The following is a 72,089-nucleotide window of genomic DNA, read 5'->3' as shown; positions in this document are numbered from 1 at the left end:
TCATAGAACAGGCTATGAGAATAAATGGTTTGGAAAGTAGGGGACCCCTATTGACAAAACTATACTAGTTATACATAGGGAAAGAAATCTGGTATGAAAAGGCCTATAACTAGTAACACAATACAATAACAGTCTAAAAACCCACTATGTACATAACTGTCAATGACTACACAAATATATATTTCTTTATAGGATTTATTATTTTGAAAAAATATAGCTTTTGTTTTGGTTGTCTATAGATAAATCATAATATCCCCTCATAGAACAGGCTATGAGAATAAATGGTTTGGAAAGTAGGGGACCCCTAGTGACAAAACTATACTAGTTATACATAGGGAAAGAAATCTGGTATGAAAAGGCCTATAACTAGTAACACACTACAATAACAGTCTAAAAACCCACTATGTACATAACTGTCAACGACTACACAAATATATATTTCTTTGTAGGATTTATTATTTTGAAAAAATATTGCTTTTTTTTTTTTTGGTTGTCTATAGATAAATCATAATATCCCCTCATAGAACAGGCTATGAGAATAAATGGTTTGGAAAGTAGGGGACCCCTATTGACAAAACTATACTAGTTATACATAGGGAAATAAATCTGGTATGAAAAGGCCTATAACTAGTAACACAATACAATAACAGTCTAATAACCCACTATGTACATAACTGTCAACGACTACACAAATATATATTTCTTTATAGCATTTATTATTTTGAAAAAAGATAGCTTTTTTTTGGTTGTTTATAGATAAATCATAATATCCCCTCATAGAACAGGCTATGAGAATAAATGGTTTGGAAAGTAGGGGACCCCTATTGACAAAACTATACTAGTTATACATAGGGAAATAAATCTGGTATGAAAAGGCCTATAACTAGTAACACAATACAATAACAGTCTAAAAACCCACTATGTACATAACTGTCAACGACTATACAAATATATATTTCTTTATAGCATTTAATATTTTGAAAAAAGATAGCTTTTTTTTTGGTTGTTTATAGATAAATCATAATATCCCCTCATAGAACAGGCTATGAGAATAAATGGTTTGGAAAGTAGGGGACCCCTATTGACAAAACTATACTAGTTATACATAGGGAAAGAAATCTGGTATGAAAAGGCCTAAACTAGTAACACAATACAATAACAGTCTAAAAACCCACTATGTACATAACTGTCAACGACTACACAAATATATATTTCTTTATAGGATTTATTATTTTGAAAAAATATAGCTTTTTTTTGGTTGTCTATAGATAAATCATAATATCCCCTCATAGAACAGGCTATGAGAATAAATGGTTTGGAAAGTAGGGGACCCCTATTGACAAAACTATACTAGTTATACATAGAGAAAGAAATCTGGTATGAAAAGGCCTATAACTAGTAACACAATACAATAACAGTCTAAAAACCCACTATGTACATAACTGTCAACGACTACACAAATATATATTTCTTTATAGGATTTATTATTTTGAAAAAATATAGCTTTGTTTTTTTTGGTTGTCTATAGATAAATCATAATATCCCCTCATAGAACAGGCTATGAGAATAAATGGTTTGGAAAGTAGGGGACGCCTATTGACAAAACTATACTAGTTATACATAGGGAAAGAAATCTGGTATGAAAAGGCCTATAACTAGTAACACAATACAATAACAGTCTAAAAACCCACTATGTACATAACTGTCAACGACTACACAAATATATATTTCTTTATAGGATTTATTATTTTGAAAAAATATAGCTTTTTTTTGGTTGTCTATAGATAAATCATAATATCCCCTCATAGAACAGGCTATGAGAATAAATGGTTTGGAAAGTAGGGGACCCCTATTGACAAAACTATACTAGTTATACATAGGGAAAGAAATCTGGTATGAAAAGGCCTATAACTAGTAACACAATACAATAACAGTCTAAAAACCCACTATGTACATAACTGTCAATGACTACACAAATATATATTTCTTTATAGGATTTATTATTTTGAAAAAATATAGCTTTTGTTTTGGTTGTCTATAGATAAATCATAATATCCCCTCATAGAACAGGCTATGAGAATAAATGGTTTGGAAAGTAGGGGACCCCTAGTGACAAAACTATACTAGTTATACATAGGGAAAGAAATCTGGTATGAAAAGGCCTATAACTAGTAACACACTACAATAACAGTCTAAAAACCCACTATGTACATAACTGTCAACGACTACACAAATATATATTTCTTTGTAGGATTTATTATTTTGAAAAAATATAGCTTTTTTTTTTTTTGGTTGTCTATAGATAAATCATAATATCCCCTCATAGAACAGGCTATGAGAATAAATGGTTTGGAAAGTAGGGGACCCCTATTGACAAAACTATACTAGTTATACATAGGGAAATAAATCTGGTATGAAAAGGCCTATAACTAGTAACACAATACAATAACAGTCTAAAAACCCACTATGTACATAACTGTCAATGACTACACAAATATATATTTCTTTATAGCATTTATTATTTTGAAAAAAGATAGCTTTTTTTTGGGTTGTTTATAGATAAATCATAATATCCCCTCATAGAACAGGCTATGAGAATAAATGGTTTGGAAAGTAGGGGACCCCTATTGACAAAACTATACTAGTTATACATAGGGAAAGAAATCTGGTATGAAAAGGCCTATAACTAGTAACACAATACAATAACAGTCTAAAAACCCACTATGTACATAACTGTCAACGACTACACAAATATATATTTCTTTATAGGATTTATTATTTTGAAAAAATATAGCTTTTTTTTTGGTTGTCTATAGATAAATCATAATATCCCCTCATAGAACAGGCTATGAGAATAAATGGTTTGGAAAGTAAGAGACCCCTATTGACAAAACTATACTAGTTATACATAGGGAAAGAAATCTGGTATGAAAAGGCCTATAACTAGTAACACAATACAATAACAGTCTAAAAACCCACTATGTACATAACTGTCAACGACTACACAAATATATATTTCTTTATAGGATTTATTATTTTGAAAAAATATAGCTTTGTTTTTTTTGGTTGTCTATAGATAAATCATAATATCCCCTCATAGAACAGGCTATGAGAATAAATGGTTTGGAAAGTAGGGGACCCCTATTGACAAAACTATACTAGTTATACATAGGGAAAGAAATCTGGTATGAATAGGCCTATAACTAGTAACACAATACAATAACAGTCTAAAAACCCACTATGTACATAACTGTCAACGACTACACAAATATATATTTCTTTATAGAATTTATTATTTTGAAAAAAGATAGCTTTTTTTGGTTGTTTATAGATAAATCATAATATCCCCTCATAGAACAGGCTATGAGAATAAATGGTTTGGAAAGTAGGGGACCCCTATTGACAAAACTATACTAGTTATACATAGGGAAAGAAATCTGGTATGAAAAGGCCTATAACTAGTAACACAATACAATAACAGTCTAAAAACCCACTATGTACATAACTGTCAACGACTACACAAATACATATTTCTTTATAGGATTTATTATTTTGAAAAAATATAGCTTTTTTTTTGGTTATCTATAGATAAATCATAATATCCCCTCATAGAACAGGCTATGAGAATAAATGGTTTGGAAAGTAGGGGACCCCTAGTGACAAAACTATACTAGTTATACATAGGGAAAGAAATCTGGTATGAAAAGGCCTATAACTAGTAACACACTACAATAACAGTCTAAAAACCCACTATGTACATAACTGTCAACGACTACACAAATATATATTTCTTTGTAGGATTTATTATTTTGAAAAAATATAGCCTTTTTTTTTTTTTGGTTGTCTATAGATAAATCATAATATCCCCTCATAGAACAGGCTATGAGAATAAATGGTTTGGAAAGTAGGGGACCCCTATTGACAAAACTATACTAGTTATACATAGGGAAATAAATCTGGTATGAAAAGGCCTATAACTAGTAACACAATACAATAACAGTCTAAAAACCCACTATGTACGTAACTGTCAACGACTACACAAATATATATTTCTTTATATTATTTATTATTTTGAAAAAATATAACTTTTTTTTGGTTGTCTATAGATAAATCATAATATCCCCTCTTAGAACAGGCTATGAGAATAAATGGTTGGGAAAGTAGGGGACCCCTATTGACAAAACTATACTAGTTATACATAGGGAAAGAAATCTGGTATGAAAAGGCCTATAACTAGTAACACAATACAATAACAGTCTAAAAACCCACTATGTACATAACTGTCAACGACTACACAAATATATATTTCTTTATAGAATTTATTATTTTGAAAAAAGATAGCTTTTTTTGGTTGTTTATAGATAAATCATAATATCCCCTCATAGAACAGGCTATGAGAATAAATGGTTTGGAAAGTAGGGGACCCCTATTGACAAAACTATACTAGTTATACATAGGGAAAGAAATCTGGTATGAAAAGGCCTATAACTAGTAACACAATACAATAACAGTCTAAAAACCCACTATGTACATAACTGTCAACGACTACACAAATACATATTTCTTTATAGGATTTATTATTTTGAAAACATATAGCTTTTTTTTTGGTTGTCTATTGATAAATCATAATATCCCCTCATAGAACAGGCAATGAGAATAAATGGTTTGGAAAGTAGGGGACCCCTATTGACAAAACTATACTAGTTATACATAGGGAAAGAAATCTGGTATGAAAAGGCCTATAACTAGTAACACAATACAATAACAGTCTAAAAACCCACTATGTACATAACTGTCAACGACTACACAAATATATATTCTTTATAGGATTTATTATTTTGAAAAAAATATAGCTGTTTTTTTTGGGTGTCTATAGATAAATCATAATATCCCCTCATAGAACAGGCTATGAGAATAAATGGTTTGGAAAGTAGGGGACCCCTATTGACAAAACTATACTAGTTATACATAGGGAAAGAAATCTGGGATGAAAAGGCCTATAACTAGTAACACAATACAATAACAGTCTAAAAACCCACTATGTACATAACTGTCAACGACTACACAAATATATATTTCTTTATAGGATTTATTATTTTGAAAGAATATAGCTGTTTTTTTTGGTTGTCTATAGATAAATCATAATTTCCCCTCATAGAACAGGCTATGAGAATAAATGGTTTGGAAAGTAGGGGACCCCTATTGACAAAACTATACTAGTTATACATAGGGAAAGAAATCTGGTATGAAAAGGCCTATAACTAGTAACACAATACAATAACAGTCTAAAAACCCACTATGTACATAACTGTCAACGACTACACAAATATATATTTCTTTATAGGATTTATTATTTTGAAAAAATATGGCTTTGTTTTTTTTTGGTTGTCTATAGATAAATCATAATATCCCCTCATAGAACAGGCTATGAGAATAAATGGTTTGGAAAGTAGGGGACCCCTATTGACAAAACTATACTAGTTATACATAGGGAAAGAAATCTGGTATGAAAAGGCCTATAACTAGTAACACAATACAATAACAGTCTAAAAACCCACTATGTACATAACTGTCAACGACTACACGAATATATATTTCTTTATAGGATTTATTATTTTGAAAAAATATAGCTTTTTTTTGGTTGTCTATAGATAAATCATAATATCCCCTCATAGAACAGGCTATGAGAATAAATGGTTTGGAAAGTAGGTGACCCCTATTGACAAAACTATACTAGTTATACATAGGGAAAGAAATCTGGTATGAAAAGGCCTATAACTAGTAACACAATACAATAACAGTCTAAAAACCCACTATGTACATAACTGTCAACGACTACACAAATATATATTTCTTTATAGGATTTATTATTTTGAAAAAATATAGCTTTGTTTTTTGGTTGTCTATAGATAAATCATAATATCCCCTCATAGAACAGGCTATGAGAATAAATGGTTTGGAAAGTAGGGGACCCCTATTGACAAAACTATACTAGTTATACATAGGGAAAGAAATCTGGTATGAAAAGGCCTATAACTAGTAACACAATACAATAACAGTCTAAAAACCCACTATGTACATAACTGTCAACGACTACACAAATATATATTTCTTTATAGGATTTATTATTTTGAAAAAATATAGCTTTTATTTTGGTTGTCTATAGATAAATCATAATATCCCCTCATAGAACAGGCTATGAGAATAAATGGTTTGGAAAGTAGGGGACCCCTAGTGACAAAACTATACTAGTTATACATAGGGAAAGAAATCTGGTATGAAAAGGCCTATAACTAGTAACACACTACAATAACAGTCTAAAAACCCACTATGTACATAACTGTCAACGACTACACAAATATATATTTCTTTGTAGGATTTATTATTTTGAAAAAAGATAGCTTTTTTTTTTTTGGTTGTCTATAGATAAATCATAATATCCCCTCATAGAACAGGCTATGAGAATAAATGGTTTGGAAAGTAGGGGACCCCTATTGACAAAACTATACTAGTTATACATAGGGAAATAAATCTGGTATGAAAAGGCCTATAACTAGTAACACAATACAATAACAGTCTAAAAACCCACTATGTACGTAACTGTCAACGACTACACAAATATATATTTCTTTATGGGATTTATTATTTTGAAAAAATATAGCTTTTTTTTTGGTTGTCTATAGATAAATCATAATATCCCCTCATAGAACAGGCTATGAGAATAAATGGTTTGGAAAGTAGGGGACCCCTATTGACAAAACTATACTAGTTATACATAGGGAAAGAAATCTGGTATGAAAAGGCCTATAACTAGTAACACAATACAATAACAGTCTAAAAACCCACTATGTACATAACTGTCAATGACTACACAAATATATATTTCTTTATAAGATTTATTATTTTGAAAAAATATAGCTTTTGTTTTGGTTGTCTATAGATAAATCATAATATCCCCTCATAGAACAGGCTATGAGAATAAATGGTTTGGAAAGTAGGGGACCCCTAGTGACAAAACTATACTAGTTATACATAGGGAAAGAAATCTGGTATGAAAAGGCCTATAACTAGTAACACACTACAATAACAGTCTAAAAACCCACTATGTACATAACTGTCAACGACTACACAAATATATATTTCTTTGTAGGATTTATTATTTTGAAAAAATATAGGTTTTTTTTTTTTTTTTGGTTGTCTATAGATAAATCATAATATCCCCTCATAGAACAGGCTATGAGAATAAATGGTTTGGAAAGTAGGGGACCCCTATTGACAAAACTATACTAGTTATACATAGGGAAATAAATCTGGTATGAAAAGGCCTATAACTAGTAACACAATACAATAACAGTCTAAAAACCCACTATGTACATAACTGTCAACGACTACACAAATATATATTTCTTTATAGCATTTATTATTTTGAAAAAAGATAGCTTTTTTTGGGTTGTTTATAGATAAATCATAATATCCCCTCATAGAACAGGCTATGAGAATAAATGGTTTGGAAAGTAGGGGACCCCTATTGACAAAACTATACTAGTTATACATAGGGAAAGAAATCTGGTATGAAAAGGCCTATAACTAGTAACACAATACAATAACAGTCTAAAAACCCACTATGTACATAACTGTCAACGACTACACAAATATATATTTCTTTATAGGATTTATTATTTTGAAAAAATATAGCTTTTTTTTTTGGTTGTCTATAGATAAATCATAATATCCCCTCATAGAACAGGCTATGAGAATAAATGGTTTGGAAAGTAGGGGACCCCTATTGACAAAACTATACTAGTTATACATAGGGAAAGAAATCTGGTATGAAAAGGCCTATAACTAGTAACACAATACAATAACAGTCTAAAAACCCACTATGTACATAACTGTCAACGACTACACAAATATATATTTCTTTATAGGATTTATTATTTTGAAAAAATATAGCTTTTTTTTGGTTGTCTATAGATAAATCATAATATCCCTTCATAGAACAGGCTATGAGAATAAATGGTTTGGAAAGTAATGGACCCCTATTGACAAAACTATACTAGTTATACATAGGGAAAAAAATCTGGTATGAAAAGGCCTATAACTAGTAACACAATACAATAACAGTCTAAAAACCCACTATGTACATAACTGTCAACGACTACACAAATATATATTTCTTTATAGGATTTATTATTTTGAAAAAATATAGCTTTGTTTTTTTTGGTTGTCTATAGATAAATCATAATATCCCCTCATAGAACAGGCTATGAGAATAAATGGTTTGGAAAGTAGGGGACCCCTATTGACAAAACTATACTAGTTATACATAGGGAAAGAAATCTGGTATGAAAAGGCCTATACCTAGTAACACAATACAATAACAGTCTAAAAACCCACTATGTACATAACTGTCAACGACTACACAAATATATATTTCTTTATAGGATTTATTATTTTGAAAAAATATAGCTTTTTTTTGGTTGTCTATAGATAAATCATAATATCCCCTCATAGGACACGCTATGAGAATAAATGGTTTGGAAAGTAGGGGACCCCTATTGACAAAACTATACTAGTTATACATAGGGAAATAAATCTGGTATGAAAAGGCCTATAACTAGTAACACAATACAATAACAGTCTAAAAACCCACTATGTACGTAACTGTCAACGACTACACAAATATATATTTCTTTATATTATTTATTATTTTGAAAAAATATAACTTTTTTTTTGGTTGTCTACAGATAAATCATAATATCCCCTCTTAGAACAGGCTATGAGAATAAATGGTTGGGAAAGTAGGGGACCCCTAGTGACAAAACTATACTAGTTATACATAGGGAAAGAAATCTGGTATGAAAAGGCCTATAACTAGTAACACACTACAATAACAGTCTAAAAACCCACTATGTACATAACTGTCAACGACTACACAAATATATATTTCTTTGTAGGATTTATTATTTTGAAAAAATATAGCCTTTTTTTTTTTGGGTTGTCTATAGATAAATCATAATATCCCCTCATAGAACAGGCTATGAGAATAAATGGTTTGGAAAGTAGGGGACCCCTATTGACAAAACTATACTAGTTATACATAGGGAAATAAATCTGGTATGAAAAGGCCTATAACTAGTAACACAATACAATAACAGTCTAAAAACCCACTATGTACGTAACTGTCAACGACTACACAAATATATATTTCTTTATATTATTTATTATTTTGAAAAAATATAACTTTTTTTTTGGTTGTCTATAGATAAATCATAATATCCCCTCTTAGAACAGGCTATGAGAATAAATGGTTGGGAAAGTAGGGGACCCCTATTGACAAAACTATACTAGTTATACATAGGGAAAGAAATCTGGTATGAAAAGGCCTATAACTAGTAACACAATACAATAACAGTCTAAAAACCCACTATGTACATAACTGTCAACGACTACACAAATACATATTTCTTTATAGGATTTATTATTTTGAAAAAATATAGCTTTTTTTTTGGTTATCTATAGATAAATCATAATATCCCCTCATAGGACAGGCTATGAGAATAAATGGTTTGGAAAGTAGGGGACCCCTAGTGACAAAACTATACTAGTTATACATAGGGAAAGAAATCTGGTATGAAGAGGCCTATAACTAGTAACACACTACAATAACAGTCTAAAAACCCACTATGTACATAACTGTCAACGACTACACAAATATATATTTCTTTGTAGGATTTATTATTTTGAAAAAATATAGCCTTTTTTTTTTTTGGGTTGTCTATAGATAAATCATAATATCCCCTCATAGAACAGGCTATGAGAATAAATGGTTTGGAAAGTAGGGGACCCCTATTGACAAAACTATACTAGTTATACATAGGGAAATGAATCTGGTATGAAAAGGCCTATAACTAGTAACACAATACAATAACAGTCTAAAAACCCACTATGTACGTAACTGTCAACGACTACACAAATATATATTTCTTTATATTATTTATTATTTTGAAAAAATATAACTTTTTTTTGGTTGTCTATAGATAAATCATAATATCCCCTCTTAGAACAGGCTATGAGAATAAATGGTTGGGAAAGTAGGGGACCCCTATTGACAAAACTATACTAGTTATACATAGGGAAAGAAATCTGGTATGAAAAGGCCTATAACTAGTAACACAATACAATAACAGTCTAAAAACCCACTATGTACATAACTGTCAACGACTACACAAATATATATTTCTTTATAGAATTTATTATTTTGAAAAAAGATAGCTTTTTTTGGTTGTTTATAGATAAATCATAATATCCCCTCATAGAACAGGCTATGAGAATAAATGGTTTGGAAAGTAGGGGACCCCTATTGACAAAACTATACTAGTTATACATAGGGAAAGAAATCTGGTATGAAAAGGCCTATAACTAGTAACACAATACAATAACAGTCTAAAAACCCGCTATGTACATAACTGTCAACGACTACACAAATACATATTTCTATATAGGATTTATTATTTTGAAAACATATAGCTTTTTTTTTGGTTGTCTATTGATAAATCATAATATCCCCTCATAGAACAGGCAATGAGAATAAATGGTTTGGAAAGTAGGGGACCCCTATTGACAAAACTATACTAGTTATACATAGGGAAAGAAATCTGGTATGAAAAGGCCTATAACTAGTAACACAATACAATAACAGTCTAAAAACCCACTATGTACATAACTGTCAACGACTACACAAATATATATTCTTTATAGGATTTATTATTTTGAAAAAAATATAGCTGTTTTTTTTGGGTGTCTATAGATAAATCATAATATCCCCTCATAGAACAGGCTATGAGAATAAATGGTTTGGAAAGTAGGGGACCCCTATTGACAAAACTATACTAGTTATACATAGGGAAAGAAATCTGGTATGAAAAGGCCTATACCTAGTAACACAATACAATAACAGTCTAAAAACCCACTATATACATAACTGTCAACGACTACACAAATATATATTTCTTTATAGGATTTATTATTTTGAAAGAATATAGCTGTTTTTTTTGGTTGTCTATAGATAAATCATAATTTCCCCTCATAGAACAGGCTATGAGAATAAATGGTTTGGAAAGTAGGGGACCCCTATTGACAAAACTATACTAGTTATACATAGGGAAAGAAATCTGGTATGAAAAGGCCTATAACTAGTAACACAATACAATAACAGTCTAAAAACCCACTATGTACATAACTGTCAACGACTACACAAATATATATTTCTTTATAGGATTTATTATTTTGAAAAAATATGGCTTTGTTTTTTTTGGTTGTCTATAGATAAATCATAATATCCCCTCATAGAACAGGCTATGAGAATAAATGGTTTGGAAAGTAGGGGACCCCTATTGACAAAACTATACTAGTTATACATAGGGAAAGAAATCTGGTATGAAAAGGCCTATAACTAGTAACACAATACAATAACAGTCTAAAAACCCACTATGTACATAACTGTCAACGACTACACGAATATATATTTCTTTATAGGATTTATTATTTTGAAAAAATATAGCTTTTTTTTGGTTGTCTATAGATAAATCATAATATCCCCTCATAGAACAGGCTATGAGAATAAATGGTTTGGAAAGTAGGGGACCCCTATTGACAAAACTATACTAGTTATACATAGGGAAAGAAATCTGGTATGAAAAGGCCTATAACTAGTAACACAATACAATAACAGTCTAAAAACCCACTATGTACATAACTGTCAACGACTACACAAATATATATTTTTTTATAGGATTTATTATTTTGAAAAAATATAGCTTTGTTTTTTGGTTGTCTATAGATAAATCATAATATCCCCTCATAGAACAGGCTATGAGAATAAATGGTTTGGAAAGTAGGGGACCCCTATTGACAAAACTATACTAGTTATACATAGGGAAAGAAATCTGGTATGAAAAGGCTTATAACTAGTAACACAATACAATAACAGTCTAAAAACCCACTATGTACATAACTGTCAACGACTACACAAATATATATTTCTTTATAGGATTTATTATTTTGAAAAAATATAGCTTTTATTTTGGTTGTCTATAGATAAATCATAATATCCCCTCATAGAACAGGCTATGAGAATAAATGGTTTGGAAAGTAGGGGACCCCTAGTGACAAAACTATACTAGTTATACATAGGGAAAGAAATCTGGTATGAAAAGGCCTATAACTAGTAACACACTACAATAACAGTCTAAAAACCCACTATGTACATAACTGTCAACGACTACACAAATATATATTTCTTTGTAGGATTTATTATTTTGAAAAAAGATAGCTTTTTTTTTTTGGTTGTCTATAGATAAATCATAATATCCCCTCATAGAACAGGCTATGAGAATAAATGGTTTGGAAAGTAGGGGACCCCTATTGACAAAACTATACTAGTTATACATAGGGAAATAAATCTGGTATGAAAAGGCCTATAACTAGTAACACAATACAATAACAGTCTAAAAACCCACTATGTACGTAACTGTCAACGACTACACAAATATATATTTCTTTATGGGATTTATTATTTTGAAAAAATATAGCTTTTTTTTTGGTTGTCTATAGATAAATCATAATATCCCCTCATAGAACAGGCTATGAGAATAAATGGTTTGGAAAGTAGGGGACCCCTATTGACAAAACTATACTAGTTATACATAGGGAAAGAAATCTGGTATGAAAAGGCCTATAACTAGTAACACAATACAATAACAGTCTAAAAACCCACTATGTACATAACTGTCAATGACTACACAAATATATATTTCTTTATAGGATTTATTATTTTGAAAAAATATAGCTTTTGTTTTGGTTGTCTATAGATAAATCATAATATCCCCTCATAGAACAGGCTATGAGAATAAATGGTTTGGAAAGTAGGGGACCCCTAGTGACAAAACTATACTAGTTATACATAGGGAAAGAAATCTGGTATGAAAAGGCCTATAACTAGTAACACACTACAATAACAGTCTAAAAACCCACTATGTACATAACTGTCAACGACTACACAAATATATATTTCTTTGTAGGATTTATTATTTTGAAAAAATATAGTTTTTTTTTTTTTTTTTGGTTGTCTATAGATAAATCATAATATCCCCTCATAGAACAGGCTATGAGAATAAATGGTTTGGAAAGTAGGGGACCCCTATTGACAAAACTATACTAGTTATACATAGGGAAATAAATCTGGTATGAAAAGGCCTATAACTAGTAACACAATACAATAACAGTCTAAAAACCCACTATGTACATAACTGTCAACGACTACACAAATATATATTTCTTTATAGCATTTATTATTTTGAAAAAAGATAGCTTTTTTTTGGGTTGTTTATAGATAAATCATAATATCCCCTCATAGAACAGGCTATGAGAATAAATGGTTTGGAAAGTAGGGGACCCCTATTGACAAAACTATACTAGTTATACATAGGGAAAGAAATCTGGTATGAAAAGGCCTATAACTAGTAACACAATACAATAACAGTCTAAAAACCCACTATGTACATAACTGTCAACGACTACACAAATATATATTTCTTTATAGGATTTATTATTTTGAAAAAATATAGCTTTTTTTTTGGTTGTCTATAGATAAATCATAATATCCCCTCATAGAACAGGCTATGAGAATAAATGGTTTGGAAAGTAGGGGACCCCTATTGACAAAACTATACTAGTTATACATAGGGAAAGAAATCTGGTATGAAAAGGCCTATAACTAGTAACACAATACAATAACAGTCTAAAAACCCACTATGTACATAACTGTCAACGACTACACAAATATATATTTCTTTATAGGATTTATTATTTTGAAAAAATATAGCTTTTTTTTGGTTGTCTATAGATAAATCATAATATCCCTTCATAGAACAGGCTATGAGAATAAATGGTTTGGAAAGTAATGGACCCCTATTGACAAAACTATACTAGTTATACATAGGGAAAGAAATCTGGTATGAAAAGGCCTATAACTAGTAACACAATACAATAACAGTCTAAAAACCCACTATGTACATAACTGTCAACGACTACACAAATATATATTTCTTTATAGGATTTATTATTTTGAAAAAATATAGCTTTGTTTTTTTTGGTTGTCTATAGATAAATCATAATATCCCCTCATAGAACAGGCTATGAGAATAAATGGTTTGGAAAGTAGGGGACCCCTATTGACAAAACTATACTAGTTATACATAGGGAAAGAAATCTGGTATGAAAAGGCCTATACCTAGTAACACAATACAATAACAGTCTAAAAACCCACTATGTACATAACTGTCAACGACTACACAAATATATATTTCTTTATAGGATTTATTATTTTGAAAAAATATAGCTTTTTTTTGGTTGTCTATAGATAAATCATAATATCCCCTCATAGGACACGCTATGAGAATAAATGGTTTGGAAAGTAGGGGACCCCTATTGACAAAACTATACTAGTTATACATAGGGAAATAAATCTGGTATGAAAAGGCCTATAACTAGTAACACAATACAATAACAGTCTAAAAACCCACTATGTACGTAACTGTCAACGACTACACAAATATATATTTCTTTATATTATTTATTATTTTGAAAAAATATAACTTTTTTTTGGTTGTCTACAGATAAATCATAATATCCCCTCTTAGAACAGGCTATGGGAATAAATGGTTGGGAAAGTAGGGGACCCCTAGTGACAAAACTATACTAGTTATACATAGGGAAAGAAATCTGGTATGAAAAGGCCTATAACTAGTAACACACTACAATAAAAGTCTAAAAACCCACTATGTACATAACTGTCAACGACTACACAAATATATATTTCTTTGTAGGATTTATTATTTTGAAAAAATATAGCCTTTTTTTTTTGGGGTTGTCTATAGATAAATCATAATATCCCCTCATAGAACAGGCTATGAGAATAAATGGTTTGGAAAGTAGGGGACCCCTATTGACAAAACTATACTAGTTATACATAGGGAAATAAATCTGGTATGAAAAGGCCTATAACTAGTAACACAATACAATAACAGTCTAAAAACCCACTATGTACGTAACTGTCAACGACTACACAAATATATATTTCTTTATATTATTTATTATTTTGAAAAAATATAACTTTTTTTTTGGTTGTCTATAGATAAATCATAATATCCCCTCTTAGAACAGGCTATGAGAATAAATGGTTGGGAAAGTAGGGGACCCCTATTGACAAAACTATACTAGTTATACATAGGGAAAGAAATCTGGTATGAAAAGGCCTATAACTAGTAACACAATACAATAACAGTCTAAAAACCCACTATGTACATAACTGTCAACGACTACACAAATATATATTTCTTTATAGGATTTATTATTTTGAAAAAATATAGCTTTTTTTTGGTTGTCTATAGATAAATCATAATATCCCCTCATAGAACAGGCTATGAGAATAAATGGTTTGGAAAGTAGGGGACCCCTATTGACAAAACTATACTAGTTATACATAGGGAAAGAAATCTGGTATGAAAAGGCCTATAACTAGTAACACAATACAATAACAGTCTAAAAACCCACTATGTACATAACTGTCAATGACTACACAAATATATATTTCTTTATAGGATTTATTATTTTGAAAAAATATAGCTTTTGTTTTGGTTGTCTATAGATAAATCCTAATATCCCCTCATAGAACAGGCTATGAGAAAAAATGGTTTGGAAAGTAGGGGACCCCTATTGACAAAACTATACTAGTTATACATAGGGAAAGAAATCTGGTATGAAAAGGCCTATAACTAGTAACACAATACAATAACAGTCTAAAAACCCACTATGTACATAACTGTCAACGACTACACAAATATATATTTCTTTATAGGATTTATCATTTTGAAAAAATATAGCTTTTTTTTTGGTTGTCTATAGATAAATCATAATATCCCCTCATAGAACAGGCTATGAGAATAAATGGTTTGGAAAGTAGGGGACCCCTAGTGACAAAACTATACTAGTTATACATAGGGAAAGAAATCTGGTATGAAAAGGCCTATAACTAGTAACACACTACAATAACAGTCTAAAAACCCACTATGTACATAACTGTCAACGACTACACAAATATATATTTCTTTGTAGGATTTATTATTTTGAAAAAATATAGCTTTTTTTTTTTTGGTTGTCTATAGATAAATCATAATATCCCCTCATAGAACAGGCTATGAGAATAAATGGTTTGGAAAGTAGGGGACCCCTATTGACAAAACTATACTAGTTATACATAGGGAAATAAATCTGGTATGAAAAGGCCTATAACTAGTAACACAATACAATAACAGTCTAAAAACCCACTATGTACGTAACTGTCAACGACTACACAAATATATATTTCTTTATGGGATTTATTATTTTGAAAAAATATAGCTTTTTGTTTGGTTGTCTATAGATAAATCATAATATCCCCTCATAGAACAGGCTATGAGAATCAATGGTTTGGAAAGTAGGGGACCCCTATTGACAAAACTATACTAGTTATACATAGGGAAATAAATCTGGTATGAAAAGGCCTATAACTAGTAACACAATACAATAACAGTCTAAAAACCCACTATGTACATAACTGTCAACGACTACACAAATATATATTTCTTTATAGCATTTAATATTTTGAAAAAAGATAGCTTTTTTTTGGTTGTTTATAGATAAATCATAATATCCCCTCATAGAACAGGCTATGAGAATAAATGGTTTGGAAAGTAGGGGACCCCTATTGACAAAACTATACTAGTTATACATAGGGAAAGAAATCTGGTATGAAAAGGCCTATAACTAGTAACACAATACAATAACAGTCTAAAAACCCACTATGTACATAACTGTCAACGACTACACAAATATATATTTCTTTATAGGATTTATTATTTTGAAAAAATATAGCTTTTTTTTTGGTTGTCTATAGATAAATCATAATATCCCCTCATAGAACAGGCTATGAGAATAAATGGTTTGGAAAGTAGGGGACCCCTATTGACAAAACTATACTAGTTATACACTGGGAAAGAAATCTGGTATGAAAAGGCCTATAACTAGTAACACAATACAATAACAGTCTAAAAACCCACTATGTACATAACTGTCAACGACTACACAAATATATATTTCTTTATAGGATTTATTATTTTGAAAAAATATAGCTTTGTTTTTTTTGGTTGTCTATAGATAAATCATATTATCCCCTCATAGAACAGGCTATGAGAATAAATGGTTTGGAAAGTAGGGGACCCCTATTGACAAAACTATACTAGTTATACATAGGGAAAGAAATCTGGTATGAAAAGGCCTATACCTAGTAACACAATACAATAACAGTCTAAAAACCCACTATGTACATAACTGTCAACGACTACACAAATATATATTTCTTTATAGGATTTATTATTTTGAAAAAATATAGCTTTTTTTTGGTTGTCTATAGATAAATCATAATATCCCCTCATAGGACACGCTATGAGAATAAATGGTTTGGAAAGTAGGGGACCCCTATTGACAAAACTATACTAGTTATACATAGGGAAATAAATCTGGTATGAAAAGGCCTATAACTAGTAACACAATACAATAACAGTCTAAAAACCCACTATGTACGTAACTGTCAACGACTACACAAATATATATTTCTTTATATTATTTATTATTTTGAAAAAATATAACTTTTTTTTTGGTTGTCTACAGATAAATCATAATATCCCCTCTTAGAACAGGCTATGAGAATAAATGGTTGGGAAAGTAGGGGACCCCTAGTGACAAAACTATACTAGTTATACATAGGGAAAGAAATCTGGTATGAAAAGGCCTATAACTAGTAACACACTACAATAAAAGTTTAAAAACCCACTATGTACATAACTGTCAACGACTACACAAATATATATTTCTTTGTAGGATTTATTATTTTGAAAAAATATAGCCTTTTTTTTTTTGGGTTGTCTATAGATAAATCATAATATCCCCCCATAGAACAGGCTATGAGAATAAATGGTTTGGAAAGTAGGGGACCCCTATTGACAAAACTATACTAGTTATACATAGGGAAATAAATCTGGTATGAAAAGGCCTATAACTAGTAACACAATACAATAACAGTCTAAAAACCCACTATGTACGTAACTGTCAACGACTACACAAATATATATTTCTTTATATTATTTATTATTTTGAAAAAATATAACTTTTTTTTTGGTTGTCTATAGATAAATCATAATATCCCCTCTTAGAACAGGCTATGAGAATAAATGGTTGGGAAAGTAGGGGACCCCTATTGACAAAACTATACTAGTTATACATAGGGAAAGAAATCTGGTATGAAAAGGCCTATAACTAGTAACACAATACAATAACAGTCTAAAAACCCACTATGTACATAACTGTCAACGACTACACAAATATATATTTCTTTATAGGATTTATTATTTTGAAAAAATATAGCTTTTTTTTGGTTGTCTATAGATAAATCATAATATCCCCTCATAGAACAGGCTATGAGAATAAATGGTTTGGAAAGTAGGGGACCCCTATTGACAAAACTATACTAGATATACATAGGGAAAGAAATCTGGTATGAAAAGGCCTATAACTAGTAACACAATACAATAACAGTCTAAAAACCCACTATGTACATAACTGTCAATGACTACACAAATATATATTTCTTTATAGGATTTATTATTTTGAAAAAATATAGCTTTTGTTTTGGTTGTCTATAGATAAATCCTAATATCCCCTCATAGAACAGGCTATGAGAAAAAATGGTTTGGAAAGTAGGGGACCCCTATTGACAAAACTATACTAGTTATACATAGGGAAAGAAATCTGGTATGAAAAGGCCTATAACTAGTAACACAATACAATAACAGTCTAAAAACCCACTATGTACATAACTGTCAACGACTACACAAATATATATTTCTTTATAGGATTTATCATTTTGAAAAAATATAGCTTTTTTTTTGGTTGTCTATAGATAAATCATAATATCCCCTCATAGAACAGGCTATGAGAATAAATGGTTTGGAAAGTAGGGGACCCCTAGTGACAAAACTATACTAGTTATACATAGGGAAAGAAATTTGGTATGAAAAGGCCTATAACTAGTAACACACTACAATAACAGTCTAAAAACCCACTATGTACATAACTGTCAACGACTACACAAATATATATTTCTTTGTAGGATTTATTATTTTGAAAAAATATAGTTTTTTTTTTTTTGGTTGTCTATAGATAAATCATAATATCCCCTCATAGAACAGGCTATGAGAATAAATGGTTTGGAAAGTAGGGGACCCCTATTGACAAAACTATACTAGTTATACATAGGGAAATAAATCTGGTATGAAAAGGCCTATAACTAGTAACACAATACAATAACAGTCTAAAAACCCACTATGTACGTAACTGTCAACGACTACACAAATATATATTTCTTTATGGGATTTATTATTTTGAAAAAATATAGCTTTTTGTTTGGTTGTCTATAGATAAATCATAATATCCCCTCATAGAACAGGCTATGAGAATAAATGGTTTGGAAAGTAGGGGACCCCTATTGACAAAACTATACTAGTTATACATAGGGAAATAAATCTGGTATGAAAAGGCCTATAACTAGTAACACAATACAATAACAGTCTAAAAACCCACTATGTACATAACTGTCAACGACTACACAAATATATATTTCTTTATAGCATTTAATATTTTGAAAAAAGATAGCTTTTTTTTGGTTGTTTATAGATAAATCATAATATCCCCTCATAGAACAGGCTATGAGAATAAATGGTTTGGAAAGTAGGGGACCCCTATTGACAAAACTATACTAGTTATACATAGGGAAAGAAATCTGGTATGAAAAGGCCTATAACTAGTAACACAATACAATAACAGTCTAAAAACCCACTATGTACATAACTGTCAACGACTACACAAATATATATTTCTTTATAGGATTTATTATTTTGAAAAAATATAGCTTTTTTTTTGGTTGTCTATAGATAAATCATAATATCCCCTCATAGAACAGGCTATGAGAATAAATGGTTTGGAAAGTAGGGGACCCCTATTGACAAAACTATACTAGTTATACATAGAGAAAGAAATCTGGTATGAAAAGGCCTATAACTAGTAACACAATACAATAACAGTCTAAAAACCCACTATGTACATAACTGTCAACGACTACACAAATATATATTTCTTTATAGGATTTATTATTTTGAAAAAATATAGCTTTGTTTTTTTTGGTTGTCTATAGATAAATCATAATATCCCCTCATAGAACAGGCTATGAGAATAAATGGTTTGGAAAGTAGGGGACGCCTATTGACAAAACTATACTAGTTATACATAGGGAAAGAAATCTGGTATGAAAAGGCCTATAACTAGTAACACAATACAATAACAGTCTAAAAACCCACTATGTACATAACTGTCAACGACTACACAAATATATATTTCTTTATAGGATTTATTATTTTGAAAAAATATAGCTTTTTTTTGGTTGTCTATAGATAAATCATAATATCCCCTCATAGAACAGGCTATGCGAATAAATGGTTTGGAAAGTAGGGGACCCCTATTGACAAAACTATACTAGTTATACATAGGGAAAGAAATCTGGTATGAAAAGGCCTATAACTAGTAACACAATACAATAACAGTCTAAAAACCCACTATGTACATAACTGTCAATGACTACACAAATATATATTTCTTTATAGGATTTATTATTTTGAAAAAATATAGCTTTTGTTTTGGTTGTCTATAGATAAATCATAATATCCCCTCATAGAACAGGCTATGAGAATAAATGGTTTGGAAAGTAGGGGACCCCTAGTGACAAAACTATACTAGTTATACATAGGGAAAGAAATCTGGTATGAAAAGGCCTATAACTAGTAACACACTACAATAACAGTCTAAAAACCCACTATGTACATAACTGTCAACGACTACACAAATATATATTTCTTTGTAGGATTTATTATTTTGAAAAAATATAGCTTTTTTTTTTTTTGGTTGTCTATAGATAAATCATAATATCCCCTCATAGAACAGGCTATGAGAATAAATGGTTTGGAAAGTAGGGGACCCCTATTGACAAAACTATACTAGTTATACATAGGGAAATAAATCTGGTATGAAAAGGCCTATAACTAGTAACACAATACAATAACAGTCTAAAAACCCACTATGTACATAACTGTCAACGACTACACAAATATATATTTCTTTATAGCATTTATTATTTTGAAAAAAGATAGCTTTTTTTTGGGTTGTTTATAGATAAATCATAATATCCCCTCATAGAACAGGCTATGAGAATAAATGGTTTGGAAAGTAGGGGACCCCTATTGACAAAACTATACTAGTTATACATAGGGAAAGAAATCTGGTATGAAAAGGCCTATAACTAGTAACACAATACAATAACAGTCTAAAAACCCACTATGTACATAACTGTCAACGACTACACAAATATATATTTCTTTATAGGATTTATTATTTTGAAAAAATATAGCTTTTTTTTTTGTTGTCTATAGATAAATCATAATGTCCCCTCATAGAACAGGCTATGAGAATAAATGGTTTGGAAAGTAGGGGACCCCTATTGACAAAACTATACTAGTTATACATAGGGAAAGAAATCTGGTATGAAAAGGCCTATAACTAGTAACACAATACAATAACAGTCTAAAAACCCACTATGTACATAACTGTCAACGACTACACAAATATATATTTCTTTATAGGATTTATTATTTTGAAAAAATATAGCTTTTTTTTTGGTTGTCTATAGATAAATCATAATATCCCCTCATAGAACAGGCTATGAGAATAAATGGTTTGGAAAGTAAGAGACCCCTATTGACAAAACTATACTAGTTATACATAGGGAAAGAAATCTGGTATGAAAAGGCCTATAACTAGTAACACAATACAATAACAGTCTAAAAACCCACTATGTACATAACTGTCAACGACTACACAAATATATATTTCTTTATAGGATTTATTATTTTGAAAAAATATAGCTTTGTTTTTTTTGGTTGTCTATAGATAAATCATAATATCCCCTCATAGAACAGGCTATGAGAATAAATGGTTTGGAAAGTAGGGGACCCCTATTGACAAAACTATACTAGTTATACATAGGGAAAGAAATCTGGTATGAAAAGGCCTATAACTAGTAACACAATACAATAACAGTCTAAAAACCCACTATGTACATAACTGTCAACGACTACACAAATATATATTTCTTTATAGGATTTATTATTTTGAAAAAATATAGCTTTTTTTTGGTTGTCTATAGATAAATCATAATATCCCCTCATAGAACAGGCTATGAGAATAAATGGTTTGGAAAGTAGGGGACCCCTATTGAGAAAACTATACTAGTTATACATAGGGAAAGAAATCTGATATGAAAAGGCCTATAACTAGTAACACAATACAATAACAGTCTAAAAACCCACTATGTACATAACTGTCAACGACTACACAAATATATATTTCTTTATAGGATTTATTATTTTGAAAAAAGATAGCTTTTTTTTGGTTGTCTATAGATAAATCATAATATCCCCTCATAGTACAGGCTATGAGAATAAATGGTTTGGAAATTAGGGGACCCCTATTGACAAAACTATACTAGTTATACATAGGGAAAGAAATCTGGTATGAAAAGGCCTATAACTAGTAACACAATACAATAACAGTCTAAAAACCCACTATGTACATAACTGTCAACGACTACACAAATATATATTTCTTTATAGGATTTATTATTTTGAAAAAATATAGCTTTTTTTTTGGTTGTCTATAGATAAATCATAATATCCCCTCATAGGACACGCTATGAGAATAAATGGTTTGGAAAGTAGGGGACCCCTATTGACAAAACTATACTAGTTATACATAGGGAAAGAAATCTGGTATGAAAAGGCCTATAACTAGTAACATAATACAATAACAGTCTAAAAACCCACTATGTACATAACTGTCAACGACTACACAAATATATATTTCTTTATAGGATTTATTATTTTGAAAAAATATAGCTTTGTTGTTTTTGGTTGTCTATAGATAAATCATAATATCCCCTCATAGAACAGGCTATGAGAATAAATGGTTTGGAAAGTAGGGGACCCCTATTGACAAAACTATACAAGTTATACATAGGGAAAGAAATCTGGTATGAAAAGGCCTATAACTAGTAACACAATACAATAACAGTCTAAAAACCCACTATGTACATAACTGTCAACGACTACACAAATATATATTTCTTTATAGGATTTATTATTTTGAAAAAATATAGCTTTTTTTTTGGTTATCTATAGATAAATCATAATATCCCCTCATAGAACAGGCTATGAGAATAAATGGTTTGGAAAGTAGGGGACCCCTAGTGACAAAACTATACTAGTTATACATAGGGAAAGAAATCTGGTATGAAAAGGCCTATAACTAGTAACACACTACAATAACAGTCTAAAAACCCACTATGTACATAACTGTCAACGACTACACAAATATATATTTCTTTGTAGGATTTATTATTTTGAAAAAATATAGCCTTTTTTTTTTTGGGTTGTCTATAGATAAATCATAATATCCCCTCATAGAACAGGCTATGAGAATAAATGGTTTGGAAAGTAGGGGACCCCTATTGACAAAACTATACTAGTTATACATAGGGAAATAAATCTGGTATGAAAAGGCCTATAACTAGTAACACAATACAATAACAGCCTAAAAACCCACTATGTACGTAACTGTCAACGACTACACAAATATATATTTCTTTATATTATTTATTATTTTGAAAAAATATAACTTTTTTTTTGGTTGTCTATAGATAAATCATAATATCCCCTCTTAGAACAGGCTATGAGAATAAATGGTTGGGAAAGTAGGGGACCCCTATTGACAAAACTATACTAGTTATACATAGGGAAAGAAATCTGGTATGAAAAGGCCTATAACTAGTAACACAATACAATAACAGTCTAAAAACCCACTATGTACATAACTGTCAACGACTACACAAATATATATTTCTTTATAGAATTTATTATTTTGAAAAAAGATAGCTTTTTTTGGTTGTTTATAGATAAATCATAATATCCCCTCATAGAACAGGCTATGAGAATAAATGGTTTGGAAAGTAGGGGACCCCTATTGACAAAACTATACTAGTTATACATAGGGAAAGAAATCTGGTATGAAAAGGCCTATAACTAGTAACACAATACAATAACAGTCTAAAAACCCACTATGTACATAACTGTCAACGACTACACAAATACATATTTCTTTATAGGATTTATTATTTTGAAAACATATAGCTTTTTTTTTGGTTGTCTATTGATAAATCATAATATCCCCTCATAGAACAGGCAATGAGAATACATGGTTTGGAAAGTAGGGGACCCCTATTGACAAAACTATACTAGTTATACATAGGGAAAGAAATCTGGTATGAAAAGGCCTATAACTAGTAACACAATACAATAACAGTCTAAAAACCCACTATGTACATAACTGTCAACGACTACACAAATATATATTTCTTTATAGGATTTATTATTTTGAAAAAAATATAGCTGTTTTTTTTGGGTGTCTATAGATAAATCATAATATCCCCTCATAGAACAGGCTATGAGAATAAATGGTTTGGAAAGTAGGGGACCCCTATTGACAAAACTATACTAGTTATACATAGGGAAAGAAATCTGGGATGAAAAGGCCTATAACTAGTAACACAATACAATAACAGTCTAAAAACCCACTATGTACATAACTGTCAACGACTACACAAATATATATTTCTTTATAGGATTTATTATTTTGAAAGAATATAGCTGTTTTTTTTGGTTGTCTATAGATAAATCATAATTTCCCCTCATAGAACAGGCTATGAGAATAAATGGTTTGGAAAGTAGGGGACCCCTATTGACAAAACTATACTAGTTATACATAGGGAAAGAAATCTGGTATGAAAAGGCCTATAACTAGTAACACAATACAATAACAGTCTAAAAACCCACTATGTACATAACTGTCAACGACTACACAAATATATATTTCTTTATAGGATTTATTATTTTGAAAAAATATAGCTTTGTTTTTTTTGGTTGTCTATAGATAAATCATAATATCCCCTCATAGAACAGGCTATGAGAATAAATGGTTTGGAAAGTAGGGGACCCCTATTGACAAAACTATACTAGTTATACATAGGGAAAGAAATCTGGTATGAAAAGGCCTATAACTAGTAACACAATACAATAACAGTCTAAAAACCCACTATGTACATAACTGTCAACGACTACACGAATATATATTTCTTTATAGGATTTATTATTTTGAAAAAATATAGCTTTTTTTTGGTTGTCTATAGATAAATCATAATATCCCCTCATAGAACAGGCTATGAGAATAAATGGTTTGGAAAGTAGGTGACCCCTATTGACAAAACTATACTAGTTATACATAGGGAAAGAAATCTGGTATGAAAAGGCCTATAACTAGTAACACAATACAATAACAGTCTAAAAACCCACTATGTACATAACTGTCAACGACTACACAAATATATATTTCTTTATAGGATTTATTATTTTGAAAAAATATAGCTTTGTTTTTTGGTTGTCTATAGATAAATCATAATATCCCCTCATAGAACAGGCTATGAGAATAAATGGTTTGGAAAGTAGGGGACCCCTATTGACAAAACTATACTAGTTATACATAGGGAAAGAAATCTGGTATGAAAAGGCCTATAACTAGTAACACAATACAATAACAGTCTAAAAACCCACTATGTACGTAACTGTCAACGACTACACAAATATATATTTCTTTATAGGATTTATTATTTTGAAAAAATATAGCTTTTGTTTTGGTTGTCTATAGATAAATCATAATATCCCCTCATAGAACAGGCTATGAGAATAAATGGTTTGGAAAGTAGGGGACCCCTAGTGACAAAACTATACTAGTTATACATAGGGAAAGAAATCTGGTATGAAAAGGCCTATAACTAGTAACACACTACAATAACAGTCTAAAAACCCACTATGTACATAACTGTCAACGACTACACAAATATATATTTCTTTGTAGGATTTATTATTTTGAAAAAATATAGCTTTTTTTTTTTTGGTTGTCTATAGATAAATCATAATATCCCCTCATAGAACAGGCTATGAGAATAAATGGTTTGGAAAGTAGGGGACCCCTATTGACAAAACTATACTAGTTATACATAGGGAAATAAATCTGGTATGAAAAGGCCTATAACTAGTAACACAATACAATAACAGTCTAAAAACCCACTATGTACATAACTGTCAACGACTACACAAATATATATTTCTTTATAGCATTTATTATTTTGAAAAAAGATAGCTTTTTTTTGGGTTGTTTATAGATAAATCATAATATCCCCTCATAGAACAGGCTATGAGAATAAATGGTTTGGAAAGTAGGGGACCCCTATTGACAAAACTATACTAGTTATACATAGGGAAAGAAATCTGGTATGAAAAGGCCTATAACTAGTAACACAATACAATAACAGTCTAAAAACCCACTATGTACATAACTGTCAACGACTACACAAATATATATTTCTTTATAGGATTTATTATTTTGAAAAAATATAGCTTTTTTTTTGGTTGTCTATAGATAAATCATAATGTCCCCTCATAGAACAGGCTATGAGAATAAATGGTTTGGAAAGTAGGGGACCCCTATTGACAAAACTATACTAGTTATACATAGGGAAAGAAATCTGGTATGAAAAGGCCTATAACTAGTAACACAATACAATAACAGTCTAAAAACCCACTATGTACATAACTGTCAACGACTACACAAATATATATTTCTTTATAGGATTTATTATTTTGAAAAAATATAGCTTTTTTTTTGGTTGTCTATAGATAAATCATAATATCCCCTCATAGAACAGGCTATGAGAATAAATGGTTTGGAAAGTAAGAGACCCCTATTGACAAAACTATACTAGTTATACATAGGGAAAGAAATCTGGTATGAAAAGGCCTATAACTAGTAACACAATACAATAACAGTCTAAAAACCCACTATGTACATAACTGTCAACGACTACACAAATATATATTTCTTTATAGGATTTATTATTTTGAAAAAATATAGCTTTGTTTTTTTTGGTTGTCTATAGATAAATCATAATATCCCCTCATAGAACAGGCTATGAGAATAAATGGTTTGGAAAGTAGGGGACCCCTATTGACAAAACTATACTAGTTATACATAGGGAAAGAAATCTGGTATGAAAAGGCCTATAACTAGTAACACAATACAATAACAGTCTAAAAACCCACTATGTACATAACTGTCAACGACTACACAAATATATATTTCTTTATAGGATTTATTATTTTGAAAAAATATAGCTTTTTTTGGTTGTCTATAGATAAATCATAATATACCCTCATAGAACAGGCTATGAGAATAAATGGTTTGGAAAGTAGGGGACCCCTATTGACAAAACTATACTAGTTATACATAGGGAAAGAAATCTGGTATGAAAAGGCCTATAAATAGTAACACAATACAATAACAGTCTAAAAACCCACTATGTACATAACTGTCAACGACTACACAAATATATATTTCTTTATAGGATTTATTATTTTGAAAAAATATAGCTTTTTTTTGGTTGTCTATAGATAAATCATAATATCCCCTCATAGAACAGGCTATGAGAATAAATGGTTTGGAAAGTAGGGGACCCCTATTGAGAAAACTATACTAGTTATACATAGGGAAAGAAATCTGGTATGAAAAGGCCTATAACTAGTAACACAATACAATAACAGTCTAAAAACCCACTATGTACATAACTGTCAACGACTACACAAATATATATTTCTTTATAGGATTTATTATTTTGAAAAAAGATAGCTTTTTTTTGGTTGTCTATAGATAAATCATAATATCCCCTCATAGTACAGGCTATGAGAATAAATGGTTTGGAAATTAGGGGACCCCTATTGACAAAACTATACTAGTTATACATAGGAAAAGAAATCTGGTATGAAAAGGCCTATAACTAGTAACACAATACAATAACAGTCTAAAAACCCACTATGTACATAACTGTCAACGACTACACAAATATATATTTCTTTATAGGATTTATTATTTTGAAAAAATATAGCTTTTTTTTTGGTTGTCTATAGATAAATCATAATATCCCCTCATAGGACACGCTATGAGAATAAATGGTTTGGAAAGTAGGGGACCCCTATTGACAAAACTATACTAGTTATACATAGGGAAAGAAATCTGGTATGAAAAGGCCTATAACTAGTAACATAATACAATAACAGTCTAAAAACCCACTATGTACATAACTGTCAACGACTACACAAATATATATTTCTTTATAGGATTTATTATTTTGAAAAAATATAGCTTTGTTTTTTTTGGTTGTCTATAGATAAATCATAATATCCCCTCATAGAACAGGCTATGAGAATAAATGGTTTGGAAAGTAGGGGACCCCTATTGACAAAACTATACTAGTTATACATAGGGAAAGAAATCTGGTATGAAAAGGCCTATAACTAGTAACACAATACAATAACAGTCTAAAAACCCACTATGTACATAACTGTCAACGACTACACAAATATATATTTCTTTATAGGATTTATTATTTTGAAAAAATATAGCTTTTTTTTGGTTGTCTATAGATAAATCATAATATCCCCTCATAGAACAGGCTATGAGAATAAATGGTTTGGAAAGTAGGGGACCCCTATTGAGAAAACTATACTAGTTATACATAGGGAAAGAAATCTGATATGAAAAGGCCTATAACTAGTAACACAATACAATAACAGTCTAAAAACCCACTATGTACATAACTGTCAACGACTACACAAATATATATTTCTTTATAGGATTTATTATTTTGAAAAAAGATAGCTTTTTTTTGGTTGTCTATAGATAAATCATAATATCCCCTCATAGTACAGGCTATGAGAATAAATGGTTTGGAAATTAGGGGACCCCTATTGACAAAACTATACTAGTTATACATAGGGAAAGAAATCTGGTATGAAAAGGCCTATAACTAGTAACACAATACAATAACAGTCTAAAAACCCACTATGTACATAACTGTCAACGACTACACAAATATATATTTCTTTATAGGATTTATTATTTTGAAAAAATATAGCTTTTTTTTTGGTTGTCTATAGATAAATCATAATATCCCCTCATAGGACACGCTATGAGAATAAATGGTTTGGAAAGTAGGGGACCCCTATTGACAAAACTATACTAGTTATACATAGGGAAAGAAATCTGGTATGAAAAGGCCTATAACTAGTAACATAATACAATAACAGTCTAAAAACCCACTATGTACATAACTGTCAACGACTACACAAATATATATTTCTTTATAGGATTTATTATTTTGAAAAAATATAGCTTTGTTGTTTTTGGTTGTCTATAGATAAATCATAATATCCCCTCATAGAACAGGCTATGAGAATAAATGGTTTGGAAAGTAGGGGACCCCTATTGACAAAACTATACAAGTTATACATAGGGAAAGAAATCTGGTATGAAAAGGCCTATAACTAGTAACACAATACAATAACAGTCTAAAAACCCACTATGTACATAACTGTCAACGACTACACAAATATATATTTCTTTATAGGATTTATTATTTTGAAAAAATATAGCTTTTTTTTTGGTTATCTATAGATAAATCATAATATCCCCTCATAGAACAGGCTATGAGAATAAATGGTTTGGAAAGTAGGGGACCCCTAGTGACAAAACTATACTAGTTATACATAGGGAAAGAAATCTGGTATGAAAAGGCCTATAACTAGTAACACACTACAATAACAGTCTAAAAACCCACTATGTACATAACTGTCAACGACTACACAAATATATATTTCTTTGTAGGATTTATTATTTTGAAAAAATATAGCCTTTTTTTTTTTGGGTTGTCTATAGATAAATCATAATATCCCCTCATAGAACAGGCTATGAGAATAAATGGTTTGGAAAGTAGGGGACCCCTATTGACAAAACTATACTAGTTATACATAGGGAAATAAATCTGGTATGAAAAGGCCTATAACTAGTAACACAATACAATAACAGCCTAAAAACCCACTATGTACGTAACTGTCAACGACTACACAAATATATATTTCTTTATATTATTTATTATTTTGAAAAAATATAACTTTTTTTTTGGTTGTCTATAGATAAATCATAATATCCCCTCTTAGAACAGGCTATGAGAATAAATGGTTGGGAAAGTAGGGGACCCCTATTGACAAAACTATACTAGTTATACATAGGGAAAGAAATCTGGTATGAAAAGGCCTATAACTAGTAACACAATACAATAACAGTCTAAAAACCCACTATGTACATAACTGTCAACGACTACACAAATATATATTTCTTTATAGAATTTATTATTTTGAAAAAAGATAGCTTTTTTTGGTTGTTTATAGATAAATCATAATATCCCCTCATAGAACAGGCTATGAGAATAAATGGTTTGGAAAGTAGGGGACCCCTATTGACAAAACTATACTAGTTATACATAGGGAAAGAAATCTGGTATGAAAAGGCCTATAACTAGTAACACAATACAATAACAGTCTAAAAACCCACTATGTACATAACTGTCAACGACTACACAAATACATATTTCTTTATAGGATTTATTATTTTGAAAACATATAGCTTTTTTTTTGGTTGTCTATTGATAAATCATAATATCCCCTCATAGAACAGGCAATGAGAATACATGGTTTGGAAAGTAGGGGACCCCTATTGACAAAACTATACTAGTTATACATAGGGAAAGAAATCTGGTATGAAAAGGCCTATAACTAGTAACACAATACAATAACAGTCTAAAAACCCACTATGTACATAACTGTCAACGACTACACAAATATATATTTCTTTATAGGATTTATTATTTTGAAAAAAATATAGCTGTTTTTTTTGGGTGTCTATAGATAAATCATAATATCCCCTCATAGAACAGGCTATGAGAATAAATGGTTTGGAAAGTAGGGGACCCCTATTGACAAAACTATACTAGTTATACATAGGGAAAGAAATCTGGGATGAAAAGGCCTATAACTAGTAACACAATACAATAACAGTCTAAAAACCCACTATGTACATAACTGTCAACGACTACACAAATATATATTTCTTTATAGGATTTATTATTTTGAAAGAATATAGCTGTTTTTTTTGGTTGTCTATAGATAAATCATAATTTCCCCTCATAGAACAGGCTATGAGAATAAATGGTTTGGAAAGTAGGGGACCCCTATTGACAAAACTATACTAGTTATACATAGGGAAAGAAATCTGGTATGAAAAGGCCTATAACTAGTAACACAATACAATAACAGTCTAAAAACCCACTATGTACATAACTGTCAACGACTACACAAATATATATTTCTTTATAGGATTTATTATTTTGAAAAAATATAGCTTTGTTTTTTTTGGTTGTCTATAGATAAATCATAATATCCCCTCATAGAACAGGCTATGAGAATAAATGGTTTGGAAAGTAGGGGACCCCTATTGACAAAACTATACTAGTTATACATAGGGAAAGAAATCTGGTATGAAAAGGCCTATAACTAGTAACACAATACAATAACAGTCTAAAAACCCACTATGTACATAACTGTCAACGACTACACGAATATATATTTCTTTATAGGATTTATTATTTTGAAAAAATATAGCTTTTTTTTGGTTGTCTATAGATAAATCATAATATCCCCTCATAGAACAGGCTATGAGAATAAATGGTTTGGAAAGTAGGTGACCCCTATTGACAAAACTATACTAGTTATACATAGGGAAAGAAATCTGGTATGAAAAGGCCTATAACTAGTAACACAATACAATAACAGTCTAAAAACCCACTATGTACATAACTGTCAACGACTACACAAATATATATTTCTTTATAGGATTTATTATTTTGAAAAAATATAGCTTTGTTTTTTGGTTGTCTATAGATAAATCATAATATCCCCTCATAGAACAGGCTATGAGAATAAATGGTTTGGAAAGTAGGGGACCCCTATTGACAAAACTATACTAGTTATACATAGGGAAAGAAATCTGGTATGAAAAGGCCTATAACTAGTAACACAATACAATAACAGTCTAAAAACCCACTATGTACGTAACTGTCAACGACTACACAAATATATATTTCTTTATAGGATTTATTATTTTGAAAAAATATAGCTTTTGTTTTGGTTGTCTATAGATAAATCATAATATCCCCTCATAGAACAGGCTATGAGAATAAATGGTTTGGAAAGTAGGGGACCCCTAGTGACAAAACTATACTAGTTATACATAGGGAAAGAAATCTGGTATGAAAAGGCCTATAACTAGTAACACACTACAATAACAGTCTAAAAACCCACTATGTACATAACTGTCAACGACTACACAAATATATATTTCTTTGTAGGATTTATTATTTTGAAAAAATATAGCTTTTTTTTTTTTGGTTGTCTATAGATAAATCATAATATCCCCTCATAGAACAGGCTATGAGAATAAATGGTTTGGAAAGTAGGGGACCCCTATTGACAAAACTATACTAGTTATACATAGGGAAATAAATCTGGTATGAAAAGGCCTATAACTAGTAACACAATACAATAACAGTCTAAAAACCCACTATGTACATAACTGTCAACGACTACACAAATATATATTTCTTTATAGCATTTATTATTTTGAAAAAAGATAGCTTTTTTTTGGGTTGTTTATAGATAAATCATAATATCCCCTCATAGAACAGGCTATGAGAATAAATGGTTTGGAAAGTAGGGGACCCCTATTGACAAAACTATACTAGTTATACATAGGGAAAGAAATCTGGTATGAAAAGGCCTATAACTAGTAACACAATACAATAACAGTCTAAAAACCCACTATGTACATAACTGTCAACGACTACACAAATATATATTTCTTTATAGGATTTATTATTTTGAAAAAATATAGCTTTTTTTTTGGTTGTCTATAGATAAATCATAATGTCCCCTCATAGAACAGGCTATGAGAATAAATGGTTTGGAAAGTAGGGGACCCCTATTGACAAAACTATACTAGTTATACATAGGGAAAGAAATCTGGTATGAAAAGGCCTATAACTAGTAACACAATACAATAACAGTCTAAAAACCCACTATGTACATAACTGTCAACGACTACACAAATATATATTTCTTTATAGGATTTATTATTTTGAAAAAATATAGCTTTTTTTTTGGTTGTCTATAGATAAATCATAATATCCCCTCATAGAACAGGCTATGAGAATAAATGGTTTGGAAAGTAAGAGACCCCTATTGACAAAACTATACTAGTTATACATAGGGAAAGAAATCTGGTATGAAAAGGCCTATAACTAGTAACACAATACAATAACAGTCTAAAAACCCACTATGTACATAACTGTCAACGACTACACAAATATATATTTCTTTATAGGATTTATTATTTTGAAAAAATATAGCTTTGTTTTTTTTGGTTGTCTATAGATAAATCATAATATCCCCTCATAGAACAGGCTATGAGAATAAATGGTTTGGAAAGTAGGGGACCCCTATTGACAAAACTATACTAGTTATACATAGGGAAAGAAATCTGGTATGAAAAGGCCTATAACTAGTAACACAATACAATAACAGTCTAAAAACCCACTATGTACATAACTGTCAACGACTACACAAATATATATTTCTTTATAGGATTTATTATTTTGAAAAAATATAGCTTTTTTTGGTTGTCTATAGATAAATCATAATATACCCTCATAGAACAGGCTATGAGAATAAATGGTTTGGAAAGTAGGGGACCCCTATTGACAAAACTATACTAGTTATACATAGGGAAAGAAATCTGGTATGAAAAGGCCTATAAATAGTAACACAATACAATAACAGTCTAAAAACCCACTATGTACATAACTGTCAACGACTACACAAATATATATTTCTTTATAGGATTTATTATTTTGAAAAAATATAGCTTTTTTTTGGTTGTCTATAGATAAATCATAATATCCCCTCATAGAACAGGCTATGAGAATAAATGGTTTGGAAAGTAGGGGACCCCTATTGAGAAAACTATACTAGTTATACATAGGGAAAGAAATCTGGTATGAAAAGGCCTATAACTAGTAACACAATACAATAACAGTCTAAAAACCCACTATGTACATAACTGTCAACGACTACACAAATATATATTTCTTTATAGGATTTATTATTTTGAAAAAAGATAGCTTTTTTTTGGTTGTCTATAGATAAATCATAATATCCCCTCATAGTACAGGCTATGAGAATAAATGGTTTGGAAATTAGGGGACCCCTATTGACAAAACTATACTAGTTATACATAGGAAAAGAAATCTGGTATGAAAAGGCCTATAACTAGTAACACAATACAATAACAGTCTAAAAACCCACTATGTACATAACTGTCAACGACTACACAAATATATATTTCTTTATAGGATTTATTATTTTGAAAAAATATAGCTTTTTTTTTGGTTGTCTATAGATAAATCATAATATCCCCTCATAGGACACGCTATGAGAATAAATGGTTTGGAAAGTAGGGGACCCCTATTGACAAAACTATACTAGTTATACATAGGGAAAGAAATCTGGTATGAAAAGGCCTATAACTAGTAACATAATACAATAACAGTCTAAAAACCCACTATGTACATAACTGTCAACGACTACACAAATATATATTTCTTTATAGGATTTATTATTTTGAAAAAATATAGCTTTGTTGTTTTTGGTTGTCTATAGATAAATCATAATATCCCCTCATAGAACAGGCTATGAGAATAAATGGTTTGGAAAGTAGGGGACCCCTATTGACAAAACTATACAAGTTATACATAGGGAAAGAAATCTGGTATGAAAAGGCCTATAACTAGTAACACAATACAATAACAGTCTAAAAACCCACTATGTACATAACTGTCAACGACTACACAAATATATATTTCTTTATAGGATTTATTATTTTGAAAAAATATAGCTTTTTTTTTGGTTATCTATAGATAAATCATAATATCCCCTCATAGAACAGGCTATGAGAATAAATGGTTTGGAAAGTAGGGGACCCCTAGTGACAAAACTATACTAGTTATACATAGGGAAAGAAATCTGGTATGAAAAGGCCTATAACTAGTAACACACTACAATAACAGTCTAAATACCCACTATGTACATAACTGTCAACGACTACACAAATATATATTTCTTTGTAGGATTTATTATTTTGAAAAAATATAGCCTTTTTTTTTTTTGGGTTGTCTATAGATAAATCATAATATCCCCTCATAGAACAGGCTATGAGAATAAATGGTTTGGAAAGTAGGGGACCCCTATTGACAAAACTATACTAGTTATACATAGGGAAATAAATCTGGTATGAAAAGGCCTATAACTAGTAACACAATACAATAACAGTCTAAAAACCCACTATGTACGTAACTGTCAACGACTACACAAATATATATTTCTTTATATTATTTATTATTTTGAAAAAAGATAACTTTTTTTTTGGTTGTCTATAGATAAATCATAATATCCCCTCTTAGAACAGGCTATGAGAATAAATGGTTGGGAAAGTAGGGGACCCCTATTGACAAAACTATACTAGTTATACATAGGGAAAGAAATCTGGTATGAAAAGGCCTATAACTAGTAACACAATACAATAACAGTCTAAAAACCCACTATGTACATAACTGTCAACGACTACACAAATATATATTTCTTTATAGAATTTATTATTTTGAAAAAAGATAGCTTTTTTTGGTTGTTTATAGATAAATCATAATATCCCCTCATAGAACAGGCTATGAGAATAAACGGTTTGGAAAGTTGGGGACCCCTATTGACAAAACTATACTAGTTATACATAGGGAAAGAAATCTGGTATGAAAAGGCCTATAACTAGTAACACAATACAATAACAGTCTAAAAACCCACTATGTACATAACTGTCAACGACTACACAAATACATATTTCTTTATAGGATTTATTATTTTGAAAACATATAGCTTTTTTTTTGGTTGTCTATTGATAAATCATAATATCCCCTCATAGAACAGGCAATGAGAATAAATGGTTTGGAAAGTAGGGGACCCCTATTGACAAAACTATACTAGTTATACATAGGGAAAGAAATCTGGTATGAAAAGGCCTATAACTAGTAACACAATACAATAACAGTCTAAAAACCCACTATGTACATAACTGTCAACGACTACACAAATATATATTTCTTTATAGGATTTATTATTTTGAAAGAATATAGCTGTTTTTTTTGGTTGTCTATAGATAAATCATAATTTCCCCTCATAGAACAGGCTATGAGAATAAATGGTTTGGAAAGTAGGGGACCCCTATTGACAAAACTATACTAGTTATACATAGGGAAAGAAATCTGGTAAGAAAAGGCCTATAACTAGTAACACAATACAATAACAGTCTAAAAACCCACTATGTACATAACTGTCAACGACTACACAAATATATATTTCTTTATAGGATTTATTATTTTGAAAAAATATAGCTTTGTTTTTTTTGGTTGTCTATAGATAAATCATAATATCCCCTCATAGAACAGGCTATGAGAATAAATGGTTTGGAAAGTAGGGGACCCCTATTGACAAAACTATACTAGTTATACATAGGGAAAGAAATCTGGTATGAAAAGGCCTATAACTAGTAACACAATACAATAACAGTCTAAAAACCCACTATGTACATAACTGTCAACGACTACACGAATATATATTTCTTTATAGGATTTATTATTTTGAAAAAATATAGCTTTTTTATGGTTGTCTATAGATAAATCATAATATCCCCTCATAGAACAGGCTATGAGAATAAATGGTTTGGAAAGTAGGTGACCCCTATTGACAAAACTATACTAGTTATACATAGGGAAAGAAATCTGGTATGAAAAGGCCTATAACTAGTAACACAATACAATAACAGTCTAAAAACCCACTATGTACATAACTGTCAACGACTACACAAATATATATTTCTTTATAGGATTTATTATTTTGAAAAAATATAGCTTTGTTTTTTGGTTGTCTATAGATAAATCATAATATCCCCTCATAGAACAGGCTATGAGAATAAATGGTTTGGAAAGTAGGGGACCCCTATTGACAAAACTATACTAGTTATACATAGGGAAAGAAATCTGGTATGAAAAGGCCTATAACTAGTAACACAATACAATAACAGTCTAAAAACCCACTATGTACATAACTGTCAACGACTACACAAATATATATTTCTTTATAGGATTTATTATTTTGAAAAAATATATCTTTTATTTTGGTTGTCTATAGATAAATCATAATATCCCCTCATAGAACAGGCTATGAGAATAAATGGTTTGGAAAGTAGGGGACCCCTAGTGACAAAACTATACTAGTTATACATAGGGAAAGAAATCTGGTATGAAAAGGCCTATAACTAGTAACACACTACAATAACAGTCTAAAAACCCACTATGTACATAACTGTCAACGACTACACAAATATATATTTCTTTATAGGATTTATTATTTTGAAAGAATATAGCTGTTTTTTTTGGTTGTCTATAGATAAATCATAATTTCCCCTCATAGAACAGGCTATGAGAATAAATGGTTTGGAAAGTAGGGGACCCCTATTGACAAAACTATACTAGTTATACATAGGGAAAGAAATCTGGTAAGAAAAGGCCTATAACTAGTAACACAATACAATAACAGTCTAAAAACCCACTATGTACATAACTGTCAACGACTACACAAATATATATTTCTTTATAGGATTTATTATTTTGAAAAAATATAGCTTTGTTTTTTTTGGTTGTCTATAGATAAATCATAATATCCCCTCATAGAACAGGCTATGAGAATAAATGGTTTGGAAAGTAGGGGACCCCTATTGACAAAACTATACTAGTTATACATAGGGAAAGAAATCTGGTATGAAAAGGCCTATAACTAGTAACACAATACAATAACAGTCTAAAAACCCACTATGTACATAACTGTCAACGACTACACGAATATATATTTCTTTATAGGATTTATTATTTTGAAAAAATATAGCTTTTTTATGGTTGTCTATAGATAAATCATAATATCCCCTCATAGAACAGGCTATGAGAATAAATGGTTTGGAAAGTAGGTGACCCCTATTGACAAAACTATACTAGTTATACATAGGGAAAGAAATCTGGTATGAAAAGGCCTATAACTAGTAACACAATACAATAACAGTCTAAAAACCCACTATGTACATAACTGTCAACGACTACACAAATATATATTTCTTTATAGGATTTATTATTTTGAAAAAATATAGCTTTGTTTTTTGGTTGTCTATAGATAAATCATAATATCCCCTCATAGAACAGGCTATGAGAATAAATGGTTTGGAAAGTAGGGGACCCCTATTGACAAAACTATACTAGTTATACATAGGGAAAGAAATCTGGTATGAAAAGGCCTATAACTAGTAACACAATACAATAACAGTCTAAAAACCCACTATGTACATAACTGTCAACGACTACACAAATATATATTTCTTTATAGGATTTATTATTTTGAAAAAATATATCTTTTATTTTGGTTGTCTATAGATAAATCATAATATCCCCTCATAGAACAGGCTATGAGAATAAATGGTTTGGAAAGTAGGGGACCCCTAGTGACAAAACTATACTAGTTATACATAGGGAAAGAAATCTGGTATGAAAAGGCCTATAACTAGTAACACACTACAATAACAGTCTAAAAACCCACTATGTACATAACTGTCAACGACTACACAAATATATATTTCTTTGTAGGATTTATTATTTTGAAAAAAGATAGCTTTTTTTTTTTTTGGTTGTCTATAGATAAATCATAATATCCCCTCATAGAACAGGCTATGAGAATAAATGGTTTGGAAAGTAGGGGACCCCTATTGACAAAACTATACTAGTTATACATAGGGAAATAAATCTGGTATGAAAAGGCCTATAACTAGTAACACAATACAATAACAGTCTAAAAACCCACTATGTACGTAACTGTCAACGACTACACAAATATATATTTCTTTATGGGATTTATTATTTTGAAAAAATATAGCTTTTTTTTTGGTTGTCTATAGATAAATCATAATATCCCCTCATAGAACAGGCTATGAGAATAAATGGTTTGGAAAGTAGGGGACCCCTATTGACAAAACTATACTAGTTATACATAGGGAAAGAAATCTGGTATGAAAAGGCCTATAACTAGTAACACAATACAATAACAGTCTAAAAACCCACTATGTACATAACTGTCAATGACTACACAAATATATATTTCTTTATAGGATTTATTATTTTGAAAAAATATAGCTTTTGTTTTGGTTGTCTATAGATAAATCATAATATCCCCTCATAGAACAGGCTATGAGAATAAATGGTTTGGAAAGTAGGGGACCCCTAGTGACAAAACTATACTAGTTATACATAGGGAAAGAAATCTGGTATGAAAAGGCCTATAACTAGTAACACACTACAATAACAGTCTAAAAACCCACTATGTACATAACTGTCAACGACTACACAAATATATATTTCTTTGTAGGATTTATTATTTTGAAAAAATATAGTTTTTTTTTTTGGTTGTCTATAGATAAATCATAATATCCCCTCATAGAACAGGCTATGAGAATAAATGGTTTGGAAAGTAGGGGACCCCTATTGACAAAACTATACTAGTTATACATAGGGAAATAAATCTGGTATGAAAAGGCCTATAACTAGTAACACAATACAATAACAGTCTAAAAACCCACTATGTACATAACTGTCAACGACTACACAAATATATATTTCTTTATAGCATTTATTATTTTGAAAAAAGATAGCTTTTTTTGGGTTGTTTATAGATAAATCATAATATCCCCTCATAGAACAGGCTATGAGAATAAATGGTTTGGAAAGTAGGGGACCCCTATTGACAAAACTATACTAGTTATACATAGGGAAAGAAATCTGGTATGAAAAGGCCTATAACTAGTAACACAATACAATAACAGTCTAAAAACCCACTATGTACATAACTGTCAACGACTACACAAATATATATTTCTTTATAGGATTTATTATTTTGAAAAAATATAGCTTTGTTGTTTTTGGTTGTCTATAGATAAATCATAATATCCCCTCATAGAACAGGCTATGAGAATAAATGGTTTGGAAAGTAGGGGACCCCTATTGACAAAACTATACAAGTTATACATAGGGAAAGAAATCTGGTATGAAAAGGCCTATAACTAGTAACACAATACAATAACAGTCTAAAAACCCACTATGTACATAACTGTCAACGACTACACAAATATATATTTCTTTATAGGATTTATTATTTTGAAAAAATATAGCTTTTTTTTTGGTTATCTATAGATAAATCATAATATCCCCTCATAGAACAGGCTATAAGAATAAATGGTTTGGAAAGTAGGGGACCCCTAGTGACAAAACTATACTAGTTATACATAGGGAAAGAAATCTGGTATGAAAAGGCCTATAACTAGTAACACACTACAATAACAGTCTAAATACCCACTATGTACATAACTGTCAACGACTACACAAATATATATTTCTTTGTAGGATTTATTATTTTGAAAAAATATAGCCTTTTTTTTTTTGGGTTGTCTATAGATAAATCATAATATCCCCTCATAGAACAGGCTATGAGAATAAATGGTTTGGAAAGTAGGGGACCCCTATTGACAAAACTATACTAGTTATACATAGGGAAATAAATCTGGTATGAAAAGGCCTATAACTAGTAACACAATACAATAACAGTCTAAAAACCCACTATGTACGTAACTGTCAACGACTACACAAATATATATTTCTTTATATTATTTATTATTTTGAAAAAATATAACTTTTTTTTTGGTTGTCTATAGATAAATCATAATATCCCCTCTTAGAACAGGCTATGAGAATAAATGGTTGGGAAAGTAGGGGACCCCTATTGACAAAACTATACTAGTTATACATAGGGAAAGAAATCTGGTATGAAAAGGCCTATAACTAGTAACACAATACAATAACAGTCTAAAAACCCACTATGTACATAACTGTCAACGACTACACAAATATATATTTCTTTATAGAATTTATTATTTTGAAAAAAGATAGCTTTTTTTGGTTGTTTATAGATAAATCATAATATCCCCTCATAGAACAGGCTATGAGAATAAACGGTTTGGAAAGTAGGGGACCCCTATTGACAAAACTATACTAGTTATACATAGGGAAAGAAATCTGGTATGAAAAGGCCTATAACTAGTAACACAATACAATAACAGTCTAAAAACCCACTATGTACATAACTGTCAACGACTACACAAATACATATTTCTTTATAGGATTTATTATTTTGAAAACATATAGCTTTTTTTTTGGTTGTCTATTGATAAATCATAATATCCCCTCATAGAACAGGCAATGAGAATAAATGGTTTGGAAAGTAGGGGACCCCTATTGACAAAACTATACTAGTTATACATAGGGAAAGAAATCTGGTATGAAAAGGCCTATAACTAGTAACACAATACAATAACAGTCTAAAAACCCACTATGTACATAACTGTCAACGACTACACAAATATATATTTCTTTATAGGATTTATTATTTTGAAAAAAATATAGCTGTTTTTTTTGGGTGTCTATAGATAAATCATAATATCCCCTCATAGAACAGGCTATGAGAATAAATGGTTTGGAAAGTAGGGGACCCCTATTGACAAAACTATACTAGTTATACATAGGGAAAGAAATCTGGGATGAAAAGGCCTATAACTAGTAACACAATACAATAACAGTCTAAAAACCCACTATGTACATAACTGTCAACGACTACACAAATATATATTTCTTTATAGGATTTATTATTTTGAAAGAATATAGCTGTTTTTTTTGGTTGTCTATAGATAAATCATAATTTCCCCTCATAGAACAGGCTATGAGAATAAATGGTTTGGAAAGTAGGGGACCCCTATTGACAAAACTATACTAGTTATACATAGGGAAAGAAATCTGGTAAGAAAAGGCCTATAACTAGTAACACAATACAATAACAGTCTAAAAACCCACTATGTACATAACTGTCAACGACTACACAAATATATATTTCTTTATAGGATTTATTATTTTGAAAAAATATAGCTTTGTTTTTTTTGGTTGTCTATAGATAAATCATAATATCCCCTCATAGAACAGGCTATGAGAATACATGGTTTGGAAAGTAGGGGACCCCTATTGACAAAACTATACTAGTTATACATAGGGAAAGAAATCTGGTATGAAAAGGCCTATAACTAGTAACACAATACAATAACAGTCTAAAAACCCACTATGTACATAACTGTCAACGACTACACGAATATATATTTCTTTATAGGATTTATTATTTTGAAAAAATATAGCTTTTTTATGGTTGTCTATAGATAAATCATAATATCCCCTCATAGAACAGGCTATGAGAATAAATGGTTTGGAAAGTAGGTGACCCCTATTGACAAAACTATACTAGTTATACATAGGGAAAGAAATCTGGTATGAAAAGGCCTATAACTAGTAACACAATACAATAACAGTCTAAAAACCCACTATGTACATAACTGTCAACGACTACACAAATATATATTTCTTTATAGGATTTATTATTTTGAAAAAATATAGCTTTGTTTTTTGGTTGTCTATAGATAAATCATAATATCCCCTCATAGAACAGGCTATGAGAATAAATGGTTTGGAAAGTAGGGGACCCCTATTGACAAAACTATACTAGTTATACACAGGGAAAGAAATCTGGTATGAAAAGGCCTATAACTAGTAACACAATACAATAACAGTCTAAAAACCCACTATGTACATAACTGTCAACGACTACACAAATATATATTTCTTTATAGGATTTATTATTTTGAAAAAATATATCTTTTATTTTGGTTGTCTATAGATAAATCATAATATCCCCTCATAGAACAGGCTATGAGAATAAATGGTTTGGAAAGTAGGGGACCCCTAGTGACAAAACTATACTAGTTATACATAGGGAAAGAAATCTGGTATGAAAAGGCCTATAACTAGTAACACACTACAATAACAGTCTAAAAACCCACTATGTACATAACTGTCAACGACTACACAAATATATATTTCTTTGTAGGATTTATTATTTTGAAAAAAGATAGCTTTTTTTTTTTGGTTGTCTATAGATAAATCATAATATCCCCTCATAGAACAGGCTATGAGAATAAATGGTTTGGAAAGTAGGGGACCCCTATTGACAAAACTATACTAGTTATACATAGGGAAATAAATCTGGTATGAAAAGGCCTATAACTAGTAACACAATACAATAACAGTCTAAAAACCCACTATGTACGTAACTGTCAACGACTACACAAATATATATTTCTTTATGGGATTTATTATTTTGAAAAAATATAGCTTTTTTTTTGGTTGTCTATAGATAAATCATAATATCCCCTCATAGAACAGGCTATGAGAATAAATGGTTTGGAAAGTAGGGGACCCCTATTGACAAAACTATACTAGTTATACATAGGGAAAGAAATCTGGTATGAAAAGGCCTATAACTAGTAACACAATACAATAACAGTCTAAAAACCCACTATGTACATAACTGTCAATGACTACACAAATATATATTTCTTTATAGGATTTATTATTTTGAAAAAATATAGCTTTTGTTTTGGTTGTCTATAGATAAATCATAATATCCCCTCATAGAACAGGCTATGAGAATAAATGGTTTGGAAAGTAGGGGACCCCTAGTGACAAAACTATACTAGTTATACATAGGGAAAGAAATCTGGTATGAAAAGGCCTATAACTAGTAACACACTACAATAACAGTCTAAAAACCCACTATGTACATAACTGTCAACGACTACACAAATATATATTTCTTTGTAGGATTTATTATTTTGAAAAAATATAGTTTTTTTTTTTGGTTGTCTATAGATAAATCATAATATCCCCTCATAGAACAGGCTATGAGAATAAATGGTTTGGAAAGTAGGGGACCCCTATTGACAAAACTATACTAGTTATACATAGGGAAATAAATCTGGTATGAAAAGGCCTATAACTAGTAACACAATACAATAACAGTCTAAAAACCCACTATGTACATAACTGTCAACGACTACACAAATATATATTTCTTTATAGCATTTATTATTTTGAAAAAAGATAGCTTTTTTTTGGGTTGTTTATAGATAAATCATAATATCCCCTCATAGAACAGGCTATGAGAATAAATGGTTTGGAAAGTAGGGGACCCCTATTGACAAAACTATACTAGTTATACATAGGGAAAGAAATCTGGTATGAAAAGGCCTATAACTAGTAACACAATACAATAACAGTCTAAAAACCCACTATGTACATAACTGTCAACGACTACACAAATATATATTTCTTTATAGGATTTATTATTTTGAAAAAATATAGCTTTTTTTTTGGTTGTCTATAGATAAATCATAATATCCCCTCATAGAACAGGCTATGAGAATAAATGGTTTGGAAAGTAGGGGACCCCTATTGACAAAACTATACTAGTTATACATAGGGAAAGAAATCTGGTATGAAAAGGCCTATAACTAGTAACACAATACAATAACAGTCTAAAAACCCACTATGTACATAACTGTCAACGACTACACAAATATATATTTCTTTATAGGATTTATTATTTTGAAAAAATATAGCTTTTTTTTTGGTTGTCTATAGATAAATCATAATATCCCTTCATAGAACAGGCTATGAGAATAAATGGTTTGGAAAGTAATGGACCCCTATTGACAAAACTATACTAGTTATACATAGGGAAAGAAATCTGGTATGAAAAGGCCTATACCTAGTAACACAATACAATAACAGTCTAAAAACCCACTATGTACATAACTGTCAACGACTACACAAATATATATTTCTTTATAGGATTTATTATTTTGAAAAAATATAGATTTTTTTTGGTTGTCTATAGATAAATCATAATATCCCCTCATAGGACACGCTATGAGAATAAATGGTTTGGAAAGTAGGGGACCCCTATTGACAAAACTATACTAGTTATACATAGGGAAATAAATCTGGTATGAAAAGGCCTATAACTAGTAACACAATACAATAACAGTCTAAAAACCCACTATGTACGTAACTGTCAACGACTACACAAATATATATTTCTTTATATTATTTATTATTTTGAAAAAATATAACTTTTTTTTTGGTTGTCTACAGATAAATCATAATATCCCCTCTTAGAACAGGCTATGAGAATAAATGGTTGGGAAAGTAGGGGACCCCTAGTGACAAAACTATACTAGTTATACATAGGGAAAGAAATCTGGTATGAAAAGGCCTATAACCAGTAACACACTACAATAACAGTCTAAAAACCCACTATGTACATAACTGTCAACGACTACACAAATATATATTTCTTTGTAGGATTTATTATTTTGAAAAAATATAGCCTTTTTTTTTTTTGGGTTGTCTATAGATAAATCATAATATCCCCTCATAGAACAGGCTATGAGAATAAATGGTTTGGAAAGTAGGGGACCCCTATTGACAAAACTATACTAGTTATACATAGGGAAATAAATCTGGTATGAAAAGGCCTATAACTAGTAACACAATACAATAACAGTCTAAAAACCCACTATGTACGTAACTGTCAACGACTACACAAATATATATTTCTTTATATTATTTATTATTTTGAAAAAATATAACTTTTTTTTTGGTTGTCTATAGATAAATCATAATATCCCCTCTTAGAACAGGCTATGAGAATAAATGGTTGGGAAAGTAGGGGACCCCTATTGACAAAACTATACTAGTTATACATAGGGAAAGAAATCTGGTATGAAAAGGCCTATAACTAGTAACACAATACAATAACAGTCTAAAAACCCACTATGTACATAACTGTCAACGACTACACAAATATATATTTCTTTATAGGATTTATTATTTTGAAAAAATATAGCTTTTTTTTGGTTGTCTATAGATAAATCATAATATCCCCTCATAGAACAGGCTATGAGAATAAATGGTTTGGAAAGTAGGGGACCCCTATTGACAAAACTATACTAGTTATACATAGGGAAAGAAATCTGGTATGAAAAGGCCTATAACTAGTAACACAATACAATAACAGTCTAAAAACCCACTATGTACATAACTGTCAATGACTACACAAATATATATTTCTTTATAGGATTTATTATTTTGAAAAAATATAGCTTTTGTTTTGGTTGTCTATAGATAAATCCTAATATCCCCTCATAGAACAGGCTATGAGAAAAAATGGTTTGGAAAGTAGGGGACCCCTATTGACAAAACTATACTAGTTATACATAGGGAAAGAAATCTGGTATGAAAAGGCCTATAACTAGTAACACAATACAATAACAGTCTAAAAACCCACTATGTATATAACTGTCAACGACTACACAAATATATATTTCTTTATAGGATTTATCATTTTGAAAAAATATAGTTTTTTTTTTGGTTGTCTATAGATAAATCATAATATCCCCTCATAGAACAGGCTATGAGAATAAATGGTTTGGAAAGTAGGGGACCCCTAGTGACAAAACTATACTAGTTATACATAGGGAAAGAAATCTGGTATGAAAAGGCCTATAACTAGTAACACACTACAATAACAGTCTAAAAACCCACTATGTACATAACTGTCAACGACTACACAAATATATATTTCTTTGTAGGATTTATTATTTTGAAAAAATATAGCTTTTTTTTTTTGGTTGTCTATAGATAAATCATAATATCCCCTCATAGAACAGGCTATGAGAATAAATGGTTTGGAAAGTAGGGGACCCCTATTGACAAAACTATACTAGTTATACATAGGGAAATAAATCTGGTATGAAAAGGCCTATAACTAGTAACACAATACAATAACAGTCTAAAAACCCACTATGTACGTAACTGTCAACGACTACACAAATATATATTTCTTTATGGGATTTATTATTTTGAAAAAATATAGCTTTTTGTTTGGTTGTCTATAGATAAATCATAATATCCCCTCATAGAACAGGCTATGAGAATAAATGGTTTGGAAAGTAGGGGACCCCTATTGACAAAACTATACTAGTTATACATAGGGAAATAAATCTGGTATGAAAAGGCCTATAACTAGTAACACAATACAATAACAGTCTAAAAACCCACTATGTACATAACTGTCAACGACTACACAAATATATATTTCTTTATAGCATTTAATATTTTGAAAAAAGATAGCTTTTTTTTGGTTGTTTATAGATAAATCATAATATCCCCTCATAGAACAGGCTATGAGAATAAATGGTTTGGAAAGTAGGGGACCCCTATTGACAAAACTATACTAGTTATACATAGGGAAAGAAATCTGGTATGAAAAGGCCTATAACTAGTAACACAATACAATAACAGTCTAAAAACCCACTATGTACATAACTGTCAACGACTACACAAATATATATTTCTTTATAGGATTTATTATTTTGAAAAAATATAGCTTTTTTTTTGGTTGTCTATAGATAAATCATAATATCCCCTCATAGAACAGGCTATGAGAATAAATGGTTTGGAAAGTAGGGGACCCCTATTGACAAAACTATACTAGTTATACATAGAGAAAGAAATCTGGTATGAAAAGGCCTATAACTAGTAACACAATACAATAACAGTCTAAAAACCCACTATGTACATAACTGTCAACGACTACACAAATATATATTTCTTTATAGGATTTATTATTTTGAAAAAATATAGCTTTGTTTTTTTTGGTTGTCTATAGATAAATCATAATATCCCCTCATAGAACAGGCTATGAGAATAAATGGTTTGGAAAGTAGGGGACGCCTATTGACAAAACTATACTAGTTATACATAGGGAAAGAAATCTGGTATGAATAGGCCTATAACTAGTAACACAATACAATAACAGTCTAAAAACCCACTATGTACATAACTGTCAACGACTACACAAATATATATTTCTTTATAGGATTTATTATTTTGAAAAAATATAGCTTTTTTTTGGTTGTCTATAGATAAATCATAATATCCCCTCATAGAACAGGCTATGAGAATAAATGGTTTGGAAAGTAGGGGACCCCTATTGACAAAACTATACTAGTTATACATAGGGAAAGAAATCTGGTATGAAAAGGCCTATAACTAGTAACACAATACAATAACAGTCTAAAAACCCACTATGTACATAACTGTCAATGACTACACAAATATATATTTCTTTATAGGATTTATTATTTTGAAAACATATAGCTTTTGTTTTGGTTGTCTATAGATAAATCATAATATCCCCTCATAGAACAGGCTATGAGAATAAATGGTTTGGAAAGTAGGGGACCCCTAGTGACAAAACTATACTAGTTATACATAGGGAAAGAAATCTGGTATGAAAAGGCCTATAACTAGTAACACACTACAATAACAGTCTAAAAACCCACTATGTACATAACTGTCAACGACTACACAAATATATATTTCTTTGTAGGATTTATTATTTTGAAAAAATATAGCTTTTTTTTTTTTGGTTGTCTATAGATAAATCATAATATCCCCTCATAGAACAGGCTATGAGAATAAATGGTTTGGAAAGTAGGGGACCCCTATTGACAAAACTATACTAGTTATACATAGGGAAATAAATCTGGTATGAAAAGGCCTATAACTAGTAACACAATACAATAACAGTCTAAAAACCCACTATGTACATAACTGTCAACGACTACACAAATATATATTTCTTTATAGCATTTATTATTTTGAAAAAAGATAGCTTTTTTTTGGGTTGTTTATAGATAAATCATAATATCCCCTCATAGAACAGGCTATGAGAATAAATGGTTTGGAAAGTAGGGGACCCCTATTGACAAAACTATACTAGTTATACATAGGGAAAGAAATCTGGTATGAAAAGGCCTATAACTAGTAACACAATACAATAACAGTCTAAAAACCCACTATGTACATAACTGTCAACGACTACACAAATATATATTTCTTTGTAGGATTTATTATTTTGAAAAAATATAGCTTTTTTTTTGGTTGTCTATAGATAAATCATAATGTCCCCTCATAGAACAGGCTATGAGAATAAATGGTTTGGAAAGTAGGGGACCCCTATTGACAAAACTATACTAGTTATACATAGGGAAATAAATCTGGTATGAAAAGGCCTATAACTAGTAACACAATACAATAACAGTCTAAAAACCCACTATGTACATAACTGTCAACGACTACACAAATATATATTTCTTTATAGCATTTATTATTTTGAAAAAAGATAGCTTTTTTTTGGGTTGTTTATAGATAAATCATAATATCCCCTCATAGAACAGGCTATGAGAATAAATGGTTTGGAAAGTAGGGGACCCCTATTGACAAAACTATACTAGTTATACATAGGGAAAGAAATCTGGTATGAAAAGGCCTATAACTAGTAACACAATACAATAACAGTCTAAAAACCCACTATGTACATAACTGTCAACGACTACACAAATATATATTTCTTTGTAGGATTTATTATTTTGAAAAAATATAGCTTTTTTTTTGGTTGTCTATAGATAAATCATAATGTCCCCTCATAGAACAGGCTATGAGAATAAATGGTTTGGAAAGTAGGGGACCCCTATTGACAAAACTATACTAGTTATACATAGGGAAAGAAATCTGGTATGAAAAGGCCTATAACTAGTAACACAATACAATAACAGTCTAAAAACCCACTATGTACATAACTGTCAACGACTACACAAATATATATTTCTTTATAGGATTTATTATTTTGAAAAAATATAGCTTTTTTTTTGGTTGTCTATAGATAAATCATAATATCCCCTCATAGAACAGGCTATGAGAATAAATGGTTTGGAAAGTAAGAGACCCCTATTGACAAAACTATACTAGTTATACATAGGGAAAGAAATCTGGTATGAAAAGGCCTATAACTAGTAACACAATACAATAACAGTCTAAAAACCCACTATGTACATAACTGTCAACGACTACACAAATATATATTTCTTTATAGGATTTATTATTTTGAAAAAATATAGCTTTGTTTTTTTTGGTTGTCTATAGATAAATCATAATATCCCCTCATAGAACAGGCTATGAGAATAAATGGTTTGGAAAGTAGGGGACCCCTATTGACAAAACTATACTAGTTATACATAGGGAAAGAAATCTGGTATGAAAAGGCCTATAACTAGTAACACAATACAATAACAGTCTAAAAACCCACTATTTACATAACTGTCAACGACTACACAAATATATATTTCTTTATAGGATTTATTATTTTGAAAAAATATAGCTTTTTTTGGTTGTCTATAGATAAATCATAATATACCCTCATAGAACAGGCTATGAGAATAAATGGTTTGGAAAGTAGGGGACCCCTATTGACAAAACTATACTAGTTATACATAGGGAAAGAAATCTGGTATGAAAAGGCCTATAACTAGTAACACAATACAATAACAGTCTAAAAACCCACTATGTACATAACTGTCAACGACTACACAAATATATATTTCTTTATAGGATTTATTATTTTGAAAAAATATAGCTTTTTTTTGGTTGTCTATAGATAAATCATAATATCCCCTCATAGAACAGGCTATGAGAATAAATGGTTTGGAAAGTAGGGGACCCCTATTGAGAAAACTATACTAGTTACACATAGGGAAAGAAATCTGGTATGAAAAGGCCTATAACTAGTAACACAATACAATAACAGTCTAAAAACCCACTATGTACATAACTGTCAACGACTACACAAATATATATTTCTTTATAGGATTTATTATTTTGAAAAAAGATAGCTTTTTTTGGGTTGTCTATAGATAAATCATAATATCCCCTCATAATACAGGCTATGAGAATAAATGGTTTGGAAATTAGGGGACCCCTATTGACAAAACTATACTAGTTATACATAGGGAAAGAAATCTGGTATGAAAAGGCCTATAACTAGTAACACAATACAATAACAGTCTAAAAACCCACTATGTACATAACTGTCAACGACTACACAAATATATATTTCTTTATAGGATTTATTATTTTGAAAAAATATAGCTTTTTTTTTGGTTGTCTATAGATAAATCATAATATCCCCTCATAGGACACGCTATGAGAATAAATGGTTTGGAAAGTAGGGGACCCCTATTGACAAAACTATACTAGTTATACATAGGGAAAGAAATCTGGTATGAAAAGGCCTATAACTAGTAACATAATACAATAACAGTCTAAAAACCCACTATGTACATAACTGTCAACGACTACACAAATATATATTTCTTTATAGGATTTATTATTTTGAAAAAATATAGCTTTGTTGTTTTTGGTTGTCTATAGATAAATCATAATATCCCCTCATAGAACAGGCTATGAGAATAAATGGTTTGGAAAGTAGGGGACCCCTATTGACAAAACTATACAAGTTATACATAGGGAAAGAAATCTGGTATGAAAAGGCCTATAACTAGTAACACAATACAATAACAGTCTAAAAACCCACTATGTACATAACTGTCAACGACTACACAAATATATATTTCTTTATAGGATTTATTATTTTGAAAAAATATAGCTTTTTTTTGGTTATCTATAGATAAATCATAATATCCCCTCATAGAACAGGCTATGAGAATAAATGGTTTGGAAAGTAGGGGACCCCTAGTGACAAAACTATACTAGTTATACATAGGGAAAGAAATCTGGTATGAAAAGGCCTATAACTAGTAACACACTACAATAACAGTCTAAAAACCCACTATGTACATAACTGTCAACGACTACACAAATATATATTTCTTTGTAGGATTTATTATTTTGAAAAAATATAGCCTTTTTTTTTTTTGGGTTGTCTATAGATAAATCATAATATCCCCTCATAGAACAGGCTATGAGAATAAATGGTTTGGAAAGTAGGGGACCCCTATTGACAAAACTATACTAGTTATACATAGGGAAATAAATCTGGTATGAAAAGGCCTATAACTAGTAACACAATACAATAACAGTCTAAAAACCCACTATGTACGTAACTGTCAACGACTACACAAATATATATTTCTTTATATTATTTATTATTTTGAAAAAATATAGCTTTTTTTTTGGTTGTCTATAGATAAATCATAATATCCCCTCTTAGAACAGGCTATGAGAATAAATGGTTGGGAAAGTAGGGGACCCCTATTGACAAAACTATACTAGTTATACATAGGGAAAGAAATCTGGTATGAAAAGGCCTATAACTAGTAACACAATACAATAACAGTCTAAAAACCCACTATGTACATAACTGTCAACGACTACACAATATATATATTTCTTTATAGGATTTATTATTTTGAAAGAATATAGCTGTTTTTTTTGGTTGTCTATAGATAAATCATAATTTCCCCTCATAGAACAGGCTATGAGAATAAATGGTTTGGAAAGTAGGGGACCCCTATTGACAAAACTATACTAGTTATACATAGGGAAAGAAATCTGGTAAGAAAAGGCCTATAACTAGTAACACAATACAATAACAGTCTAAAAACCCACTATGTACATAACTGTCAACGACTACACAAATATATATTTCTTTATAGGATTTATTATTTTGAAAAAATATAGCTTTGTTTTTTTTGGTTGTCTATAGATAAATCATAATATCCCCTCATAGAACAGGCTATGAGAATAAATGGTTTGGAAAGTAGGGGACCCCTATTGACAAAACTATACTAGTTATACATAGGGAAAGAAATCTGGTATGAAAAGGCCTATAACTAGTAACACAATACAATAACAGTCTAAAAACCCACTATGTACATAACTGTCAACGACTACACGAATATATATTTCTTTATAGGATTTATTATTTTGAAAAAATATAGCTTTTTTTTGGTTGTCTATAGATAAATCATAATATCCCCTCATAGAACAGGCTATGAGAATAAATGGTTTGGAAAGTAGGTGACCCCTATTGACAAAACTATACTAGTTATACATAGGGAAAGAAATGTGGTATGAAAAGGCCTATAACTAGTAACACAATACAATAACAGTCTAAAAACCCACTATGTACATAACTGTCAACGACTACACAAATATATATTTCTTTATAGGATTTATTATTTTGAAAAAATATAGCTTTGTTTTTTGGTTGTCTATAGATAAATCATAATATCCCCTCATAGAACAGGCTATGAGAATAAATGGTTTGGAAAGTAGGGGACCCCTATTGACAAAACTATACTAGTTATACATAGGGAAAGAAATCTGGTATGAAAAGGCCTATAACTAGTAACACAATACAATAACAGTCTAAAAACCCACTATGTACATAACTGTCAACGACTACACAAATATATATTTCTTTATAGGATTTATTATTTTGAAAAAATATATCTTTTATTTTGGTTGTCTATAGATAAATCATAATATCCCCTCATAGAACAGGCTATGAGAATAAATGGTTTGGAAAGTAGGGGACCCCTAGTGACAAAACTATACTAGTTATACATAGGGAAAGAAATCTGGTATGAAAAGGCCTATAACTAGTAACACACTACAATAACAGTCTAAAAACCCACTATGTACATAACTGTCAACGACTACACAAATATATATTTCTTTGTAGGATTTATTATTTTGAAAAAAGATAGCTTTTTTTTTTTTGGTTGTCTATAGATAAATCATAATATCCCCTCATAGAACAGGCTATGAGAATAAATGGTTTGGAAAGTAGGGGACCCCTATTGACAAAACTATACTAGTTATACATAGGGAAATAAATCTGGTATGAAAAGGCCTATAACTAGTAACACAATACAATAACAGTCTAAAAACCCACTATGTACGTAACTGTCAACGACTACACAAATATATATTTCTTTATGGGATTTATTATTTTGAAAAAATATAGCTTTTTTTTTGGTTGTCTATAGATAAATCATAATATCCCCTCATAGAACAGGCTATGAGAATAAATGGTTTGGAAAGTAGGGGACCCCTATTGACAAAACTATACTAGTTATACATAGGGAAAGAAATCTGGTATGAAAAGGCCTATAACTAGTAACACAATACAATAACAGTCTAAAAACCCACTATGTACATAACTGTCAATGACTACACAAATATATATTTCTTTATAGGATTTATTATTTTGAAAAAATATAGCTTTTGTTTTGGTTGTCTATAGATAAATCATAATATCCCCTCATAGAACAGGCTATGAGAATAAATGGTTTGGAAAGTAGGGGACCCCTAGTGACAAAACTATACTAGTTATACATAGGGAAAGAAATCTGGTATGAAAAGGCCTATAACTATTAACACACTACAATAACAGTCTAAAAACCCACTATGTACATAACTGTCAACGACTACACAAATATATATTTCTTTGTAGGATTTATTATTTTGAAAAAATATAGTTTTTTTTTTTTGGTTGTCTATAGATAAATCATAATATCCCCTCATAGAACAGGCTATGAGAATAAATGGTTTGGAAAGTAGGGGACCCCTATTGACAAAACTATACTAGTTATACATAGGGAAATAAATCTGGTATGAAAAGGCCTATAACTAGTAACACAATACAATAACAGTCTAAAAACCCACTATGTACATAACTGTCAACGACTACACAAATATATATTTCTTTATAGCATTTATTATTTTGAAAAAAGATAGCTTTTTTTTGGGTTGTGTATAGATAAATCATAATATCCCCTCATAGAACAGGCTATGAGAATAAATGGTTTGGAAAGTAGGGGACCCCTATTGACAAAACTATACTAGTTATACATAGGGAAAGAAATCTGGTATGAAAAGGCCTATAACTAGTAACACAATACAATAACAGTCTAAAAACCCACTATGTACATAACTGTCAACGACTACACAAATATATATTTCTTTATAGGATTTATTATTTTGAAAAAATATAGCTTTTTTTTTGGTTGTCTATAGATAAATCATAATATCCCCTCATAGAACAGGCTATGAGAATAAATGGTTTGGAAAGTAGGGGACCCCTATTGACAAAACTATACTAGTTATACATAGGGAAAGAAATCTGGTATGAAAAGGCCTATAACTAGTAACACAATACAATAACAGTCTAAAAACCCACTATGTACATAACTGTCAACGACTACACAAATATATATTTCTTTATAGGATTTATTATTTTGAAAAAATATAGCTTTTTTTTTGGTTGTCTATAGATAAATCATAATATCCCTTCATAGAACAGGCTATGAGAATAAATGGTTTGGAAAGTAATGGACCCCTATTGACAAAACTATACTAGTTATACATAGGGAAAGAAATCTGGTATGAAAAGGCCTATAACTAGTAACACAATACAATAACAGTCTAAAAACCCACTATGTACATAACTGTCAACGACTACACAAATATATATTTCTTTATAGGATTTATTATTTTGAAAAAATATAGCTTTGTTTTTTTTGGTTGTCTATAGATAAATCATAATATCCCCTCATAGAACAGGCTATGAGAATAAATGGTTTGGAAAGTAGGGGACCCCTATTGACAAAACTATACTAGTTATACATAGGGAAAGAAATCTGGTATGAAAAGGCCTATACCTAGTAACACAATACAATAACAGTCTAAAAACCCACTATGTACATAACTGTCAACGACTACACAAATATATATTTCTTTATAGGATTTATTATTTTGAAAAAATATAGCTTTTTTTTGGTTGTCTATAGATAAATCATAATATCCCCTCATAGGACACGCTATGAGAATAAATGGTTTGGAAAGTAGGGGACCCCTATTGACAAAACTATACTAGTTATACATAGGGAAATAAATCTGGTATGAAAAGGCCTATAACTAGTAACACAATACAATAACAGTCTAAAAACCCACTATGTACGTAACTGTCAACGACTACACAAATATATATTTCTTTATATTATTTATTATTTTGAAAAAATATAACTTTTTTTTTGGTTGTCTACAGATAAATCATAATATCCCCTCTTAGAACAGGCTATGAGAATAAATGGTTGGGAAAGTAGGGGACCCCTAGTGACAAAACTATACTAGTTATACATAGGGAAAGAAATCTGGTATGAAAAGGCCTATAACCAGTAACACACTACAATAACAGTCTAAAAACCCACTATGTACATAACTGTCAACGACTACACAAATATATATTTCTTTGTAGGATTTATTATTTTGAAAAAATATAGCCTTTTTTTTTTTGGGTTGTCTATAGATAAATCATAATATCCCCTCATAGAACAGGCTATGAGAATAAATGGTTTGGAAAGTAGGGGACCCCTATTGACAAAACTATACTAGTTATACATAGGGAAATAAATCTGGTATGAAAAGGCCTATAACTAGTAACACAATACAATAACAGTCTAAAAACCCACTATGTACGTAACTGTCAACGACTACACAAATATATATTTCTTTATATTATTTATTATTTTGAAAAAATATAACTTTTTTTTTGGTTGTCTATAGATAAATCATAATATCCCCTCTTAGAACAGGCTATGAGAATAAATGGTTGGGAAAGTAGGGGACCCCTATTGACAAAACTATACTAGTTATACATAGGGAAAGAAATCTGGTATGAAAAGGCCTATAACTAGTAACACAATACAATAACAGTCTAAAAACCCACTATGTACATAACTGTCAACGACTACACAAATATATATTTCTTTATAGGATTTATTATTTTGAAAAAATATAGCTTTTTTTTGGTTGTCTATAGATAAATCATAATATCCCCTCATAGAACAGGCTATGAGAATAAATGGTTTGGAAAGTAGGGGACCCCTATTGACAAAACTATACTAGTTATACATAGGGAAAGAAATCTGGTATGAAAAGGCCTATAACTAGTAGCACAATACAATAACAGTCTAAAAACCCACTATGTACATAACTGTCAATGACTACACAAATATATATTTCTTTATAGGATTTATTATTTTGAAAAAATATAGCTTTTGTTTTGGTTGTCTATAGATAAATCCTAATATCCCCTCATAGAACAGGCTATGAGAAAAAATGGTTTGGAAAGTAGGGGACCCCTATTGACAAAACTATACTAGTTATACATAGGGAAAGAAATCTGGTATGAAAAGGCCTATAACTAGTAACACAATACAATAACAGTCTAAAAACCCACTATGTATATAACTGTCAACGACTACACAAATATATATTTCTTTATAGGATTTATCATTTTGAAAAAATATAGCTTTTTTTTTGGTTGTCTATAGATAAATCATAATATCCCCTCATAGAACAGGCTATGAGAATAAATGGTTTGGAAAGTAGGGGACCCCTAGTGACAAAACTATACTAGTTATACATAGGGAAAGAAATCTGGTATGAAAAGGCCTATAACTAGTAACACACTACAATAACAGTCTAAAAACCCACTATGTACATAACTGTCAACGACTACACAAATATATATTTCTTTGTAGGATTTATTATTTTGAAAAAATATAGCTTTTTTTTTTTGGTTGTCTATAGATAAATCATAATATCCCCTCATAGAACAGGCTATGAGAATAAATGGTTTGGAAAGTAGGGGACCCCTATTGACAAAACTATACTAGTTATACATAGGGAAATAAATCTGGTATGAAAAGGCCTATAACTAGTAACACAATACAATAACAGTCTAAAAACCCACTATGTACGTAACTGTCAACGACTACACAAATATATATTTCTTTATGGGATTTATTATTTTGAAAAAATATAGCTTTTTGTTTGGTTGTCTATAGATAAATCATAATATCCCCTCATAGAACAGGCTATGAGAATAAATGGTTTGGAAAGTAGGGGACCCCTATTGACAAAACTATACTAGTTATACATAGGGAAATAAATCTGCTATGAAAAGGCCTATAACTAGTAACACAATACAATAACAGTCTAAAAACCCACTATGTACATAACTGTCAACGACTACACAAATATATATTTCTTTATAGCATTTAATATTTTGAAAAAAGATAGCTTTTTTTTGGTTGTTTATAGATAAATCATAATATCCCCTCATAGAACAGGCTATGAGAATAAATGGTTTGGAAAGTAGGGGACCCCTATTGACAAAACTATACTAGTTATACATAGGGAAAGAAATCTGGTATGAAAAGGCCTATAACTAGTAACACAATACAATAACAGTCTAAAAACCCACTATGTACATAACTGTCAACGACTACACAAATATATATTTCTTTATAGGATTTATTATTTTGAAAAAATATAGCTTTTTTTTGGTTGTCTATAGATAAATCATAATATCCCCTCAAAGAACAGGCTATGAGAATAAATGGTTTGGAAAGTAGGGGACCCCTATTGACAAAACTATACTAGTTATACATAGAGAAAGAAATCTGGTATGAAAAGGCCTATAACTAGTAACACAATACAATAACAGTCTAAAAACCCACTATGTACATAACTGTCAACGACTACACAAATATATATTTCTTTATAGGATTTATTATTTTGAAAAAATATAGCTTTGTTTTTTTTGGTTGTCTATAGATAAATCATAATATCCCCTCATAGAACAGGCTATGAGAATAAATGGTTTGGAAAGTAGGGGACCCCTAGTGACAAAACTATACTAGTTATACATAGGGAAAGAAATCTGGTATGAAAAGGCCTATAACTAGTAACACACTACAATAACAGTCTAAAAACCCACTATGTACATAACTGTCAACGACTACACAAATATATATTTCTTTGTAGGATTTATTATTTTGAAAAAATATAGCTTTATTTTTTTTTGGTTGTCTATAGATAAATCATAATATCCCCTCATAGAACAGGCTATGAGAATAAATGGTTTGGAAAGTAGGGGACCCCTATTGACAAAACTATACTAGTTATACATAGGGAAATAAATCTGGTATGAAAAGGCCTATAACTAGTAACACAATACAATAACAGTCTAAAAACCCACTATGTACATAACTGTCAACGACTACACAAATATATATTTCTTTATAGCATTTATTATTTTGAAAAAAGATAGCTTTTTTTTGGGTTGTTTATAGATAAATCATAATATCCCCTCATAGAACAGGCTATGAGAATAAATGGTTTGGAAAGTAGGGGACCCCTATTGACAAAACTATACTAGTTATACATAGGGAAAGAAATCTGGTATGAAAAGGCCTATAACTAGTAACACAATACAATAACAGTCTAAAAACCCACTATGTACATAACTGTCAACGACTACACAAATATATATTTCTTTGTAGGATTTATTATTTTGAAAAAATATAGCTTTTTTTTTGGTTGTCTATAGATAAATCATAATGTCCCCTCATAGAACAGGCTATGAGAATAAATGGTTTGGAAAGTAGGGGACCCCTATTGACAAAACTATACTAGTTATACATAGGGAAAGAAATCTGGTATGAAAAGGCCTATAACTAGTAACACAATACAATAACAGTCTAAAAACCCACTATGTACATAACTGTCAACGACTACACAAATATATATTTCTTTATAGGATTTATTATTTTGAAAAAATATAGCTTTTTTTTTGGTTGTCTATAGATAAATCATAATATCCCCTCATAGAACAGGCTATGAGAATAAATGGTTTGGAAAGTAAGAGACCCCTATTGACAAAACTATACTAGTTATACATAGGGAAAGAAATCTGGTATGAAAAGGCCTATAACTAGTAACACAATACAATAACAGTCTAAAAACCCACTATGTACATAACTGTCAACGACTACACAAATATATATTTCTTTATAGGATTTATTATTTTGAAAAAATATAGCTTTGTTTTTTTTGGTTGTCTATAGATAAATCATAATATCCCCTCATAGAACAGGCTATGAGAATAAATGGTTTGGAAAGTAGGGGACCCCTATTGACAAAACTATACTAGTTATACATAGGGAAAGAAATCTGGTATGAAAAGGCCTATAACTAGTAACACAATACAATAACAGTCTAAAAACCCACTATTTACATAACTGTCAACGACTACACAAATATATATTTCTTTATAGGATTTATTATTTTGAAAAAATATAGCTTTTTTTGGTTGTCTATAGATAAATCATAATATACCCTCATAGAACAGGCTATGAGAATAAATGGTTTGGAAAGTAGGGGACGCCTATTGACAAAACTATACTAGTTATACATAGGGAAAGAACTCTGGTATGAAAAGGCCTATAACTAGTAACACAATACAATAACAGTCTAAAAACCCACTATGTACATAACTGTCAACGACTACACAAATATATATTTCTTTATAGGATTTATTATTTTGAAAAAATATAGCTTTTTTTTGGTTGTCTATAGATAAATCATAATATCCCCTCATAGAACAGGCTATGAGAATAAATGGTTTGGAAAGTAGGGGACCCCTATTGAGAAAACTATACTAGTTATACATAGGGAAAGAAATCTGGTATGAAAAGGCCTATAACTAGTAACACAATACAATAACAGTCTAAAAACCCACTATGTACATAACTGTCAACGACTACACAAATATATATTTCTTTATAGGATTTATTATTTTGAAAAAAGATAGCTTTTTTTGGGTTGTCTATAGATAAATCATAATATCCCCTCATAATACAGGCTATGAGAATAAATGGTTTGGAAATTAGGGGACCCCTATTGACAAAACTATACTAGTTATACATAGGGAAAGAAATCTGGTATGAAAAGGCCTATAACTAGTAACACAATACAATAACAGTCTAAAAACCCACTATGTACATAACTGTCAACGACTACACAAATATATATTTCTTTATAGGATTTATTATTTTGAAAAAATATAGCTTTTTTTTTGGTTGTCTATAGATAAATCATAATATCCCCTCATAGGACACGCTATGAGAATAAATGGTTTGGAAAGTAGGGGACCCCTATTGACATAACTATACTAGTTATACATAGGGAAAGAAATCTGGTATGAAAAGGCCTATAACTAGTAACATAATACAATAACAGTCTAAAAACCCACTATGTACATAACTGTCAACGACTACACAAATATATATTTCTTTATAGGATTTATTATTTTGAAAAAATATAGCTTTGTTGTTTTTGGTTGTCTATAGATAAATCATAATATCCCCTCATAGAACAGGCTATGAGAATAAATGGTTTGGAAAGTAGGGGACCCCTATTGACAAAACTATACAAGTTATACATAGGGAAAGAAATCTGGTATGAAAAGGCCTATAACTAGTAACACAATACAATAACAGTCTAAAAACCCACTATGTACATAACTGTCAACGACTACACAAATATATATTTCTTTATAGGATTTAATATTTTGAAAAAATATAGCTTTTTTTTTGGTTATCTATAGATAAATCATAATATCCCCTCATAGAACAGGCTATGAGAATAAATGGTTTGGAAAGTAGGGGACCCCTAGTGACAAAACTATACTAGTTATACATAGGGAAAGAAATCTGGTATGAAAAGGCCTATAACTAGTAACACACTACAATAACAGTCTAAAAACCCACTATGTACATAACTGTCAACGACTACACAAATATATATTTCTTTGTAGGATTTATTATTTTGAAAAAATATAGCCTTTTTTTTTTTTGGGTTGTCTATAGATAAATCATAATATCCCCTCATAGAACAGGCTATGAGAATAAATGGTTTGGAAAGTAGGGGACCCCTATTGACAAAACTATACTAGTTATACATAGGGAAATAAATCTGGTATGAAAAGGCCTATAACTAGTAACACAATACAATAACAGTCTAAAAACCCACTATGTACGTAACTGTCAACGACTACACAAATATATATTTCTTTATATTATTTATTATTTTGAAAAAATATAACTTTTTTTTTGGTTGTCTATAGATAAATCATAATATCCCCTCTTAGAACAGGCTATGAGAATAAATGGTTGGGAAAGTAGGGGACCCCTATTGACAAAACTATACTAGTTATACATAGGGAAAGAAATCTGGTATGAAAAGGCCTATAACTAGTAACACAATACAATAACAGTCTAAAAACCCACTATGTACATAACTGTCAACGACTACACAAATATATATTTCTTTATAGAATTTATTATTTTGAAAAAAGATAGCTTTTTTTGGTTGTTTATAGATAAATCATAATATCCCCTCATAGAACAGGCTATGAGAATAAATGGTTTGGAAAGTAGGGGACCCCTATTGACAAAACTATACTAGTTATACATAGGGAAAGAAATCTGGTATGAAAAGGCCTATAACTAGTAACACAATACAATAACAGTCTAAAAACCCACTATGTACATAACTGTCAACGACTACACAAATACATATTTCTTTATAGGATTTATTATTTTGAAAACATATAGCTTTTTTTTTGGTTGTCTATTGATAAATCATAATATCCCCTCATAGAACAGGCAATGAGAATAAATGGTTTGGAAAGTAGGGGACCCCTATTGACAAAACTATACTAGTTATACATAGGGAAAGAAATCTGGTATGAAAAGGCCTATAACTAGTAACACAATACAATAACAGTCTAAAAACCCACTATGTACATAACTGTCAACGACTACACAAATATATATTTCTTTATAGGATTTATTATTTTGAAAAAAATATAGCTGTTTTTTTTGGGTGTCTATAGATAAATCATAATATCCCCTCATAGAACAGGCTATGAGAATAAATGGTTTGGAAAGTAGGGGACCCCTATTGACAAAACTATACTAGTTATACATAGGGAAAGAAATCTGGGATGAAAAGGCCTATAACTAGTAACACAATACAATAACAGTCTAAAAACCCACTATGTACATAACTGTCAACGACTACACAAATATATATTTCTTTATAGGATTTATTATTTTGAAAGAATATAGCTGTTTTTTTTGGTTGTCTATAGATAAATCATAATTTCCCCTCATAGAACAGGCTATGAGAATAAATGGTTTGGAAAGTAGGGGACCCCTATTGACAAAACTATACTAGTTATACATAGGGAAAGAAATCTGGTATGAAAAGGCCTATAACTAGTAACACAATACAATAACAGTCTAAAAACCCACTATGTACATAACTGTCAACGACTACACAAATATATATTTCTTTATAGGATTTATTATTTTGAAAAAATATAGCTTTGTTTTTTTTGGTTGTCTATAGATAAATCATAATATCCCCTCATAGAACAGGCTATGAGAATAAATGGTTTGGAAAGTAGGGGACCCCTATTGACAAAACTATACTAGTTATACATAGGGAAAGAAATCTGGTATGAAAAGGCCTATAACTAGTAACACAATACAATAACAGTCTAAAAACCCACTATGTACATAACTGTCAACGACTACACGAATATATATTTCTTTATAGGATTTATTATTTTGAAAAAATATAGCTTTTTTTTGGTTGTCTATAGATAAATCATAATATCCCCTCATAGAACAGGCTATGAGAATAAATGGTTTGGAAAGTAGGTGACCCCTATTGACAAAACTATACTAGTTATACATAGGGAAAGAAATCTGGTATGAAAAGGCCTATAACTAGTAACACAATACAATAACAGTCTAAAAACCCACTATGTACATAACTGTCAATGACTACACAAATATATATTTCTTTATAGGATTTATTATTTTGAAAAAATATAGCTTTTTTTTGGTTGTCTATAGATAAATCATAATATCCCCTCATAGAACAGGCTATGAGAATAAATGGTTTGGAAAGTAGGGGACCCCTATTGACAAAACTATACTAGTTATACATAGGGAAAGAAATCTGGTATGAAAAGGCCTATAACTAGTAACACAATACAATAACAGTCTAAAAACCCACTATGTACATAACTGTCAATGACTACACAAATATATATTTCTTTATAGGATTTATTATTTTGAAAAAATATAGCTTTTGTTTTGGTTGTCTATAGATAAATCCTAATATCCCCTCATAGAACAGGCTATGAGAAAAAATGGTTTGGAAAGTAGGGGACCCCTATTGACAAAACTATACTAGTTATACATAGGGAAAGAAATCTGGTATGAAAAGGCCTATAACTAGTAACACAATACAATAACAGTCTAAAAACCCACTATGTACATAACTGTCAACGACTACACAAATATATATTTCTTTATAGGATTTATTATTTTGAAAAAATATAGCTTTTTTTTGGTTGTCTATAGATAAATCATAATATCCCCTCATAGAACAGGCTATGAGAATAAATGGTTTGGAAAGTAGGGGACCCCTAGTGACAAAACTATACTAGTTATACATAGGGAAAGAAATCTGGTATGAAAAGGCCTATAACTAGTAACACACTACAATAACAGTCTAAAAACCCACTATGTACATAACTGTCAACGACTACACAAATATATTTTTTTGTAGGATTTATTATTTTGAAAAAATATAGCTTATTTTTTTTTGGTTGTCTATAGATAAATCATAATATCCCCTCATAGAACAGGCTATGAGAATAAATGGTTTGGAAAGTAGGGGACCCCTATTGACAAAACTATACTAGTTATACATAGGGAAATAAATCTGGTATGAAAAGGCCTATAACTAGTAACACAATACAATAACAGTCTAAAAACCCACTATGTACGTAACTGTCAACGACTACACAAATATATATTTCTTTATGGGATTTATTATTTTGAAAAAATATAGCTTTTTTTTTGGTTGTCTATAGATAAATCATAATATCCCCTCATAGAACAGGCTATGAGAATAAATGGTTTGGAAAGTAGGGGACCCCTATTGACAAAACTATACTAGTTATACATAGGGAAAGAAATCTGGTATGAAAAGGCCTATAACTAGTAACACAATACAATAACAGTCTAAAAACCCACTATGTACATAACTGTCAACGACTACACAAATATATATTTCTTTATAGGATTTATTATTTTGAAAAAATATAGCTTTTTTTTGGTTGTCTATAGATAAATCATAATATCCCCTCATAGAACAGGCTATGAGAATAAATGGTTTGGAAAGTAGGGGACCCCTATTGACAAAACTATACTAGTTATACATAGAGAAAGAAATCTGGTATGAAAAGGCCTATAACTAGTAACACAATACAATAACAGTCTAAAAACCCACTATGTACATAACTGTCAACGACTACACAAATATATATTTCTTTATAGGATTTATTATTTTGAAAAACTATAGCTTTGTTTTTTTTGGTTGTCTATAGATAAATCATAATATCCCCTCATAGAACAGGCTATGAGAATAAATGGTTTGGAAAGTAGGGGACCCCTATTGACAAAACTATACTAGTTATACATAGGGAAAGAAATCTGGTATGAAAAGGCCTATAACTAGTAACACAATAAAATACCAGTCTAAAAACCCACTATGTACATAACTGTCAACGACTACACAAATATATATTTCTTTATAGGATTTATTATTTTGAAAAAATATAGCTTTTTTTTGGTTGTCTATAGATAAATCATAATATCCCCTCATAGAACAGGCTATGAGAATAAATGGTTTGGAAATTAGGGGACCCCCTATTGAGAAAACTATACTAGTTATACATAGGGAAAGAAATCTGGTATGAAAAGGCCTATAACTAGTAACACAATACAATAACAGTCTAAAAACCCACTATGTACATAACTGTCAACGACTACACAAATATATATTTCTTTATAGGATTTATTATTTTGAAAAAATATAGCTTTTTTTTTTGGTTGTCTATAGATAAATCATAATATCCCCTCATAGACCAGGCTATGAGAATAAATGGTTTGGAAATTAGGGGACCCCTATTGACAAAACTATACTAGTTATACATAGGGAAAGAAATCTGGTATGAAAAGGCCTATAACTAGTAACACAATACAATAACAGTCTAAAAACCCACTATGTACATAACTGTCAACGACTACACAAATATATATTTCTTTATAGGATTTATTATTTTTAAAAAATATAGCTTTTTTTTGGTTGTCTATAGATAAATCATAATATCCCCTCATGGAACAGGCTATGAGAATAAATGGTTTGGAAAGTAGGGGACCCCTATTGACAAAACTATACTAGTTATACATAGGGAAAGAAATCTGGTATGAAAAGGCCTATAACTAGTAACACAATACAATAACAGTCTAAAAACCCACTATGTACATAACTGTCAACGACTACACAAATATATATTTCTTTATAGGATTTATTATTTTGAAAAAATATAGCTTCTTTTTTTTTTTGGTTGTCTATAGACAAATCATAATATCCCCTCATAGAACAGGCTATGAGAATAAATGGTTTGGAAAGTAGGGGACCCCTATTGACAAAACTATACTAGTTATACATAGGGAAAGAAATCTGGTATAAAAAGGCCTATAACTAGTAACACAATACAATAACAGTCTAAAAACCCACTATGTACATAACTGTCAACGACTACACAAATATATATTTCTTTATAGGATTTATTATTTTGAAGAAATATAGCTTTTTTTTTTTGGTTGTCTATAGATAAATCATAATATCCCCTCATAGAACAGGCTATGAGAATAAATGGTTTGGAAAGTAGGGGACCCCTATTGACAAAACTATACTAGTTATACATAGGGAAATAAATCTGGTATGAAAAGGCCTATAACTAGTAACACAATACAATAACAGTCTAAAAACCCACTATGTACGTAACTGTCAACGACTACACAAATATATATTTCTTTATAGGATTTATTATTTTGAAAAAATATAGCTTTTTTTTTGGTTGTCTATAGATAAATCATAATATCCCCTCATAGAACAGGCTATGAGAATAAATGGTTTGGAAAGTAGGGGACCCCTATTGACAAAACTATACTAGTTATACATAGGGAAAGAAATCTGGTATGAAAAGGCCTATAACTAGTAACACAATACAATACCAGTCTAAAAACCTACTATGTACATAACTGTCAACGACTACACAAATATATATTTCTTTATAGGATTTATTATTTTGAAAAAATAAAGCTTTTTTTTTGGTTGTCTATAGATAAATCATAATATCCCCTCATAGAACAGGCTATGAGAATAAATGGTTTGGAAAGTAGGGGACCCCTATTGACAAAACTATACTAGTTATACATAGGGAAAGAAATCTGGTATGAAAAGGCCTATAACTAGTAACACAATACAATAACAGTCTAAAAACCCACTATGTACATAACTGTCAACGACTACACAAATATATATTTCTTTATAGGATTTATTATTTTGAAAAAATATAGCTTTTTTTTGGTTGTCTATAGATAAATCATAATATCCCCTCATAGAACAGGCTATGAGAATAAATGGTTTGGAAAGCAGGGGACCCCTATTGACAAAACTATACTAGTTATACATAGGGAAAGAAATCTGGTATGAAAAGGCCTATAACTAGTAACACAATACAATAACAGTCTAAAAACCCACTATGTACATAACTGTCAACGACTACACAAATATATATTTCTTTATAGCATTTATTATTTTGAAAAAATATAGCTTTTTTTTTTTTTGGTTGTCTATAGATAAATCATAATATCCCCTCATAGAACAGGCTATGAGAATAAATGGTTTGGAAAGTAGGGGACCCCTATTGACAAAACTATACTAGTTATACATAGGGAAAGAAATCTGGTATGAAAAGGCCTATAACTAGTAACACAATACAATAACAGTCTAAAAACCCACTATGTACATAACTGTCAACGACTACACAAATATATATTTCTTTATAGGATTTATTATTTTGAAGAAATATAGCTTTTTTTTTTTGGTTGTCTATAGATAAATCATAATATCCCCTCATAGAACAGGCTATGAGAATAAATGGTTTGGAAAGTAGGGGACCCCTATTGACAAAACTATACTAGTTATACATAGGGAAAGAAATCTGGTATGAAAAAGCCTATAACTAGTAACACAATACAATAACAGTCTAAAAACCCACTATGTACATAACTGTCAACGACTACACAAATATATATTTCTTTATAGGATTTATTATTTTGAAAAAATATAGCTTTTTTTTGGTTGTCTATAGATAAATCATAATATCCCCTCATAGAACAGGCTATGAGAATAAATGGTTTGGAAAGCAGGGGACCCCTATTGACAAAACTATACTAGTTATACATAGGGAAAGAAATCTGGTATGAAAAGGCCTATAACTAGTAACACAATACAATAACAGTCTAAAAACCCACTATGTACATAACTGTCAATGACTACACAAATATATATTTCTTTATAGGATTTATTATTTTGAAAAAATATAGCTTTTGTTTTGGTTGTCTATAGATAAATCATAATATCCCCTCATAGAACAGGCTATGAGAAAAAATGGTTTGGAAAGTAGGGGACCCCTATTGACAAAACTATACTAGTTATACATAGGGAAAGAAATCTGGTATGAAAAGGCCTATAACTAGTAACACAATACAATAACAGTCTAAAAACCCACTATGTACATAACTGTCAACGACTACACAGATATATATTTCTTTATAGGATTTATTATTTTGAAAAAATATAGCTTTTTTTTGGTTGTCTATAGATAAATCATAATATCCCCTCATAGAACAGGCTATGAGAATAAATGGTTTGGAAAGTAGGGGACCCCTATTGACAAAACTATACTAGTTATACATAGGGAAAGAAATCTGGTATGAAAAGGCCTATAACTAGTAACACAATACAATAACAGTCTAAAAACCCACTATGTACATAACTGTCAACGACTACACAAATATATATTTCTTTATAGGATTTATTATTTTGAAAAAATATAGCTTTTGTTTTGGTTGTCTATAGATAAATCCTAATATCCCCTCATAGAACAGGCTATGAGAAAAAATGGTTTGGAAAGTAGGGGACCCCTATTGACAAAACTATACTAGTTATACATAGGGAAAGAAATCTGGTATGAAAAGGCCTATAACTAGTAACACAATACAATAACAGTCTAAAAACCCACTATGTACATAACTGTCAACGACTACACAAATATATATTTCTTTATAGGATTTATTATTTTGAAAAAATATAGCTTTTTTTTGGTTGTCTATAGATAAATCATAATATCCCCTCATAGAACAGGCTATGAGAATAAATGGTTTGGAAAATAGGGGAGCCCTAGTGACAAAACTATACTAGTTATACATAGGGAAAGAAATCTGGTATGAAAAGGCCTATAACTAGTAACACAATAAAATACCAGTCTAAAAACCCACTATGTACATAACTGTCAACGACTACACAAATATATATTTCTTTATAGGATTTATTATTTTGAAAAAATATAGCTTTTTTTTGGTTGTCTATAGATAAATCATAATATCCCCTCATAGAACAGGCTATGAGAATAAATGGTTTGGAAAGTAGGGGACCCCTATTGATAAAACTATACTAGTTATACATAGGGAAAGAAATCTGGTATGAAAAGGCCTATAACTAGTAACACAATACAATAACAGTCTAAAAACCCACTATGTACATAACTGTCAACGACTACACAAATATATATTTCTTTATAGGATTTATTATTTTGAAAAAATTTTGCTTTTTTTTTGGTTGTCTATAGATAAATCATAATATCCCCTCATAGAACAGGCTATGAGAATAAATGGTTTGGAAAGTAGGGGACCCCTATTGACAAAACTATACTAGTTATACATAGGGAAAGAAATCTGGTATGAAAAGGCCTATAACTAGTAACACAATACAATACCAGTCTAAAAACCTACTATGTACATAACTGTCAACGACTACACAAATATATATTTCTTTATAGGATTTATTATTTTGAAAAAATAAAGCTTTTTTTTTGGTTGTCTATAGATAAATCATAATATCCCCTCATAGAACAGGCTATGAGAATAAATGGTTTGGAAAGTAGGGGACCCCTATTGACAAAACTATACTAGTTATACATAGGGAAAGAAATCTGGTATGAAAAGGCCTATAACTAGTAACACAATACAATAACAGTCTAAAAACCCACTATGTACATAACTGTCAACGACTACACAAATATATATTTCTTTATAGGATTTATTATTTTGAAAAAATATAGCTTTTTTTTGGTTGTCTATAGATAAATCATAATATCCCCTCATAGAACAGGCTATGAGAATAAATGGTTTGGAAAGTAGGGGACCCCTATTGACAAAACTATACTAGTTATACATAGGGAAAGAAATCTGGTATGAAAAGGCCTATAACTAGTAACACAATACAATAACAGTCTAAAAACCCACTATGTACATAACTGTCAATGACTACACAAATATATATTTCTTTATAGGATTTATTATTTTGAAAAAATATAGCTTTTGTTTTGGTTGTCTATAGATAAATCCTAATATCCCCTCATAGAACAGGCTATGAGAAAAAATGGTTTGGAAAGTAGGGGACCCCTATTGACAAAACTATACTAGTTATACATAGGGAAAGAAATCTGGTATGAAAAGGCCTATAACTAGTAACACAATACAATAACAGTCTAAAAACCCACTATGTACATAACTGTCAACGACTACACAAATATATATTTCTTTATAGGATTTATTATTTTGAAAAAATATAGCTTTTTTTTTGGTTGTCTATAGATAAATCATAATATCCCCTCATAGAACAGGCTATGAGAATAAATGGTTTGGAAAGTAGGGGACCCCTAGTGACAAAACTATACTAGTTATATATAGGGAAAGAAATCTGGTATGAAAAGGCCTATAACTAGTAACACACTACAATAACAGTCTAAAAACCCACTATGTACATAACTGTCAACGACTACACAAATATATATTTCTTTGTAGGATTTATTATTTTGAAAAAATATAGCTTTTTTTTTTTTGGTTGTCTATAGATAAATCATAATATCCCCTCATAGAACAGGCTATGAGAATAAATGGTTTGGAAAGTAGGGGACCCCTATTGACAAAACTATACTAGTTATACATAGGGAAATAAATCTGGTATGAAAAGGCCTATAACTAGTAACACAATACAATAACAGTCTAAAAACCCACTATGTACGTAACTGTCAACGACTACACAAATATATATTTCTTGGAGGAGCCAAGCTCGCGTCCGCGATGGCCGCGTTTTAGCTCGGCTCCGTTAGCTTTCCTGCCTGGAACGTCTATCCTGTGTCTTATCCTGCCCCGGGAAGTATTCTTTGGTAGACTATGGAACTAAGACATTTCGCTGGCACTTACCGTCTGATCCGTCTGTTCCTAGGTGCCGCGGATCCTGAGCTGCGCCCTTGTTCGCTTCGGGGCCTCCGGAGCGGGCGGGCCTGAAACTCGTCGGCGGCGCCCGGGCGGGGCGGAGCGCTGTAGCCGGCCCTTGGTGGCGGTGTGGGCTCGGTCGGAGAGGCCGATGTGCAATTAGACCGGTGACGGCTCTCCGGGCCTGGTCCGGCGATCCTGCGGCCTGGTGTTGGGGCGCTGCCTTCCATGGACGGGGGTTGACCGTGTATGAGGCTCGTCTCCCCTTTGTTCTCCTGTCCGGCCATCTTGAGTCCCTCCACCCGGACTCGGAGAACGGAGCCGGTGGCGTGGGGGAGCCGGCGACCCTCCTTATCCTGGTGGCCCACCTT

Source organism: Lissotriton helveticus, chromosome 3_2 (genome assembly GCF_964261635.1).
Source record: "Lissotriton helveticus chromosome 3_2, aLisHel1.1, whole genome shotgun sequence".
Lineage (NCBI taxonomy): Eukaryota > Metazoa > Chordata > Amphibia > Caudata > Salamandridae > Lissotriton > Lissotriton helveticus.
Note: the sequence above shows the minus strand (reverse complement) of the source record.